The 71,875-nt window shown below is 44.2% G+C and overlaps 2 protein-coding genes across 10 annotated transcripts in view; both read right to left on the bottom strand.

The window, feature by feature from the left end:
* LOC127005000 (uncharacterized) overlaps positions 1–26,880 on the bottom strand; it is a 27,681-nt gene extending 801 nt beyond the window's left edge. The window contains exons 1-4 of one of the 4 annotated variants that reach the window (XM_050873437.1): positions 26,617–26,880; positions 10,105–10,293; positions 8,082–8,183; positions 1–11 (exon numbers count right to left, since the gene is read on the bottom strand). The exon at positions 1–11 is cut by the window's left edge and continues 801 nt beyond it. In XM_050873437.1, the coding sequence (XP_050729394.1) occupies positions 1–11; positions 8,082–8,183; positions 10,105–10,293; positions 26,617–26,793 (479 nt within the window). In that variant the 5' untranslated portion in view covers positions 26,794–26,880. Of the gene's footprint in view, positions 12–1,926; positions 2,011–3,654; positions 3,772–6,401; positions 6,471–8,081; positions 8,184–10,104; positions 10,294–26,616 lie in introns of all 4 variants that reach the window. The other 3 variants (XM_050873428.1, XM_050873439.1, XM_050873447.1) reach the window with 3 other exon arrangements.
* A 6,754-nt stretch (positions 26,881–33,634) lies between these two features.
* LOC127004982 (UDP-glycosyltransferase UGT5-like) lies at positions 33,635–66,313 on the bottom strand. 6 transcript variants are annotated; one of them, XM_050873391.1, is made up of 8 exons: positions 66,202–66,313; positions 39,033–39,206; positions 38,684–38,938; positions 37,082–37,315; positions 36,579–36,743; positions 36,241–36,463; positions 35,920–36,139; positions 33,635–35,747 (listed from the first exon to the last, which is right to left on the bottom strand). In XM_050873391.1, the coding sequence occupies exons 2-8, from the start codon at positions 39,204–39,206 to the stop codon at positions 35,468–35,470; spliced, it is 1,551 nt and encodes a 516-aa protein (XP_050729348.1). In that variant the 5' UTR covers positions 66,202–66,313; the 3' UTR covers positions 33,635–35,467. The 6 variants fall into 6 exon arrangements, with proteins under 6 accessions (XP_050729348.1, XP_050729329.1, XP_050729340.1 ...); XM_050873372.1 differs by having other exon boundaries at positions 66,197–66,267; XM_050873383.1 differs by having other exon boundaries at positions 66,097–66,265.
* Between the last annotated feature and the right edge of the window lie 5,562 nt (positions 66,314–71,875).

The raw sequence follows: 71,875 nt of genomic DNA, 5'->3' as shown, positions 1-71,875 counted from the left end.
GCCCTTCTTACCTGTGGGGAGACCAAGGGCTGCTCATTCCAGGGCCACACGAAGTTTAGGAAGGGAAAGCCTACTCTATTCTTTCTTTTGACTCTGAGCTTCCTCATAACACTTTAAAAAGAAATGTTACTCAAAATTGCAATTTCACTACAGGAGACTGTGAATCTTATTAAAGGAACTTTAACTTGAAACCTTAAAAACTTAGAAAAAAATTGATTATATGTTTTGAATTTTCTTTTTTTTTTTAATGCTAATACTAGGAAGAAATTGTTTGTGAACACTAATTTAATTGAGACCTAAGAACACGTCTAAATGACTTAAGCTGGGCTAATATGTATATTTCAAAAAGTTAGTACTTGGCGACACTAAGAATTTTCACACAGACTTATTACCAAAGCACAAGCAAGTTCATCACAGAGCAGCGTCATGCAAAGCCGCGTCGTTGTGGAGGTGACGGGCAGCTTGATTGCTTGGCCGACTCCTGCCAGGCCGTACGTTAGACTGCTCTTATGAAGGGGTCTGCGTTGGGTGTCAGATAGATACTAGGTGAGGCTCACCTGACTACGATAGACTGAGTTGCCATTTTGTTTCTCCATGGTATAGTCAGTAGTATTAAGGTTTGTTTTCACCAAGTCATGGTGGACTGACAATGCATTGTGTTTCTGCAACGCATGTTCTAAAGTTTCAAGCAATACAATGTATTACGATTGGTTTGTATCCTCAAATATTTGTCGCGGTGTCCCCTTCTTCCAGAAGAGTATCTTTACATTATTGTGTCTTCTAAAGTAAGTGGTGGTTAGGTCCCAGTCTTTACTGCTCATTACAGAAGATGATCTAAGCATGAAGATGTTTCTGAAATCGCTGTGTGGCAAGGTTTACTAACCGTCTGAGAGGTTTTCAGTCAAAGAAAATTTGTACCTTCTGTTATAGCTGATATATATATATATATATATATATATATATATATATATATATATATATATATATATGTATATATATATATATATATATATATATATATATATATATATATATATATATATATATATATATATATATATATATTTTTTTTTTTTTTTACTCTGATTTATTGAACGATTTTTGCAATAATAAAACCGACCTGTGAGTAGGTCTGCATCCCTGTGTTCCTTTAAATTGTAAAATAATATCCAGAGCACAGTGACTGGTGCTGAATTCAGTAGGTACTTCTGAGGGAGATTGCGCATCGATGCATACTTGTAGGGCTGAATTTAGCTGAAGCGGCCCTAAATCGTCCACTTATTGGTCATTGTCTTTTCTCCGGCCAACGAGGGAAAAGGAAGGTTACCTTAGCCGGCAAAATAACATTGACATTATATTTGATTGAAATATAAATACCCCAATAAAGGCAAAGTTTTCTGCTGATACCTGGTAGCCGTTGCATCTCTAGTGGTAAATGAATTTTCTTGGGTTTCATGTTATCATCTCATGTCAAGAGGAAAACTCTTATCGTATGTACGTTTGTGTAACCAAGTGAGCATCGCCAACTACCCATTTAGGGCATGTGAAGACCCTCGCTCTTACGATAGTTTTTAGCACGGTAGCAGACATTTCACCCAGTAAGTTTAGTCTGACATGCTTGCTAATTAGCTCATAAGTACTGGGACGCAGTCCGTAAAAAGAAAAAAATCCATCTTTTTTGTGGTACTTGATTCAGAAAAGTCCAAAAATGTAGAGCCGAATTAATGAAAAAAGGGCTGTGTCAGGGAGGATTTTGGAGGCCTTTGACGTTAAGGCAATTTTATGAGTTAGATCATTTAGCGAGAAGCTGTCTTTCAAGTCCCTCCATATTTAAGCCTGGGTGAGTACGGCAGCAGCAGGCAGTAGCGGCTATGGGGAGGTGGCGGCAGCAGAAGGGTGTAACTCGGAAATGAGGAGTCGCTTCACCTGCTACAGGTAATTTCTTAAAGCTAACATGAGTTCAGACGACTTTCCGCCCAGATAACCCCAGGGCAGGTAAAGGTTAGCCGACTGAAACAAGAAAAAAGGCATAATGTAACCTGAGTGTTAGGAGTAGGATTAGGGTAACGGGAGGTAGGGCAGCTGCGGAGTATTTGGACAGCTTCATTCGGCCACTGTGGCCACCGTAAGGGTTAGAGCACAGGCGAAGCGGGAGGATGGACGGGCGGGTGGCCATATGGCTCCCTGGAAACCCATTGTCAGCTGTGTCATACCTTCCCAACTGTGAATGGCACTCTCTTTAGTGTTTGTCATACATATAAACATGTACACTCAAAAAGTTTATGGTACATTGATCAAAATAAAAAGTTGTTAAAAAGCTAGTAGTGGAAGTAGTAGTAGTAGTAGTAGTAGCAGTAGTAGTAGTAGTAGTAGTAGTAGTAGTAGTAATAGTAGTAGTTGTAGTAGTAGTAAAATTATTTAGGTAATCAGAATCCATAACATTGAAGAATACTTCAAGTATAGTTCAGGAGTCCTAAGCCAGCCAGTAGACGGGAAGTTCGGGGTCCTTGTTTTTGAACCACACATGATTGATAGTCTGGTGCAGAAGGGAGTGTGTAGGAAGGGGCATACATTGACGGGTGTTTTTGCTCAACGTTCAGTTCCATGGCAGTATTTGGTCCCGGATACAGTTCACTTAATACATCTGACCATGTGGCCGACGTTGACTATTCTGTGGTGACAGATGACTCGCCAAAGACTTGGCTCGGATAAACTCCCCTAGTACCGTTGTAGTGGAGCATTCCGCCAACAGGAAGATTGTCTACCATTTGTAAGTGAAGCATTTTTAACATAGACAAGAAAGTTAAATGGCAATACTGTCTTCATTGTCCCCATTTTCAAGATAGGCATTTATCTGCTGTTTGAATATGGTTTATCTCTGTCGTAGCAACCCTCGGTTCGTAACTTTATTGAAGGGATGCGGGCTCGAATTTAAACAACCAAAAAAAGAATTGGATTGGCCTCTTCTCTTAAATTTAGCCTTTGTTTATCTAACAAAGAGGGAGAGATAAGTCAAGGACTTGTGATCTCGTCATTCTGCATATTCAGGCCGTGTTGGTGATGATTAGAGTTTGCACGTCGGTAAGTGACGAGTGTGACTTACGGGCCAAGGCCGACAGCCACCGGGGACAATTGTGTGGGCTCATGGTCTTAATCCTCCTCTGCCTTAAATCCTTGTCTGTGTACATATTCTTCAAGGAAGACATTTTATTTACAACTCTCTGGAAAGAAAACTGTCAAAAAACAAAAGGTGTTGGCAAACGAGGGTAATTGTGCTAAGTAGCACGGGCAATATATGGCTTACAGCCAAGTAACGTGAAGTGAACTGCTAAGAGATGTAATATCCATTTCAAAAGACTGACTGAATAGGGGTCGAGTGGTGGAGTGTATGGCGGTAGAGTATCGAAGGAATAGAAAAAAAGGATGTACCAAAACTCTACATCTAAAATGGTCACGCAGGAGGTCAAAACCACAGACATCAAAGGGCAGGACTCAGGACAATAGGAGGATAAACTAAAGGGACGGATGCTGTGACAACATGGCCACTGAAAAATACAATCAATTCTACGGACGAGAACCAGGAGCTACAAAAGTCGTTGGCCGTGTGATGTTACAGGTTCCTGGGTCTACCAGTCATTGGGCCTCAGCACCTACCCGCGAGGTGGCTGACATTTTGGTTTCCTCCTTGACCGTCGAGGATGCCGTGGCACTAGATGAAAGGAGGGACGAGATCTTTGACTCTCCCGCCGTAGCGAGCGCTGAGGAGTGTGCCTGTTGGGAGTTAATGGTAACCCTGAAGCTCTGCGAAACAAAACATTTTACAATGACTCTCGGGTGTAGTGTTCACCGACAGTAGCAGGTCATAAAGAGTGCCTCGTGAGGGCGTGGTAAACTTCTCATGGTTGACAAAACCTTCATAACGTATTGGTCTAGACGACGAGATTCGGAATAAGACACTTTCTTTTTTTGTCTTCTAAAGTTTGAAATGTTTCCCCAAGAACTAGTGAGGGAGGAAACTCAGGTGGTGGAGACGGCCACTGGCTCGGCTCTCGATAGCTTCATGAGTGCCTCAACGCGGTGGCTTGATTAAGAGTCATGGATTCAATTACCTTGCATACTAGTATAAGTAGAAGTTTCATATTTTAGTTCAAGAGGAAAGACAGAAAATTTAGTATTTATAAAGAGTGTTCTGGCATGCACACTTACGAAAGATTTTGTTTGTCAAGGAGCGGGCGGCATAATTAAAGCTGAAAAAGGCAATGATGTATGTAATAGCGATTTATAATTTATAGGTATCTTAGATTACAATGCAGTCAATTTTTTTTCTTCCCATAGGCAAAGTTGGGAAAAGTGCGAGATATGGATGAAAAAAAAAGTAAAAATATGATCCACCTCGAGGCATATAATTTGTTTTTGCTTATTTGTTTGTTGGGTCGTCTTTCTCAGCTTCATGTCTCGTTATGACCGCGGAAAAGGCAAGAGTTGAGCAACAGCAGCAGCAGCAGCAGCGACAGCAGTAGAGAGTGGTGCGAGGAGGGGAAAGGAGGAACAGGAGGAGGAGGAGGAGGAGGAGGAGGAAGACCAGCGGCTCCTCTTTACAACTAACTTACATGCAACTCAAACTCTGAAGCGCATTTATGAACGCCACAAAAGTTTCTGCAAGGAGAAAATTTAAACAAATGAAGAAAATCAAGCTAAAAACGAGTGAAACTAGTTATACAAGTTTCACACGAGAATTGCTTGGTCAAGGATCAAAGAATCGTCTGTTGTAAATATCTAAAAGAAGTGTCGGAGCCTTCATTTTGTCCGGTACATGCGTTGAAGCGGATTTTGTTGATGGATGTCTGTGTGTGTAGGCAAGAGCAGTGTGTGTCATGGTGGTCTGTCACGTCACACGAGGGTTTCTTAACGTTACATGTCACTCCAAAGAAGGAGACATCTCACATTGTAGATTCCTTAACGTGCTCGGAAGACTCGTCCTGTGCGATGCTTGACTTTATCACCTCACTCGAAAACACATATAACGTGTTTTGTTGACCGAATTTGTGTGTTTAGTTAGAGGAATTTTGAGTGTTTACTCCCTCACATTGAACTTAGTGTATTAGGGCTTGTAAAAAGTGTGACGATTATACTTATTTCTCATTCAGTTACTTATTCTTTGGTTCCACTCTTATGTTTTTTTTTTGTGGGTATAGGAGACGTGTGTGAAGCTTATTACATCAAAAGAGAGGTGAAAGGTTGAAATATTACTGGTTTGAAAATAATTTTGGTTTGATGTTTGGTTTCACAACACGAAATTTAAATCAAATCATATGAAAAATTAATATTGAACAAAATCTTAAATCCGTGATCCAGAATGCTGCGTATTGATGACAAGCAATCCGGAGATGAGAAAAGGTCTCAGATTTTTATTACGAATGAAACCGATTCAAAACTTATAAGAAGAAAACAGTTGAAGCCTCGTCAAAATTATGTGATGCATGTTGATAAATACGAGTGAGTAGTTGAAGGCGAACAGTGTCAGAGGACGAGCACACAGAGAAGAAACAAGAGCAAAGAAGGCTCGTGGTCATCCCGGACGGTGTACAGCGTCGGCGAGAGGGCGCGCACTCCAGGCAGGCGTTCCGGGCTGAGAGGGTGCCTGTATGGACTGAGGCGGACTGTGGTGCTCGCATAGGCGTGGACAGCCGCATAGAGCTTCAGCGTGACGAGGCGATGCAAGCCATACAAACGCTGCATGCTTGGAGGTTTCTTAAAATTCCTGATGATGAGTCTAAGGAGTGAAATCGCACGTTATATGAAAGTCATGGTTCCAGTGTGATTTTTTAGTACGATGGTGTTTCGGGATATACTTTGAGAATCTGGAGGACATGGAATGATTAATCTTACATATAGTTGCCAAGAAAATGCGTTAAAGCAAAAACATTTATTTAGAAAAGTTTAATTAGAGTTTAGCTTAAAGATTAATTTTACTTTTTTATAGTAAATAGCTCTTTCGAAAAAAAGTTATGTCTGCTGTTAATACAACTTGCGAGCCTGTGTTAAACCGAAAATACGGCTGTGTTAGACGGCCTGGCGGAGGCGGAGGTGGTGGCAGGGAATATTACCTAATGCAGCATCCCATCTTTGATCCTAGACCTTATATTAATCCATTGTTCCGTCCTCTGTCTCTTTAAAGTGCTATTTATTAGTTAGGGGATGAATCTGCAGGTTAACCAATAGCTCCCGACACATGCTGCTTCATCATGTCACTAAATGAGCGTGAACGATGCGAACGATGGCAGCAGGTCAAGTGTGAGTCATGTATGGGGTCTCGGCGAGGCTGTAGCGGGGAGGGGCGGGGAGGGGCGAGGGGGAGGGAAACTACAGGGCATGTCAAGAGAGGGTCGGGCCACCAGTACCTCACGACGCAAGCTGTTTGAATATTTGCCGTAAGTGTCGTCCAGGTACTGAATCGCCTCGAAGGGAGACTGGAAAAAGGTTCAAGGTGTTGGATTACTTATATTTACATGAGGTGGACATTAATGGATGGTATTTTTTTTTTCAGATTCATTTGTCAAAAGATGCTACCTAACAGGTCGAGATCTTTAATTGTAGTTTTATTGTTTTAGTTGTGACATATTTCTTGATTTATGCCTCAGTTCAGTGATTACCTGGATGGGAATGTTATGAAAGTCAAGTGTAGTTATATATTATTTCTACGTAAATGTTTTTTTTATCGTATTTAGTTTAGGACAGCACTGATGTTTGCTGCTTAGTTTACTTTCTTTAGTGGAATGAGCGTCTCGTGTCGCTTCATCCCGCTCTCATTACCCTTTTATTCGTCATCGTCTACCACTATACACATTGAGATAATTCGTCAAAGGCGCCATCTCTTCCTCCATCAGTCCTTTCAAATGCATTAATGATTATAATATCCGTCAACCATCTGTCAGGCTTCGTCGGTGTCTATGCTATGGCAAGGGTCACTGCGCCAGGTCATTAGTGGATCGTGGCGGAGAAACCACTGCATCAAAGGTCCCTCAACATTTATGGGGTCGGGTAACGAACTTGTTTCACTGCTTGGTATTACATTTTCATAATCATCGTCTCGTTGAAGGTACGTCACGTGAATATTTCGTGAGATTTTCTCCGTAAAGTTTTCATCAAAAAAAAAAAAAAAAAAAAGGCGGTGTTAGGATTCACTTGCTTTGTGGCGTTCAACGATGCCTATGTGGCGAGACGCGGCCAGCTGAGGAAATGATAAAGACTTTTTTTTTTTTTTTAGTGAAATGAGAGATTTTGGACAATTCTCTAGCAGCAAGAGTGACACCCACACCCACCCACACCCACACACCCACACACCCACACACACACACACACACACACACACACACACATACTCCCCCCCCACACACACACACATTCTCTCTCTCTCTCTCTCTCTCTCTCTCTCTCTCTCTCTCTCTCTCTCTCTCTCTCTCTCTCTCTCTCTCTCTCTCTCTCACTTGTGCTCACTCTTTGCCGGCTAGGAAGAAAGGGGGAGGAAGGGAAGCAGAGTCGTGACATCTTGGTCTGGTGCTTCTGCTGCTTGAAACAATAAAGCATCTGAATGAGTCTAATAGGGAAAGCTTTCAGCGCTAGTTTTTGTTAAAACTAATAATGAAATAAAATGAGACATATACGTGGGTAATTATTGACAGGAGAAAAATAGAGGTAATGGACACAGACCGCTAGTAGGTTGTGTGTGTTTTTTACAACGAAGGTGACGTTAGAACACACCCAGGCAGGTGCAGAGGAACATAATTTTTTTTTTGGGCATCACAGGTCACGCGAGAACACATCTGTGGAAGAGCCGTGGTGCTGCATGCTGACGGGACCGTTAGCCTCGTTACGCCCGTGGGGGTATGTTTACTCTCAATCTTCAATCTTTTGCTAAGGAAGCGGTCAACCTCCACACAGGCACGGCCACACAGGGTACACCTCACAGCTAGATCAGAGTGCAAGTGCAAGGAATGTCAGCTGGCCAAACCGCTCAGAAAAACCACGCTCTAGCTGATTTAAGTTAATGGATGAGAGGAAGAGGATGTCCGTCCACCGACCATGTCCTTCAGGTTGCTACGCGTTCTCTCCCTCTCTCGAAGGAAGCAGTAGCAGGTGTTTCCGCTGATCAAGTCGGTCGGGATACCCCACATTTTCTCTGGCTGTTGGCACACCATTATGTCTGTGTGTTACAAGCCAGCTCTGTTTGTATGTGTGTGTGTGTGTGTGTGTGTGTTTTTGGGGTGAGGGAGGGGTGGGGCGGCGCAGCTAAAGGAGGGACCTTGATCATAGTAGGAGAGTCTTTACATGGTCTTTACGAAATACGTTATACTATTAGAAGAAAAAAAAACTGGTTTAGTAAAGTATGCTAATCAACTATTTTGTTATTCAAAGGCTCAAGCATTTGTGATGCAAAATATTGCGAACATATCTGTTGTTGGTAGAGTGCCCCTTGCAAGAGAAAACGAATAAGTTTAAAAGTTAGATTGTCTCATAACATTCAACATTAATTGAGAGCGGGTGACGAAGAAAGATCGAACACTCCTTAAAACCGAGTATATAAAAGTTGCAGAAACTCGATTCTGACATATTGAAATGTAACTGTGACGCGGCTCGGCGCTTCACCGCTATGCACGTCAAGCCCTGAAAGCACTTGTCTGGGCTGGCTCTGTCGCCGCCGCTGCGTGGCCACTCCGGGTTGCTCGCTGCCCTCGACTCAGCGCGGCTGCTGCTTCGGTGTGCTGGCGGCCACAGGTAGTGTCTGCATCTTGGGTTAACGTCTGATGGGAGCCTGTCAGATGACTTCTCTGTTTCTATCTCTGTCTCTCTAACACCCACGAAGGGGAGAGGAGTAAGAGAGAGAGCAGGTCACTTAACCCTAAGTAACTGACTGTGATTTATACTTGTGGTTGGTGTAGCTTGTAGGTGGACTCAAGGGGAGTTAAACATTAACCAACTCAGGTAATCAGTCCTATTTTGACACCGAATGTTATTGTTTTAGGTGACTTGGCGTCTGGACTTGAGTAAGGGAACCATCACCTGCACAACGTTACAGATGGCAGACCCTGAGGTATGCAGACACTTCCTGTTTGGCGGACTGTATTTTGATGCTAGGTGCTGTTTGAAATTAGCTTTTGATGGAACAAGCTAACATCAATGCAGAAACACGAAGCTACACTGACTTGCCAACGTACCAGTGTTCAAGTGATTTTTTTTTTATATGCTTCGTGTTATTTTTTCACGAGTGTTTTTACTTATTTTGCTTTATCTCTATTTCTGTGTTCATTATAATTATACTAGCATGAAAAATGTTCCTTACCTAAACCTGTGAGGGAGATTTACAGGATGATTAGTCATATATGCATCATAAATAAACAGCCCTAAAATGACTCTACTAAATAAATAAACACACACACACACACACACACACACACACACACACACACACACACACACACACACACACACACACACACACACACACACACTATCATAACTGTGCGACTGGCAATGGAGGAAAGAAGAAAGAAGAGAGACAGAGCGATAAAATAAAATCAGAAGTAGACAAGAGAATGAGTAGACGGGAAACAGTGAACTGGAATACAGGGAGGAGAGAGAGGAGGACGAAATGAGGAGGAGGAGGAAGAGGAGGAGGGAGGGAATGGAGGGAGAAAGGAGCTGAGACAGAGGGGACAGATAGTCAAGGTCACCCAACTCCTCTTGTCAATCAGCGATCATCCATCAATCTATACTTAGGCATGTACTCCGGCCCTAGAGCGAGCGACCCCTTCTACCTCCTCCCTCCTCTCTCCCCTCTCTCTCTCTCCCCCTCTCTCCCTCCATCTTTATTTGTAGATCTGGCTGCTCACCACAACACCATCTCTCTCTCTCTCTCTCTCTCTCTCTCTCTCTCTCTCTCTCTCTCTCTCTCTCTCTCTCTCTCTCTCTCTCTCTCTCTCTCTCTCTCTCTCTCTCTCTCTCTCTCTCTCTCTCTCACCCACCACACACACACACACACACACACGATAATCTTATCCAATCCCTAACCATCTAATCCCTAATCTCACACCCAGAGCAGCTTACCTCAAGGGGAAGCCCCTGCCTGGCACGGAAGTTGGCAATGATGTCATCAGCCTGTCGCTCGAAGTCAGTGGGGGCGCGAGGCTCGAAGTCAAGGAAGGGGGAGGAGGAAGCGGGCTCGATGGCGGGGGCTGGGGCGGGGCGGCTCATGGGGCTCGGGGAGAAGGCAGAGGGATCCATGTTCTGAGTCTCCTGTAAATATAAGGCCAGTGTAAGTGTTAGGTTTATGAGAGGGCAGGGCGGAAAGGGTAACTCATACGGGTGACATTAAGGTATGGGCTGAAAGAGAGAGAGAGAGTGGGGGGCGGGGGTAGATATGAAGGGTTATAAAAAAAAAACGAAAGGGTAAGTTTAAGGCCCTAGAAAGGCCAACAGAGGGGAACACAGAAAAGGTTACTCATAGGAGAAAGGGCTCAGGAAAAGGCTTTAGAGAGGACATAAGGTTACTCTTAGGGTGAAAGGGACAATTTTATGTTTTAGAAAGGACAAGAAGGAAACATATACACACAGAGGAGTCTAAATGAAGTAGCACCGGGCCAGAGGGGGGACGAGTAGAGGAACAAGACAAAAAGGGCTAACGTGTTTGAAGGGGTATAAAAAGGACTAATGGCTGGGTGCCTGACTTTAGAAAGGACAGGAAAGGAATACTTATAGAGGAGGGAAGGTTTTGAAGAGGACTGGCTAGATTGGGAGATGGGCCAGGAAGGAAGAAGAGAGCGAAAAGTCTTGTTGTGTGAGTGTGTGGTTACACAGAGGACGAAAGGGTGGGTGAGGGGGCGTAGAGGTCGCGAGGAGGACGATCAATGAAAAATATGAAGTGTTGGACGACCTTAGGTGTTCCCCATTTAGTGTTTGTTGTGTAAAGATATCGTGGGTACATTTGGACTTTACAGGGTCTGAGTTGTTGTTACATTCCTCTCTAAAGATATGAGTTCTCTTAATACATACCATGAGGTCTTAACAGCAGTAGTGTGTACAAATCTTAGAGAGACACAATAAGTCAGTGCCTTAGGGGACGTTACAAAAGCAGCGCTTTAATATTTGAACTGGGTAAGAGTGGAGGAACTAGACTTGTCGCCATGATCAGATGGAAAATCATGACGAAAAACGAACACTGATTTGGGGGACAGACCAGTATTGTGGAGGAGGTTGTGGTGGTGGTAGTGGTGGAGGTATAATATAGTAGGTGTGTCCTGATGGAGTCTAGCGTAATGCTTTTTCCTCCTTTGGATGGACGGCATCAGGCACAGCAGAATGTTTGTGGTGGACATGCCTCTCTAAGTGATGCATTGCTTGAGGTGTTTGATTTCATCACAGATGTAAAATATCAATCAAATTGTAAGGCGTGTGTGTGTGTGTGTGTGTGTGTGTGTGTGTGTGTGTGTGTGTGTGTGTGTGTGTATGACTGGCCGGTAGGTACATACACAGGTCTGTAGCATTTAACGTAACCTTAAAATAGGTAAGCAGAAGACACTGTGGTGGCATTAGGGAGGGGAGGGCGAAATAATAGCAAAACTTAGATAATGGAGTTAGTTCAGCGAAAAAAATGCATTAGATGCTAACAAGCGGTAAGCAGAATGAAGCAACAAAATATATAAACCAATAATGTTTATTGTCATGCAGCAGCGTCAGGTGACTAGTGAGGGGGGTCGGCCACACCGCCGCCCCGCCAACACACCCTCACTACCTTAGCACACTAACTTTTATACTCTGTCGCTTAGATAAAATTCCAGGTTAGTTATTTGTCAGATTTATAGAGTACACAAAAATTCAGTTATCCTGAAAAATTCTGAAAAAAAATATTTACTATTTAGTTGTGTCCTGTAAAGTATTAGAAATGCCTTGCTAAAAAAATATATAATGGAGACAATTGTATTCCCTTGTGTGCATCAGCTGAGCAGAACACCTAAGGAATAATGGAAGGCTCCTTGTCTGCATTATGCACGCGCCCAAACGCGTCAGCCATCATGCAACTAGTGGTGGAGCGGGACCGGCGGCGCTGCTCCGCTAGGAGCTGTGCTCCGGCCCGCCACACAGCGGGGCGCGTTCGTAATGGGGAGGAAGGTTGCAAGACTCGAGGATTTGTTTACAAGTTTCAGTGCAAGACCAAGTTTCACGCCACAGCATACAGGCGAAACACAAAACCCACAACTCACACGGTTGTGTGGAGCTTGTGCCGCTCGGTGGAGGAAGCCTCGCCTCCCCGCCGGGCCGCTTGGGAGGTGCTGACGCTCATTACATGAGTCGTGGGTGTGAGGAAACTAATGAGGAGCAGTTGTCAAGTGAGGAGTGAGAGGGGAAGGATGCTACACATTTGGGGGCACGCGATATGTAGTGATGGTCTAGTTAAAGGGAAAGGTAATGTACAGGATACCTCAGTGGGTAACTGAGGCACTAAAAGTATTACACAAGCTAGAAAAGAAGGTTACTTCTTACACTATAGAAAGTGCGGAGTGAGCTGCGCGGTTTTCAGTTTCAAACATACGCAAGCTTCCGTGAGGATGTTAAAAGGTTGTGCCAAGACAAGGTCTATCGAAATAAGTGAATCAGAGCCAGAAAAATAGCAAGTAGTGTGAAATGTATAATAATCTGAGAATATATAAAGGTTACTCGCAAAATAAAGGTAAACCAAAGAAAGGCTAAATCAACATGAACCTGGTTGTTATTTAGTTTAGAGGGTTAATAAAGAGATCATGAGATCATGAGTATAATAATGTTACACACTTTTATATTTTTGCTTTTATATTTATGTAGTTGAAAATGATTAAAGCTGGAGTACCAGAGCAGCCCAATATTAATGATGAGAAGCTATAATTTCATTTTTAAAAGGCGTACTGATGGCAATAAAGAGGTGGAGGCGAGACAGCTGGCGGGAAGAGGTGTGGACAGGTAAATAAAAGAAGCTAAAGCGACAGCGACACTTTGAAAGATTGATCTTCCTATAGCCGCAAGGGCACTTGTAGGCCTTCGTCCACAGAGCTGGGTGGGAGCAGGAGGAGGACGAAGGAGGAAGGAGACAGGGACACAAGATTAAAGTGTTAGGGTCAATAGAGGACAGGACTAGAAGAGTGAGGTGTATGTCGGCATAAAAAGGAAAGACTGGCGTGTTTCTCCGTCCAGTGCAGTCTGCCTCGCCAGCTGACTCAGGATGCGACAGTAATAATAGTAATCACCATAAACGCAGAAAAAGTATATACAGTATTTTTATGAAAGCCAGAAAAATCACACTTGTCAGTACCATTTAAGTCAACGAAAAGCGTCAATGCGTTATCGCTCGGGATCCGATCCGATTGTTGTATTTTTTTTTTGGTGCATGTGAGTCGGATTTATGCTTTGTAAGTCGAATTCATTTATTTTTTTACAAGAGAAGACAGCATTTCTTTAGAGGTGTCGGGCATTAGGGGATTTGGAGAGGGTGTTTTGGGAGAGGGTGTGGGGCGGGGGGGTGTAGGGCAGGGCAAGGTAGGGAGTTAGGTTAGAGCCGACGCCTGACTGCCGCCACGGCCGGAGTGTAGGGCATGAACCCGCAATAATCCTCCTGGAAAAACAATCATAAACACTTGGCTTACACTCGGCCCACAACAGGGTGAGGCTGGTCATGATGATGTGGCCACAGATATGTGTCTCAGTAACAATAGCAATAATAGTAACACAAGTAATAACAGTATTTCAGAAGAAAACACAACTACTACCATGGATTTATTATTCGTAGGGTAACCAAAGGACAGTTCTCTAATGGGAAAAAAATACATATAAAGTTGTAGAGATTAAAAAAAGGTGTGCTATATTAATCTTGTTAAAGGAAGACAGGTGGTTCACCACAGGGCTCTATCATACACGGGGATTAAAAAAAAGTAGTAAGACTTGAGGTAGAAGTTGATCGAATTAGAAGGGAAGAAGACTTAAGCAGCAGCAGAGGCAAGGATAAGGTACGTAAGTAGGGTGAAGCAGAGGAAGCAGACCTACGGCACAGGGGCGGCAGAACGCTGGGAGGGGGGGAGTTGATGGTGGTGGTAGTGAAGGGCAGCGGCCGGGGCAGAAGCGGGAGTTGTGTTGACGCCCGCAGCAATGACTGAAGGGGGCTTGGGGCGTGGGTAAGCCGTTGCGGTGGAGGCTTAAGTGCTCAAGCTTTTCCTGGCAGGTGGTAATAAACACAGGGATGTAGGGAGGCAGTGATTAGCTGGACCTTCATGAGAACAGGTCTGCCTGATTGCTGGTTCGTGGCAAGGGTGTTTTAGCTGTTGTTATTGAGCGTGACATGGATGCAGCACGTGGCAGGGGTACATGGTGATATGGTGGCTTCGTGGATTTGAGGTGGTGGCGTCTGGGAAGTAGCGCGTGAAAGGGATGTCTTAGTCGTGATGGTCTCTCCGTAGCTGTTAACGCGTCATACCGTGCGTCTGAGGTGGTAGCGTTTGGTAGGTGGCACGTGGAAGGGGTATTTCAGTTGTTAGTAAGCACCATTACTTGGCAGGGGTACGTGGTGAGCCCAGGTGGGGTGCTCTAGCTGTTACTCTTGCTGTATGTGACGGTGTAACGTAATGGGTGGTGCATAGGAGGGAGGGGGATGTTATTTTAGCTGTTGCTTGGCCGTGTCATGGATCTGCTGTGGTAAGGTGCGTCGTAGACGGTGCATAGGTAGGTATAGGTGGAAGGTGTAGGTGGTTAGCCCGTGACATGGGTCTGGTGGGGCATAGCATGGTAGGTGACACGTAAGTAGGTATGTATGCAGGTAGGTAGGTAGGGGTGAAGGTGGTTGGGCGTTGTGATAGGTGGTGGGTTTGTGGGTGGTTAGGCCGTGTCCACGATCTGTGAGGAGCCATGAGGTTACCGCTTCATGGGTGTGTTAAAGCAGAGCGAAGAGGAGGAAGAAGTTTCCGCAGTGAATTAATAATAGTAATAATCACGTGGACTATTAATCGAGACCCTGAGGAGCCCCTGCACGCGACGCGGCTCACTCACCATTCTGCTTGGGACAACTTCCTCAGGGTATTTCATGGACGTTAAAAATCGGCGGGGATAGTTGTCGACAGGATCCACTTCGGCAATCTTTGTTATGGTGAGAACAAGATTTTTGTCAATGTCTTGAAGATAGTAAACTATGTCATCATCAAAATATTGTATTGGAGATAGTGTTTATCATTCACTTAGTTTTCAATAAACATTTTCTTTCCCTTAGTGGTGACGATGTCCAAAATTCAATATAGTAAAAAAAATTCACTGCTGAACTTTTTTGGGTTATTATATTTTTTCTTTGGCTCACATGCTGCCAGGTAAATCACATCCACACACTGACTGTCAAGGAAGCACAGGTGCAACACACCTATGTTATCAATACCTATCCAAGGACCTCGAAGCGCAGAGGCTCAGTCCAACACACGCCGTCTGCTCCTAGCAATGAACTTAGCTTCTTATCCCTGGTGTGTGTGTGTGTGTGTGTGTGTGTGTGTGCCAGAGAGAGAGAGAGAGAGAGAGAGAGAGAGTCGTACTTCCTAATCAGATTTAGAGATATATAGAATCCTGGGTTAAGATTCGTTTTAGGTCCGTGCCAGTATCTCATTACCTACCTTATGAAACATCAGTATCTCTTCATATATCTTTTCTACAAACCTTCAACAGTCATGGAAACGCTTTGAAAATCCAATTCAATGACTTTTTTTTTTTCACTTATTTATAGAGATATTTAAAAGATTCATCTACTGCGAATCATCATTGTCCACACATCCAGCCTGCAGTCTGATACAGATCAGAACTTTTCAAGTTCAACTGTTTATTAGATACTAATAATGTTTTTTTTTTTTTTTTAAGAATTAAGTTACCGTACATTTATTTTATGCAATCAAAGTGTGAGTGTCTTGCGGCACAAAGGTACAGACTTTGATGTCTGACTAAGAGGGCCTCGGGTGTTTGCGTCTGGTCCTGGCGCCACCCGCCAGAGAGAAAAAATGTGTAGTTCCTCTCCAACCTTAGCTCGGCGCCCTCACTGTGTAGCCCGTTTGGGGCGCCTCAGCACATTTGCAGCCATCCTTTATTATATGTATGATGAGCTCTCCCACACTTCGCTGTGACCAAGACAATGTTTTACTACCGAGTTTTCTTGTTTCTTTCATTTGTTGATAGGCTACCTGTGAACAGCTATAAATATTCTGTTGAATTGTTATACTTCTGTTTGTTCTTATAATGGCACGTGTATCGTACCAAGCAAGAGAGTGGCACCGGGGCCCTTATTGACTGTTCCTGGAGTAGCTGAACCGCGTTAGCCGTTGCTCTAAAACGGTTAATTGTATTGCCCTCTTTTTGTACCGAGTCTGAGTAGATTGTTATTTTTGGCCGGCGGTCAGCTGAGAGGGTGCCAACTGCCCTGATTCGGCGCGGCGCCCACCGAACACCTGCCAGGAACCTTCACTGACTGGCACTAGTGTCGGGGGGGGGTGGAGGAGGGGCACTAGGGGGTGGATGTGGAGTGAAAAAGTTAGAGGTTGCACAAGGGAGGGGGGTAGGGGGGCACTGGTAATGAGGGTATGAGGGGCGGGGTGTGAAAAGGGCAGGGTGTCACATGGGGTGTGTGGGGGAGGGGGGAGGGAGCGGGATGAGTGTAGGTGGGCAGGTGATGCTGGGAGGGGGCAATGGAAGCAGTGTGTCATTGTGGGGGTGTTAGTGGGGGGGGGGGGGTATATCGGCGGCGGGGTAGGGGAGGGGCTTGTAGGTGCTGGGGAGGTGAGGTAGTGAGTGATGAGGTAATATCGGTGAAGGCAATGAACGTGAAGAAAATAAAACCAACAGAGTAAGGACAGTGCGAGATAGGCCGGTTCTCCTAAGCATCTCTACCATGTCAGCCCTTTTGCATGTACGAAATGATCATGTAAAGTGGAAGCATCTGTGTTCAGTCAGCCTAACTACAGAGTTTCCTTAAGGTATTTTTGGCATGAGTAAACTTTATTTGTTTACATTTGTTTCTCGGGGTACATATTGCGAAATGATAGTGATAGGAGACTCAGCTTATGGAAATTTAAAGGGGTATAGAGGTGGTGGTTCAAAGAAAGGAGAGAGTAGGGACCTTAAAGTCAAAGGGAGAAGAGAGGAATGAGTGCATAACAGATAATAAGTAGGGACAGATGAAAAGAGTAGTATAGGAGAGCAAGATGAAGGCAAATGGGATATACAAAAAAGGGAAAATGAGAGCCGTTAGAGAAGGCAATGAAACAGGGATATACTAAAAGTTCAGCTAAGAGGTTTCGCCGATCCGATCAGGGCTTCACGGTACAACGAGCACCTACTTAGAGCTTCACTTCAGCTCACGCACGCGCACCAAGGCGGCCCTACTATGCTCTAGGGGCAGAACTTCGCTACTACCTCAAAATGTGTGTACGAGCATAGTGCTGAGTAAAGCTAATATTAGATGATCTCACAAGGTTGGGTGGCTGGCACGACGGTGGAGCGTGCGACTTTCATACTAAGTAATGGTTGGTGGGCTTCGAATCAATGCTGAGACGGTATTAGCAGGAGAGGGAGGTGTCGCTCGTATTTTGTTTATTTGTTTATTATTAACTTAAAGGGGGCATAGCAGTGGCAAAACAAACTAAAAACCCCAACACGCTATGTCACAAAATACTACTGATGACGTAAATAATCAAATAATTATTTCCAGAGACATCTTTGTTCGCGTAAGGTCATTTAGTCTGTTATAAAGCTGTTTCGAAACACTGTTTCAATAATGGCACTGTATTGTGCCACTAAAGTACCGATTGTTTAGTGCAGTTTTGAATTAGATTTTTCGCATCGATGCAAGAGCGTGTTCCTAGGTGTCGATGTTCGTGTGACTCGAGGCGATGAACGAGGGAGCGAGGGTGTGGGCGGCGGCGCATCACGGGCGAGGGAAACGTTAGTTCAGAGGCCTTATTGTGTGTGCTTGGGATAGTTGATATTAACTTGATAAAATACTCGTTACTATTATTTTTTTTTTGTCTTCGAGATGATACTCATCATCAGCTTAATCACTATCATATAATTTCAATCAGCGTCAAAATTAACATACGTTTTTTTCCTGTAGCACCCCAGCCCATCCTAGCCCCCCTGACTAAAAGCGAGGGAGGGCTGAGTGATCAGGGCTGGCTTCGGGCGGGCTGCACCACCAAACATGGGCACGCCAGCCAACCTCAGGCAAGGCAGCGGCAATGGTGCTCCAAGCTACTGTGCCTGCTTTCTTTTTTCTGCTGCTGTTGCTTCTCTCCAGGTAAGTGTTTGTTGATGAAGACTTTTGATTTATTAAGTTGTAAAATCTATATGTGAAGCGAAACAACACCACTACGTAGCGTCAGTAGCAGCAACACTACTATCTTTTTATATATATTTTCATCTTGATGTTGATCCCTTTATATTTTCTTATGTGGATGAAAAGACACGTCGTGTTGTTTTTATAGATGTGTGTGTGTGTGTGTGTGTGTGTGTGTGTGTAATTTGGTCGACTACGCTACACACTTTCGGTTGTCAACGAGTGACCTTCCCGAATGAATGAGCTCATAAATGACGGATCCCTCTGTACGGCTGAAACCTCACAGCCACACACACCCGGGAGGCGGAACACAACTCCCGACTGACACCTGGTACCCATTCACTGCTGGGTGGACAGGGGGCACTGATTAAAGGAGACTGCCCATCCGTCTCCACCCTACCCAGGTATCGAACCCAAGACCTTAGCTGTAAAGCGAGCGCGCTAACCACGCCACTCCGGAGATCCGTGTGTGTGTGTGTGTGTGTGTGTGTGTGTGTGTGTGTGTAATTCACCTCTTGGTCTGCTGCGGGTCTCTCTCGAGACAGCCAGCCGTTCCCCTACGGAAGAGCACAGAGCTCATAGTACCGATCTTTGAGTAGGGCTGAGACCACTCACACACAACACACCGCGAAAACGAGGTCACAACTCCTTGCCTGACGTCGCGTACCTACTCACTGCTAGGTGAACAGGGGCTACACATGAAAGAAGATAAACCCAACTTATCTTCACCCGGTCCTTCTGGTTGTGAGGCAGACGCTCTATCCACTGAGCTATCGGGCCGTGTGTGTGTGTGTGTGTGTGTGTGTGTGTGTGTGTGTGTGTGTGTGTGTGTGTGTGTGTGGAGAAAGTTTACACACTAGTGTCCTTTCTCCAATTCTCTTCTCTTCATCCCCTTCACATTCCCCCCTTCCTGAAAGCAGTCTTGTTACACACACCCGCACCTCCTCACTACTCGATCAACATGGGCTGCAGCACGAGCAAATGGTCAATGCGTGCGAGAATGATTACGAGTTGTATATTGAATTACCAAAGTGTCTTGAGGAAAGTCTCTCGTGTGGTAAAAGTTTTGCATTGACTTTACTTATATAATGTTCTTGCTTCACACCAAAGATTTCTTACATCCTACGTGAATTATTTTTCCTGAAGTCACTTTACAAAAGCTATTCTTGACCTTCGTAAACTTACGACGAGCAAACATCAGTATTCAGCAGACACGATCATCACTTAGTCACCCTTATCGCAGAGCAGACGTGAGACGAGTCTTCTAGAACCAGGACTCGCAAGTTGAGAGTTCAAAGTATATTACGTAACAGGGGAGTTATGCCGTCCCTTACAGAAAAAAAAAAATCTTCATTACTGTGTGGGTGAATCAGGCTGACAAAAATGCTTGCTGCCTGCTTAACCTTCAGATAACTAAAATTCCGCCATCCAACAAGAATTCTACATGTACTCTAGCATAAAAACAAAACAAAATACGAGAGAGAGAGAGAGAGAGAGAGAGAGAGAGAGAGAGAGAGAGAGAGAGAGAGAGAGAGAGAGAGAGAGAGAGAGAGAGAGTCACTATTCTAATACTCTATTACTATGATACTAATTGCCGAACACGTGACTAGCGCAACACAACTAACATTCAGAACCTGACACAAAATAATAGGGACCGTTTATGCCCAACAGTACGTCAAGATGTTCAATCGAAAAACGCGACAAACCAGTCCGTCTAAGTGGAACAGGAGGCATGCATTAGCTGTCATACTAATGCGTAATGGGAAGCTTTATCTCTACGAAGCAGGGGCCGGATTCATAAAGCCACTACAAGACCGGTCGTCAGTAAGTCTTTTAGTAAATCTGTCCTCTACGAATTAACCTTATGTTCAGGCTGCTCCGATGACAGTGGATAAAGTACTGGCCTGGTCGACACTTCTTTCATTGCCATTGGAGTCGCCTTAAGATCTAGAGCGTTCGTAGATGATGGAGTTACCAGAAGACTTAGCAACAACAGGTCTCGTAAGTGGTTTGATGAATCCGCCCTCAGGACAGCAAGACAGCCAGAGTGACAGGTGGTTATCCAACATCCGCAGTAACATGTCGGTAGTCAGCATGTCGGTATTCGGTAATCATTCAGTTCGTTCCCTCAATTGAAGGGGTGAATGCATCAAAGTGTCTCGCGGACTTGACCTTCTCCTGTTCGTTGGGAATGGAGAGTTGAGGTAAACGTGTGCAAGGTTAGATATCCACGACTATTTTTCCTATTCATGAAGACTGATAAAGCTTATAAGGCTGGGGGAAGGGGACTTCGCAGATAAAGGCTAAAAAATAAGTGTTTATTATTTTCTTTTTGCCACAAGAAAGAAGCGAAACATTAAGTGAAGTGGAGGACGAGCCTACAATTTTTTCTTACAATTCTTTTTTTGTACACGTGAGAGATTTCCACGTCAAAACGTTTATAAGATACTAAGAGACAACGTTATGCACAGAAATACACGAGCAATGGTAAGAAAAGTTACTTCAGAGGTACTCGTTTCTCAGTCTTATAAGGAAGCATCGATTCTCAAACAAGCTGAAGAACCAGAAAATAATAATCATATGAGGGTTAAAGCATCGCAGCAGCCCTCGTCAGGCGCCTTCGTAGTGTGGCAGCGGTGGACGGGCAGCGGCTGCATCTGAACCACGATTATGATTCTTCCATTGGTGGCCGGCGGGCTGGCAAGACACCCGAGATGGGGGGGCCAGGATGGGGGGCGGCGGCCCTTGGCACGCATCACCCCTTAGTGCCGCCCCGCCCGCAGCAGCGCCTTATATGTCCCTCCACCGCGCCCAGGGAACAGCAGGCACCCACCAGCCAAATGGCGGATAGGCTGACGGGGCGCACACACTCACGTACACACCCTCGCTCGCGTAGCTGTTGTGTCGCCCCGCCCCGCTGGCGCCTCCTTACTTGTTGGAGTCGTGTCTGTACACTGGCTTATCGGTGCTCCATGACGAAAGCTACAAATACTGATATGTGAGCTTTTATTTCAACCCATGGACGTAATCTGTGGTGGGATTTGGACTTTTCCTGCGCCAGCATTGTAACTAGCTTTCAAAAGAAGAGTTTTTGGGAGGACTTCAAATGTTTGATTGCTACTTTTGCTAATAATGAGAAGTAGTAATCGCTATACATCGCGGGATCTGGAAATAGTCGATACATTTATGTTAAATTATCAACAGGACGAACTCTGTAGAAAACTAAAAGTATTTAACGCTATTTATCACCAAGATTTTCGAACTTTTCATTATAGACCGGAACATATAATCAGGTATTTCATGAATTCACAACTAGAAACTGTTTTTCATCAGTGTGTTTTAATCCGTGGATACTCCGATGCACGCAGTCATAAACATATTGAGATGAAAATTACTGGAAACGATTTTCTACTTGTTGAGAAATGAACAAACAAATAAAGCAAGTTCGAATATTCCCCACAAATGTATCAATAAAGCTATTACGTGAATATGCTTGGCCCTACTTCCCAAAAGAAAGAGAAAAAAAAAAAACAGCAGCAGCAGCAGGGTGGGCTGAGCGGCAGGAGCAGGAGGCAGGGGACGCTGCCTGGCCAGAAGGGTGCACAGGCGACATTCCCTTCCTATGGTCGAAATTAGGTCGGTGGGTTAACGCCAACCGGGAAGCGTGAACAAAGAGTGGCTGTGCTTCAATTAGCCGAGGCGGGGTGAGGCAGCGGAGCGCGTGCAGGGAATGTTTGCTGGAGGAGCGGGAGTGCCATAAACTGGTTCGAGGCGCCGTTGCAGACGATGTAAAGATAAAGACTTAGCGTGTGTGCAGGAAATGTCTTGTGGGGGAGGAGGAAGGGCGTGTGCGCAGGGAGTGTTTGGAGGAGGAGGAGGAGGAGAGGCGTGAACTCAATGGTTCATGTAGTTTGAGGTGCCATTGATTCAAGGCGTCGTTGCAATGGGTGGGGTCAGCGTGGATGTGTGTGGTGTGGAAGGCCATGGGGAAGGGAGAGGACAAAGGTATGTCGCCTGGGATAAGCTGGGTGGTCGTGGCGTGGCTGGGAAGGGGTTCATGTATAAGAATGTTGTGCTCTTAATGTATTTTTAAGTTTTTGTTTTAACACACAAAAAAGCATCTTCTTTGGCTTGGACTATTTAGGTACTTATGAAGTAGCTGTGAACACTTTTATTTGTGTATTGTATCTTTTAGGAAGAATGTGGATTGAATGTGAATTGAAAATACATTTTTAATACTTATGTGAATGGCAAGAGGGGAATAGAGCCTAAAATAGTCTTTAAAATAGTCTTGGCGTATCTCCTTTACTTAATATAAGAACTTCATTTCAGTGCGCGAGGGCGAGGCTTGAGTAGGAGATGAGGGAGGGATTGTCAGTTCAGTGTTTGTAGTTTAATGTATTTTTGTTAAGTCTTTGAGGATCAGATGCAAATATAGATTCGAGCCACTCAATTAGCACTGCTGAAAATAGTTGATAGTGTCAAAATATTACAATATTAGTATAAATAAATACAATTATATAACAGAAGGAAATAGAGGAAGGGAATTCAGAGAGGGGAACATTTTTTAATGGCAATGAAAGCTGAAAGAGGAAGCAAAAATGAGAGGAAGAAGGGCGGGGGAACAAACAATCCTGTTTTCAAATGACCAATTTCTTAGAGGTTCCTCTTCGTTGTCATGTACGTCAACTTACTCCGGTAATAAAATAATACCAAGATGTACAATGCAGGGAACAACAACAACATCTATAACAACAACAATAACAACATCAAATACTACTACTACTACCACTGTCACTACTAATACTACCACTATTACTACTGCTACTACTAATATTGCTACTACTACCTACTACTACTACTACAGCTGCTACTACTACTACTACTGCTACTACTACTACTACTGCTACTACTACTACTGCTACTACTACTACTACTACTACTACTACTGCCACTGTTATCACCACCACCACCACCACTACGATTACATCAGTATTTTGCACACATTTTCGTGAATTTCAGCCATCGTATAGTTGAGGTAGGAGTTTTACTCTCCAGTTGGAACTTCAAGAGTAATGTAGTGGAGAAGGAAGGGAAAAAAAGTATATAAGAGGTGGATATAGTGGGCGTGTATGTTTAGAAGAGTCGGATATGGTAGAGTTGTATGTTGGGTGTGTGTCAGCTTGGGGAGAGAAGCGGGGAGGCGAGGGGAGAAGTTTTTTTAAGGGAGGGAGTGGGGCGATAGTGGTGCTGGGAGGACAGAAATAGCTGCCGCGGTCTGGCCCTGGCACGCTCCCTCCCGTGTTTACCGTCATCGTGTGTCAAACGAGCGTGACGTCATCATCACACATACGTTTGTCAACAGGATTTGTCATTCCTATTCCACCTTTTCCGCGGTGAGCAAGTGATCCCCCGCCACCAAGTGGTGTCTGGCAATGGTGCAGCTGCCTGTGCCGCCTGTTTCGCCTCGATGTTTAAGGCGGTGATGCAGCGAGCGTGCCTGTGACTCATGGCCTGGTCTAATGGTCCAGCGTGTGGTGAGCCTAGTTCGGAGCGTCGCTTATAGGAAGTCGTAGTGCTGTCTTCAACTTCGTCATAGTTATATAAGCTCAGCTGTTTAGCCCCGAAAGTATTTGAGGCTCATGGCTATTTAGGTCTCCTGACGTTAAGTCCAGTAAGTCTGTAGCTCGCCGCCAAGAGGAACTATATGACAAGGTCTGTACTACATACAGGGATCCCAGTATCTAGGTACTCTAGTATGGATACTCTCTCTCTCTCTCTCTCTCTCTCTCTCTCTCTCTCTCTCTCTCTCTCTCTCTCTCTCTCTCTCTGTAACTAGTTACTTATTAAACTCTAATTTTCGGCGCAAAGGTTGTTCTCCGTCAGACTTTGAGCCATTGACCTCGTTGGTGGTCCCATCCTCTGGACCTGCACAGGTTGTTTCGCTTGTAGAAGGATTAAAGGACCTATTGGGCCTTTTGGGCTTTGGGGATGGTTGACGCCCTTGCATTATAAAGGCATTATGAAGATAAATTATCATTAATTAGGTTCATGCAATGATTGGAGTAAAACAAATAGGTCCCTTTTCCTTCTTATCCGGCTTGAGCTCCGGTGTGTTTCTCAGCTTTGGGTGATGACTACCAACGAATATCTCTCTCTCTCTCTCTCTCTCTCTCTCTCTCTCTCTCTCTCTCTCTCTCTCTCTCTCTCTCTCTCTCTCTCTCTCTCTCTCTCTCTCTCTCTCTCTCTCTCTCTCTCTCTCTCTCTCTCTCTCTCTCTCTCTCTCTCTCTCTCTCTCTCTCTCTCTCTCTCTCTCTCTCTCTCTCTCTCTCTCTCTCTCTCTCTCTCTCTCTCTCTCTCTCTCTCTCTCTCTCTCTCATATATATATACACACATCGTATTACAGTGGTTTGGGAGCTTAGCTCACAGCCGAGAGGTCCCGGGTTCGATTCGTATGCGAAGTAGAAACGGATTAGCTGTCTCCTCTCATCTGAGCCCCTGTCCAACTGGTCCCCGGTGTCACTAGGGGAATTTGTCCCTCCACCCGGGTATCTGTCATAAGTTATAAGACGCTCCCTTGTTCAGAGGTTAGCACGCTCGGCTCACAACCTGGTCCCGAGATCGATTCCTAGGGCGGATTGATATTGGATGGGCTGGCTTCTTAAATTGTGCCGGTGTCTACCCAGCAGTGAATGGGTGCCTGTTGCCAGTCAGGGATTCTGGTCCCGCCTCCTGGAGTGGTGGTTTGGCACCACCAAAGAGGAATAACCTAAGCCCATCAGACCTGTATCATATGGGCTTGTAGCTCAGTCCTGGAGGATACCAATGGGTGAATAGGCGAATTACACACTAAAAAAAAAAAAGTACCGTGATGCAGTGGATAAGGGCTCGGCTTGTCATTCTTCAGGCTGATGCACGGAGCGAAGAAGTGGGAGGGGGCGGTGAGGTTCCATTTTTGCCTGTAGATGGCGCCACTATAAAACACTTGCCTGCACAATGACGGGCTGGGGCCGATTACCATCCAGGCCCCTCAAGAAAGCCTAACGGCGCTATAGGCTGGCACGTAAAAAAAAAAAAAATAAATAAAAAATTGGCTAACGAGCTCCAGAGCTTTTTCCGGGAGGAAACTCGCCGGCAAGCACGTGGTCAGACTGTGAGTACATTAAACACGTAGCTCCGCAGTGCAGTGGTTTATGCGATCGGCTTACAGTCGAGAGGTCCTGGGTAAGATTCCCGCAGAGTGGAGAGAGATAGGAACTCTTTCATCTGTGCCCCCAGTCCATCCAGCAGTGAAAAGATACGGGTGTGAGGCGGGGTTACTTGGATTGATGTGAAATTTAAGCCGTATCCAAAGATCCGTTACGATGCAGCTCCAGGCTGTTTCGGGTAAAGTACAGGCTTGTGGTTGCGAGTACAGCACGTGATCGAACTGTGCTAAATGATAAACACACACACACACACACACACACACTCTTGTGTGTGTGTGTGTGTGTGTGTGTGTGTGTGTGTGTGTTTCAATACTGCTATTCAAATGGATTGCGTAGTACAAAAACGAAGGTTCCTCAAGTGGCGAAGGGGAGTGTTGTTCCCTCAGCGTTAGCTAACAGCCAGCCAATGGGAAGTGCTGAGTCACATCCAGTATTTAGTCCATGCGTCTGGGAACAAGGGTTGTGTTTGTGTCTGTGTTGTCTGCTCCTGAGAGCTGGGCGTATGAGAGGCCCTTTGGCCGAGTAGTCGTCGGCACCGCTGGCTTCAAGCTACATGGGAGCCAAAACATTTTTGTGCCGCTCTCCATCTTTTTTCATTGGTCTCCTCCCTTCAGCAGTTGAAGGCATTATGAGGCGTCACCACCGTCACTATCACTTTACTGTAACAATTTTCTCTCTCTCTCTCTCTCTCTCTCTCTCTCTCTCTCTCTCTCTCTCTCTCTCTCTCTCTCTCTCTCTCTCTCTCTCTCTCTCTCTCTCTCTCTCTCTCTCCTGTCCTTCCCCTTTTCTTAGGAATTTCACAATTTTCAGTTCAGGCAGATCAAAATGCACCTATGAGAAGTTATGCGTAATCCATCGGTCTTCAAGAATGCAAACAAAAATCATACTTATTCGGGTGCTCTTAATGATAAGTATTCTGCAGCAAGAGTTCGGGTGCTACTCTCATGATTAGGTCTCCTCTTGTGTGTGTTGGCTGAGAGATGAGCATCACCTGGGAGTCATGGGTTAGATGATTGAGTAACGTGTGCGACTCACCCTCTTCGACATGGAGCCGTCCATGCCATACTGCCTCTCAATGTCGAGGAGGTGTCCGCCCTGGGGAAGGTGGACGGTGGTGCAGATGGAGCGGGTTCCTGAGGAGTCATCCTTCTTTTCCCTCTGGCGGAGGCCAATAGGGGTGTACTTGTAGCCGTAGGCAGATGGCCAGCTCATGGTTGCGGGTGAGTGAAGCGACGAGGGAGTGACGGAAAGACGGTCCACGCACGCTGGCTTTCGGGGCAACACTGGCTGGGCGGCGCGGCCCCCTCAGCTCCTTGGCACGCCGCCCCTCGCCCACCCTTCCGCCATAGGGCCCAGAACCTCCCACAGTCCGATTCGTAGTGCTTCGTTTAACACTTGTATTTTACGTACTTTACTCAGGGTGTCTTCCACCGCCAACGAACGAAGTCTTGTGCAACGCAAGGGAAGCACGAGTCACGGTAAGGGTATTTTGGGCCACATTCTCCCGGACCCACAACCTCCTGCATCTTCATTTTCCCACTCGCTTTGGCCGCTCTCAACATTAAATCGGGCAGCTCACGTCTTAAAATGGAGTTGTGAGTGATTTGAAGTGAGAGTCTGGTGAGTGTTAGGGAGAGGCGAGGCTGCGGCGCTGGGAGAGGAGCTGAAGCCACCCAAAAGTAGGCCACCGCACATCCCAGCCTCGCACCACCTATTACAGTCAGCGGCCCTAAGGCTCGGATTCACGACTCCCAACCCTGCGACTCCCGGGCCTCACGCATGATGTGCTGACACACAATTCATCGTATCGTATTGAAAAACTCCATGCGCAAAGCCTCCTCCTTTTGACACCTAATATATCGTATCGCAATGCCAGACAAATCCGTTGTAGACTCCCACTGTTCTTGTGGTTCAAAGCAGATGCTCCACACCCAGTTCAGTAATCCTTTTTGACTACTTTAGATTGACATATCTAGGCAATTAGCAAACAGTATATCTTCAGCACACTCTTGAAATCGTGTATTAAGGTAATGATTTAATGTCGGGGTTGATTTAAACTGCATACGGCCACGATGCTCACGTTTGCATCGTTGTTCTTGAAAACACTTCGATGAATTAGTTGCTGAGATCACTAAGAGGCAGTAATACATAATTGGCGGAATGCTTGGATGAGCTGCAAAGGAGAATGTTTAATGATACTCATATCATCGTACACCAGTGTTTATTATCTTACACAAGAAAGGAAACAAATTATGGAATAAACAACTAAAATAAAATTAAAAAGTTACCTGCATGTCCTGCGTACTTTGAGAACAGAATGAAAACTTTCAAATGAGCAATGCACAGTCTAATCACAAAGTTGTATTGATACAACCTCTTCAGAGTTTTGTCATTGGTTGATTAAAGAACAGTGGAAATACACAGTCCCAGAATTTATAGGTGAAAGGGCTGATAGATCTAAGAGATTTGCTGACTTGCATTAGTAAGAACAGTACATGGATGAGAATGTGTAGTGGGGCTGTGGGACGGGGTGAAGAGTGAGGCATGCTGGTGGTACATTCATGAGAGTAATACCCGTGAAAATAGCGACAAAAGATAGGTAGGAAAGTAACACTGCAGAGGGCCGTGAAAGGTCATGAAAATCACTTTAGAAAGGGGGGGGGATTAGTAGGTTGGGAGAGAGGACGAATGGCTTTTGACTCTACCCTTTTGAGAGCAAGAAGCGGTTTGTAGGGTAAGTTCCTCCCAACATGAAAACCATATTGCATGCAGAATTGTTTACGTGTGTCTTATATATATATTCCTTTTATTAAACTAAGTGTGCGTCCAAAGCTTTTCAGTGCTGTTTCTATAATGAAAAAAAAAAAACATATACAGATGAGTTAGTTAGTATAATGATTCCTCCAGACCAGCACTCTTATAGCAATCAGAACCTATTTCATATAGCACTGTGTAGAAAGATTTGTGAAGTGGAGCCGTGAAACTGGATGGGGGAGGAGGTATGCAGTTGAGAAGAGCAGTAATGGTGCCAATAGCTCAAGCATTTATAGCATGTGGGTCAGTGTACAAACCCCGTCAGACACACACCTGCTTGAGTTACCTTCAGCATGACAGTGAAGATTTGCCTTTTAGTATGTGCCACTGTGTGCTCGAATGTCTGGCTATCTTTTTTTTTATTTGTCTTTCTGAATAAGGAGTTCAGTATCCTATTTTCGTCATGTCCCATTACTAGAAAGACCACATTTTATTCTAAATTTTATTTCCTTTCAATCTTTCTGTATTTATTTTTCTTTCTTTCCTTCAATCTTTTTTATGTATTTATCTTCCGTTCATTCTTTATTTTTCATATTTTCTTTCCTTTTTGTCTTTCTTTCATGCCCAGCCGCCCGACAGATCATCATTGGTGGGATTATTAGGGTAAGGTGGGGTAAGTTGTCCCCCTTAAGAGAGATTGGCTGTTGTAGCCACATTTTTTGCAATAGAATTTAAAAAAAAGTTCTGTTGAAAGCTTAGGCTAAGGCCTATCTATGGTATATATTATATCCATTCATTATGATTTACACCTTATTATAATGACAATTAAAAAAAAAATAATAAAAGGGGCTTCTTACCCCGCATGTGGGGTAAAACGCCCACTGGGTAGACCTTTTACTCCACTCTTGCTTACAATAATAAAACTCACAGAAACATAAGAAAAATAGTTTTTCACATTATAAAAATATAATATGTATTCCCTTTTTGAAAACTATACCCTGTAAATCTCTCTTGATGTGAAATATTGAAACACAATCAAATTTGTGTCTCCTAATGAACAGAATGTAAAACTAAACAATTAATTAATATTCTAAAAGGTATCCCCTTCTTTTAGACTAGTAATATTAGACTAGCTTCCCTTTCTTCTGAATTTTTGTAACAAAAGGAACATCTACTTTCATGAAAAATATATGGAACTAAATATTCAATTGATTTGATAAAATATGTCCTTTCTGTTGAATATTGATATCTGAAACAGCTAAAAACACCAACTTCCTTATAGTCTCAAACTCAAAAGTGTTCACTTATGGATGCCTTTCAAAAACTTAAACAAATTCTATTTATAGCAATACTGTAATGCCTAATCAGACTCGCAGTTTTGACATACGTACAGATCTAGGCCTACTCCAGTTGTGCATTCTGCATGTGGCCAATTTCTACAACCCCGACATTGGACCCATTTTTCTGAAGGTCTGCTATTAGCAAATAGTTCCCCACACAAAAAAACAAGGCCATTTACCAATTTACTGATAATGCAGTAAAAGGCCCACATGTGGGGTAAAAGGCCTCCCTGTGGGTTACTTACCCCAAAGGCACAGAAGGCCTCTTACCCTGGCAACTCATATATACACAAAATGTCACCATCTTTCCTACAGGTAAGTAGGCAGAGTATAATCACATGCAATATGGTCTAGACATCTTAGAGCAAGTATCCATAGCCATCAGGCTAACTCTACAGTTCTTTGTCGTTAATTAGGTATCATTAAAATCACTGAAAACTTAAAGAAATTAGTCAAAAAGAAATGTCCCCTTGTGGTCAGAGCAACTGCCCATTGTTTACTCCAGTAGTTCCTGTGAGCACAGAGTTGGCGTTGCCTACTTGATCATGTGACTGGTTGAGAAAAGAAAGAAAGAAAGACTAAACCAAGGGGGGCCTTTCACCCCAGTGGGGGCATCTTACCCCACCTTACCCTATGCAAACCTTTCCTCAGTATTTGGTAGTGGCCGTATCGTCAGCAATATAATTATTTTATATGTCAGTGAACTGTGAAAAGGATTGCGTTAATCAGTTTTCTGCTGGCTATGGTTACACACACACACACACACACACACACACACACACACACCTTTAGGCTATATGTATTGCTGTGTGAGTTCTAACATAACTGTATTTTTATAAGATTAGTTGAGGCTTGTAAATGTCCCTTCCCTTGACATTATTTTATCATATTTTCTTTAAAATTGTATATGTTTTTTGACACATACGACTTCTTCCGGTAATATATTCCATTAATATATTGCTCCACATCAAGGCAGCTCCCCACTCAAGGACGAGCACTCAGACTTGTCACCGTTGCATGAGGTCACTCAGCATTTCGGTCAGGGAACTTGGCTGTCACGCTATATATGTGATCGTGTGTAATTCACCACGGCCTGATCGCGAGTTGGACTCGTAATCGCCAGCAGGTACCCTCCCGACATGAGCAAGTGCTCTTTATCGTCGATCTATGGGTACTGCCAGGATCCCACACACCACACACCCCATTCCCCTTGCTCAAAGGGGGACAGTAACCACTCTTAGTCAGCGGAAAGAATCCGGCCTGAGCGGGCTCGAACCGCCGCCCTGTCAGACTGTGAAGCCTAGCAGCGCAGCGCTCTAACCAGTTGCGCCACGGAGTGGTGTGTGTGTGTGTGTGTGTGTGTGTGTGTGTGTGTGTGTGTGTGTAGGGTGGTCATGTGTACGGATAGGTGTTTTATCAACCTCACCATAGAAGGGACTGCACAAAGTCTACATCTGTCTCTTGGTATACGAATGGGCTGATGAGTGCCGAGGTGTCGTGTTGCGCTAGTTTGGGAGGGGGGAGGAAAGGGGGCAGCAGGTGTCGGTGTCGCTGACTGCTGACGATCGAGATCCCAAGCCTTGTCAGATTTGTATGATAAAGGTCCTGTAGAGGGACAGGTTTAAGATCACTGTGCCGCCTTGCTTCGCTGCCCCACGAAACACGCAGAGGAGGCAGTGAGAGAAGGAAAGAAGGGAGGAGAAGGAACGAGAGACGATTCGATGGATAGTCGGTTGTTGAATCCTGTATAGTGTGTGTGTGTGTGTGTGTGCGGGGGGGGGGCGTTGGCAGTGCTGTTGATGGGGTCGTGGTGGTGGTGGTGATTATTTTCAACGGATGATGGGTGAAAAGAACTCGGTTGTGTAAGAACCTACCCTGAATTTCTTCCTAGGAGAGAGAGAGAGAGAGAGAGAGAGAGAGAGAGAGAGAGAGAGACGAAGACAATAAGTTTGGCAAGATATTTGTCTGGGCTAGGAAGTGTCACGCAAGTTGAACAATAATTTATTTAACTTAAGCTGCGTTTAACTACTCTCTCTCTCTCTCTCTCTCTCTCTCTCTCTCTCTCTCTCTCTCTCTCTCTCTCTCTCTCTCTCTCTCTCTGAGCTTTTAAACAATGACGCCTAGAAGCCATCCTGAAATAAACCTAAAAACTGTTTTCTTTATCAATTTTTGTAACCCTCGATTATTGTTGTTTATTTTGCTTCCGTTAGTGCCGGTTGGCTCTCTTGTGTGGGTTGCTGCCGGCTCCACTCCGCTGCTGACGTGGGAGAATTATATTTAATATTGGTGCTATGATATATGACTTGCCACGCTGCCCGCAGGTGCTAATCTTGACTAAACTCGCTTATGAATGACTGATTAATTATCTGGACAGCATGTGGGTTATTATCCTCCACTCGGTCATTGTTGAAAATTGTCAGCTGCTTGCTTGGGAACTTAAACCCGGGTCTTAAGGAGCACCACGTTCGCGCAGTGACCACTCGCCCACCGCCTACGCCCGTAATCAGTTATAATATGTATAACATAATATCTCCTTTTCAAGATGAGAGTATACGGTGTAGCTCCCACGCAGCTCTGCTTTCACTTTTACTATTCAAATAACGCTAAGTAAAAAAAAATCATTGTATCCTATTCTCTGAGTGTCTGGATGAAGCTCAATGTTGGGCCCCAGACGAGCCCGTAAGAGTAATAGGCGAAGGGGAAATAAACCAAACCAAAACAAAGGCACCAAAGGAAAACGACACCACGACAAAAACAGATGTAGACTTCGGAGACAGGGGCCATAAACCGAGGGGAAAAAGCAAAAACAAGGGACAAAGGGGAGAGCAAATAACGATACGTTTATAAACAAGAGGTAGGAACAACAGATGTCCAGGAGGCGTGGCTAAAAAAGTGCGGCAAAAAACAATATCCATTCAGAGAAGATTGAGTTGTTAAGCAAAAACAAATAACGAATATTAAAAAAGTAAATAACATGGGCAGTCACTGAAAGGCCAAGTTGAGCCAATGGGTGTGGAGAAAATATATTTGCAATTGGCTATTTAAAAAAAAAAAATAGGCGTGACAAATGTTATTAGTCCGGCCTAAACGAAACGGAGATGTGAGCTAAATATGAGTGATGTAAGAAGAGCGAGTTTAGCTCCCGCCACAAGCAGAACAGACCTGTAGCCCAGATGGTGGCGCTGATAAAGTTAATTGTGAGTAGAAGTTCGAGAGTCCAAAGTGCAAGCCGTGATTATGTGAATTATCGGACTGGAGATTATATTCAGTGCAGGCAATATGTGGCAGGATTGTGAGTGTAATAAAGATAGTGATTATTTTGTTTTGATGTTGATGTAGGTTGAAACCCACTGCGTGTGCTAAGAATTATGGTGCGTGTGATTTTTTGTAGGTTTAGGTAACAATTTTGTTTGCATATCTTTGCCATCAAGTGTGCTGGTGACGTAGTCGTGTGTTTTGTCTATTGCTGAACGTGTCACAATGATATATTTTTAATTGGGTGAAATATGTTGAGTGAAGCAATTATTTTAAAATAAATGTAAGATATATTTTTCCCATGTTTTTTCCCCGAACTCTAGTCTCCTTAAACAACTTGAACTCAGATCACGCTACCAAGAATACGACACGGTAAGGTTATTTAAAGAGTAACAAAAGTGGACATGAAAGGGAGCACAAAATCAGCCCACTGGGAGGGACAAGATGCAGGATTCATCATCCTTCGTACTTACTGGTTGACAAAAATCTGCGGAAAGGGGGAAAAAAATGACAGGTCCTCATCATCAGTATTAATGCGAAAATATTAACGTTAAGCTTATGGGAAATTTCAGTTCGTCTCAAGCCTTTAGATAATTTTTTAGCAAAAACAGAAACCTTTAACCCTTTCAGTCCTGAATTATGATAGTGTTGTATCATCATTCTCTCTTCAACATATTATCTTCTTAGGGACGTAAATAAACCACTTATGTTGCATCTTTGCAATTCTGTATTCATCATACAAAAATACAATGATGGGAACTCAGAGTCCCGTCAGGGCTCTAGGGACCTGCGGGAGTAGGATTTTTTAGCTAAACATAATATTGTTTTACACTGAAGTATGGATATATCAATGATATATAACATGTTTATTGCCTAGTCTTTAATACTCTTTGGCAATTATATATAGTGACCACTCGCCCACCGCCTCCGCCCGTAATCAGTTATAATATGTATAACATAATATCTCCTTTTCAAGATGATAGTATACGGTGTAGCTCCCACACGGCTCTGCTTTCACTTTTGCTCTTCAAATAACGCTAAGTAAAAAAAAAATCACTGTATTCTATTCTCTGAGTGTCTGGACGAAGCTCAATGTTGGGCCCCAGACGAGCCCGTAACAGTAACAGGCGAAGGGGAAATAAACCAAACCAAAACAAAGGCACCAAAGGAAAACGACACCACGACAAAAACAGATGTAGACTTCGGAGACAGGGGCCATAAACCGACGGGAAAAAGCAAAACATTTTGATGGTTAGGTCATACTGGACAGGCTTTCATCACTGTGAATAGCTGTGAGACGCTTCCTTTGTTTCAGTTTGGTTTATTTCCCCTTCGCCTGTCATTGTTACGGGCTCGACTGGGGCCCAACATTGAGTTTCGTCCAGACACTCAGAGAATAGAATACAATGTTTTTTTTTTTTTTAACTTAGCGTTATTTGAAGAGTAAAAGTTAAAGCAGAGCTCCGTGGAAGCTATACCGTATAATCTCATATTTAAAAAGAGATATTATGTTATACATATTATAACTGATTACGGGCGTAGGCGGTGGGCGAGTGGTCACTGCGCGAACGTGGTGCTCCTTAAGACCCGGGTTTAAGTTCCCAAGCAAGCAGCTGACAATTTTCAACAATGACCGAGTGGAGGAAAATAACCCACATGCTGTCCAGATAATTAATCAGTCATACTTAAGCGAGTTTAGTCAAGATTAGCACCTGCGGGCAGCGTGGCAAGTCATATATCATAGCACCAATATTAAATATAATTCTCCCACGTCAGCAGCGGAGTGGAGCCGGCAGCAACCCACACAAGAGAGCCAACCGGCACTAAAGGAAGCAAAATAAACAACAATAATCGAGGGTTACAAAAAATGATAAAGAAAACAGTTGTTAGGTTTATCTCAGGACGGCTTCTAGGCGTCATTGTTTAAAAGCTCAGTCTGGACTTACAGTTTCCTTCCATATGAAGACTCCGTGGCTAGGTTTAAGGAAATGGTCATATTTGGCATTTTCATAATTATTAACTTTTAAGATGATGCCTGTGTATGACGCCATTGTAGTGATACTCGTATGTAAACATAGAGTCGGTAGAGCTTTTTGACTGCTTTATAGTTTTATTGAGAAAATGGGACGACTTTAAAGAAGATTTCGGAGGACTCCTTGGAGAGCTTTCAACACGCTCACCTTAACTGTAATCCTCTCCGAGACATCCTAGCAAACGTTACGCAGAAATATCAGGAGAAGCGTTGTCTTTACCAGGATAAATTCTTCTTCAGCCTTCTGCAGCTGCTGCACGAATACTTATGGACATGTTTAAAGCAGAAGATTCATCATTTTCAGTTATTAGTAATTCCCATTTACATTCAGTAGTTAAAGTCGATGGCTGTGATTTATAGAGCGCGACAGAGCAATGGTCTATAATGGGAAATAGCTTTGTTAAATTACCTTACTTACTGCAATGTGTATAACTCCACATTCTCCTGGTAAAGGCTTTGGCTGTCTCCTCAATTTCTGCACCAAAAGCTTCACTTTGCCGCCACGTCACTCCGACTTTTCCTTGACGTGGCCACGGAAAACGGCGGCAGAGACTGCCCTAAGAAGGCGACGCAGGAGAAGCAGCAGCACCAGTAGGGTCAGGAGGAGCAGACCCACCACATCCAACAGCAGGAACTCCACCCAAGACAGCTGGGCGGCCTGGCACCGTAGCTGCGGGGCCCCACGGTGGCGGATCACGTACTCCGTCCAGTACACGGCGCGCTCCTGTGGTGTCGTCAGCTGATCCCTCAACACCGACGACGTCGATGACACGCTCTCTTTGTACCTGAACAAAGACAACGCTGATTAAGCTGATGGCACAAGTGTATTGAGAATCCCACATAACATTACTTCCAATTAAGATGACGCCGTAGCAATTTTTTGTTTTGTTAGTGATTTTTATTGGAAACTATCAAACACTTTACTGTAAAAAAAAGATAATATAAAATAGGACAAACTTTGGATTGTTTATGAGGTCGATGAGAGCATCTACAATCCTGTCAGCCGTAAGTTCCTCCCAGCCAAGAATGCGACCCGAACCCGAGATCTCCATGAACTTGGCATTCCTCAGCTGGTTACCGAAGATAGGGAGAACGAGGAGCGGTGTAGCGTGGAAGATGGACTCCGTCAAACTGAGCTGGCCACCGTGAGACATGAATACCTTCACGTTGTTGTGAGCTGTGTAGAAACTGATGGATAGACAAATCTGTCAGGCATATTGGAAATATATTCATTACTGGCAAGATTTTTTTTATATCATGTATATTACTTCTACTCACCGAGGATGTCCTGCTGAGGAAGCCACTTGCTGAGCCTGACGTTGTCAGGCACTCCCTCCATCTCTCCCTCGTACTTCCAAAGTATTCTCTGTGGCAGTCTGCGGAAGGCTTCGAGGAAAGCCTGGCGGTACTTCGGCGGCATGGATTCACCGGCGGCAACAGAGCCCAGACTGAAGTAGACAGCGCCTGCGTCGCCCGCGCCTATGATCCACGACTCTAGATCCTGCAGTGTAGGAGAGATGCTGCCTAGCCAAGGAGGGTCAGGGAAGCTAGCTGTATTTTGTCTGCTGGTCGTGCATGATGAAGGGCATGGATAATGCCAAATTATTGTTGCTTACCTCTGGAAGGGGTTTTGCCGGGCGGCAGTGCATGGCGCCCACCTCCACCTGTGAGGGGAGCAGAGGCACCGCGTTGGTAATTGTGAAGTGAGTGTTCAACAGCGTCAGACTTTGGTTCCTCTCGATTTCCAGCAGCGGCGGCAGATCCGGGAATTGGGCTGATATCTGTGAAAGGAAGACTGTACAGAATAAGGAAACAGTGAATTTAGGTTTTATTGTGCCTCAGCTAGTCTGGGAAAATAAGCTTATTTTGGCGCTGAAAAAGGCTCTCAGAGAATGATTGAAACTTGGAAGAAAACTTTTTAAACATATTGGCAATGAAACCATTGCGTGAAATTCTAAAAAAAAAATGTCTTCTGATTGCCACCAGAGACCACATTATCCTTGCCACTACTGCAGGCGACTACCTTGAATCCTGCATCCTTCAACACCATCATTGTGGAAACTGATGTGGTGGTGTGATCAATTAGATGGAAGTGAATTTATATGTAAACTAATGATACCTCTTTTTGAATCTGTGGGACAATTTTCCAATTCCTCCAGTAGAAAGCAAAGTAGATGGTCATGGCCGTATTCTTCAGCCTCTGCCACACAGACATTGGGAACGGGGTGGTTTCCACAAGGTTTGGCACGTAGGACGGGTTGAGAACGTTGCCCAAGATGGCACTTTGTCGGGGGTCAACCCCGCAGGCGGCAACGGTGATGAATGGGACTTCATGTAGGAACGGATACACTAGCTGTGAACGAGACGGTACAGGTGTGTTTCTCTCTCTCTCTCACACTTACACACACACACACACACACACACACATCTCCGTGGTGCAACTGGTTAGAGCGCCGCGCTGCTAGGCTTCACGGCCAAACAGGCGGCGATTCGAGCCCCGTACAGGCCGGATTCTTTCTGTTGACTAGGAGTGGTTACTGTCCCCCCATGAGCAAGGGGGATGGGTGTGTGGTGTGTGAGGTCCTGTGTGTCCGTTTGGGCCAGTGCTTGGCCATCATTTCTACACAAAGTCCAAATAGCACAAAATAAAATTGTCATGTATTCTCTTTTTTGGTAAATTTGACTGTAAATGAACATATTTTTTCCTTAAAAATGTTAAATTTTGAATCAATACACAAATATTTCTCACTATCATTAATCTATAAAATGCTAACCAATTATACAGAAAATGATGTATTTAAATTAGTCAACAATTTATACCCGACCAGAAGTAATAAGCTTGACTTGATATGTCTTCAGTTTAAAACAGCTCTATATAAAAATAGTATTTTTATTCACGGGCCCAAGTTACTTAATTCCTTGCCGCTAAATAAAAAGGCTCTAGTAAAAAGAAATAATTATTAATTATATTATTTAAAAAAATAAATTAAAGATTATATTCGTCAGAATCATTAGTAGCTCTTTTTGTATCGCATAGCTTTCTTTTCTTAAAAAAATATTAATATTTACATTATTCTATAAACTTTGCCAAACCAAACCCTGTGGTGTCATCAGCAAACTTGTTAATGTCGCTGGCTTTACGGTAATCTTTCCTAGATCGTGTAAATTGTTGATGAGAAATAATGGATTTGTAAGTGATCTCTGACGCAAGTCAGGCAACGTCACCTCACTTATCTGAGTCTTCCGTATCTCGTCACGCGGCTCCTTTTTCATCCATCCCCTGATTCTTCTAATACTGAAGCAAGCTTTAATACTACAACCTCCCAAATCCTTTACTAAAATTGTATCTGTCTTTTGTTTCATTAGCGTTGTGTAGAATGGCAAAATATTATGGAAACCTGACGTATTCATTACAGAGCCTTGTTATGAGTCATGAATTTGAGAATGTTTCCTCAAGTCACTGCAAATAATATTTGCTATTACTTGCTACGTCATACTTGTATGCCGTGTAATAATGGGCGGTTTACCATCATAATAAATAGTGTATTGTAAATATGAATTTAGACGTAATTAAAGACAAAGTTACCAATTTGCTGAAATCCACCCAGAAAAGTGACCGTGGGAGGAGACCGTCATGATCGTCAGCCACACGGAGGATCACCGCGGCCCCTCGAGGCGCTCGTTGGTGGAGGGTCTGTCAAGCAGTGTTACCTTTACTCACCTCGTTGAATAAACTGTCGACCACAATGAGGTCAAAGTCTTTTCTTTTTCCATAGAGTTGTTTAACTTTTGGCACCTTATACAGTTCCCTGGCCAAGGTGGGCAGATAATTTTCAAACAGTGATAAGCTCCCAACTCCATCATTCCTCAGCGAGAACATAGAGGCGGTGGCTTCACTAAATGCTGATACTCCGTGGTTTATCTCAAGGATGTTTTGGTTTTCGGATGATTGCTGAAAACCGCTCAGCATCACAACCTGTGGGTAGAAAATTAATCTCGTTTTGAACAAGCATGTAATTGCTAAGGTTATACGAGGCCTTAAGTGTATTGCTGCTCGGAGCTTGCCTCACCTTGTGGCCACGGTCCGCAAGAGCCTCGGCAAAGGGCATGAACACATTCTTGTGACTTTTTGAAGAGGAAGTTAGAAGCATGAGGATCTTGTAGGACCTCTCGGGGGGTGTCAGATCCCCAGCGGCACCCCTCATCAGGGCTGCTGCCAATATGCATAGCGCCATCACCTTCATCTAGTCGAAAATAAAAACATCTTTTATGCAAGTAGTCAAAGACTTTGATGCTTATTGTCTTTCAACACTTATCTCTAAGAAATTTCAAATAGAACTCACTGTTGCTGCTGTGATATACGTGTTCCGCACTTTATCACATCCATGAAATAGATGTTACTGTGTCGCTGCACGGACGTAGTCGATGCATGTCGCAATTCCTATATCTTAAGCTTATCTTTGAATGGATGCAACATGATAATGCCAACGGAGGCAGAGAGCTCCAGGTACATTTACTCTTGCTGCCAAGGTTTATTGAATTTTCTATTCCCTATGTTCACACGCAGATCCTTTTGGAAGGGACAGACCTGACTGGATGAGTACCGCAGCGCACTCAACCACCCTGAGCTGTATCCTCCTTTCACTCTTCCTGAATAAATTTTCTCTCCATTGGACGTTCCAAATCCTGAGGACGGGTTAATACGCCCTTAACATCAGTCCTCCCACATGTTTGCCGTGTGTGGCGTCCTTGTAAAGCTGGGAGACGGAAGTTCTGGAGGTTGAGCGATGCTGTAGTAGTGTGCTGCGGCTAGCAACAGACCTCTTTGGTTCCTTTTCCAGCCAAGAAGTCTCTCCTTGTTTAGAGAGGTTAATCGGTTAGTCCTTGTCTGTGAGACCATGAGCTAAGCGGCCACAACTATGTCAGGTGGGAGCTGCGTATAGTATTCTGCTACCCCTTGATCTGTTGGGGTCACATGACCACCGATCAGCCTCACCCTCTAGGGCTCTGTGGTGGGTGATGGCGCAGGATAGTGAATATTTCAAGACATTTAAATAGCATTCATTATTCTGAAAAATCTGGGGTAGTAGAGCATCATTGCCCCGCCAACTACCCTCTCCCCAAGGGTGATGATAATGAGACACAAACTCGTTGAGTCGGGGCACGGGTTAATCTCCGGCGTGGTCTCCGAGTGGGTGCCTAGAACACACTGACCGAGGGATCAGCGACGACCCCATCTGTCAGCTGAACTCAGAAGGTTGAGAGTGGACATAGTGGGAATCTTGAGACGAGGAGACTTGGCAATGCAGAAATCAGTAGTGGGAGTTAAACCTACTAGTGGTTAGGCCAAAGCAACGGTGCCCGTCTCAAAGAAGCAGCTATAGCCACTTAAGAACATAAGAACATAAGAACGTAGAAGTCTGCAAGAGGCCGGTAGGCCTGTACAAGGCAGCTCCTTTGAACCTAAGGTCCCGTGTATCTAACCCCACCTAATATCGCTGTCCATGAATTTATCTAATCTATTTTTGAATGTGACAATTGTATTGGCACTCACCACATGACAGCTAAGCCTATTCCACTCATCCACCACCCTGTTAGTAAACCAATTTTTGCCTATGTCCCTGTTGAATCTGAATTCATCCAGTTTAAACCCATTACTTCGTGTCCTACCCGGTTCTCTTACCAACAAAACCTTATGAATATCCCCCTTGTTAAAGCCCTTCATCCATTTATAAACCTCGATCATGTCTCCACCCGATCGCAATCCTCTGTTGTTGGGGTCACTCTTGTTGATGAACGCATGATGCTGGTGAAGTTAAAACACACCTTGGACTTCATATCTCTTATTGCAGTGTACGCTCCTACCGAGATATGCGAACTTAAGAAAAAGATGTTATATTGCAAGCTCGACGCTATAGTCGACCAGTGGCCTCCGCGTGACACACTCATTGTCTTGGGCGACTTCAATGCATCTGCTGACAAAGAAAAAAGTGGCTACGAGTTATGTGTTGGTTCACATGGCTCTGGCACCAGAAACGTAAACAGTTCACTCTTTCTGAACTTTGCAAAGTCCAAAAGGCTGAGGCTTGCTTGTTCCTGTTTCCAGAGACGCGAGTCTCGCCGCTTTAGTTGATATAGCCCTACTGGCGGTGTGAGAAAAGAGATCGATCACATCCTTGTTAGTACTCGTTGGGGGGATCCTCCAGAACTGTAATGTTTTCCGGAGTGCTGAGTTCTTTGCGATCGACAATACACTTGTTGCATTAGGATACCCATCAAGTCCAAAAAATATTTAAGATGCAACCCTCCGGGGTTCCATCATGAGAAACAGAGAGATCAGGCGTGCGCTCAGGATTATGCATTGGCAATCTCAAATTAGTTTGAAGTTCTTGGAGCTTTGGAGGACCCTGGAGAGCTGTGGGATACTTTAAACGCGAAACTTTCAAAGCTGGCGAAGAGTGTATTGGAGAGCGTCCACGGTCTAGGAGTGGAGTTGCACTGGAGAACATAGAGAGTCGTTCTGCCAGGCTGGCTGGGGACTTGGAACGATACAGGACTCAAAACAAACTGCCCTATCCACTCTCACGCCGATGACTCTACTCTGCACTACTCAACTCTTTTGACAGAAGACCCTCCCAACAGGAACTATTTGATTCTAGACTGGAGGCTGCAGAACGCTTAACCTCAGACCTTACAATCATTTACAAATGAGACAAGAAGAAACTGGTGTCCTTGAATGATTAAACAACTCATTTCTCCACCTGTTGACTCGACACAATCTTCCAAACACCTATCTCATATTCTTCGATAACACTCAGTTGCCACCTTCTCCAATAAACATCCTCTTTCTATCTTCAACTCAAAATCTCAACTGGAAACCTAATTTCTTCTCTTTTACTAAATCAGCTACCTTGAGGTTGGGCGATCTGTATCGTCTCCGCCAATTCTTTTTCCCCATCCAGATGGTATCCAAATGCCTTGTCCGCCCTCGTATGGAATATGCATCTCATGAGCAAGGGGGCTTCACACACACAACTCTCTGCTCTCTAAGATAGAGAGGAGTCTAAGTATCTTCGTCTCATCAACTCCTCTCCTCTTACTGACAATCTTCTATCCCTTACTTTCCGCCGCTATGTTGCATCTCTTTCTATCATCTATCGATACTTTCATGCTGACTGCCCTTCTGAGCTTGCAAACTGCATTCCTATCCTCTTCCGCGGCTCCGTTACACTCAACTTTCTACTCAAGCTCATCTCTGTACTGTCCAAATCTCTTATGCTAGAGTTAACCAGTATCTGCATTATTTCATCCCCTTCACTGGTAAACTATGGGACAGCCTTCGTTCGTCTGTATTGCCTCCTGCCTATGACCTGACCTCATTCAAGAGGAGAGTATCGATACACCTCTTCACCCGAAAGTGACCTCTCTTTTGGCCACTCTATCACTATTTTATAGGGACAGCGATTAGAGGGCTTTTTTTTATTCCTCAGTTTTTTTTCTGCCTTTGAGCTTCACTGTAAAAAAAAAAGTTGTCACTCAACGGATTGGCTGGCCCACGGTGTTATTATGGACTTGCTCGACACGGATGTATGGCGTTATCGATATTGATGCAGGCGGACAAAGATTTGAATCTTTAAGTCGCTCATGCTCTCTCTCTCTTACTAACTATGAGACTGTGAGACATGGACACTAAATAATGATTCGGAGAGGTGCACCGATGCCTTTGGTACCACTGCCTCCACAAGATCATGGGGGTATCGCTGGAATAGGCTAGTGTCGATCCTTTGAAAACGTAATGAAACTGAATCGAGGCTTGTTATCATTTTAGTCCCTGAACGCCAACTCCGGATATATGGGCACTTGACACGCCTTCCGAACGTTGATCCTGCTTATACTTTTTTTTCTGTACGAGACAACCCTGGGTGGAGTAGCTCAAGGGGACGCCCACGTAACTCATGACTGGGGCAAGTCGATCGATCCTGCCGAGAGCAACTTGAAATGGATAGGGTGGCTACATTTGAGGTTGCTTGGGAGGACCGTCGGGAGTGGAGACGCCGAGTGAGTGAAGCAACGCGCCCCTGGGCGTATCCCCAGTTTGTTAAAGAATTATGTCCTTGTGCTGGTTGGCTGGTTATCTTGAGGGGCACTTGTCGTCGGGCTCAGACCGTTCGTATCGTCGGGTTTGTTTGAAGCATTGGCGTCGATTATCTCTATTCATATCATTTCCCGGTGCTCCACTTCACTGATTAAGTGACAGAAGCAGTGTCAATGACTTATTCATCTCGAGCTTGCAGCAGCTGCTATTTAGATATTTTTAAGATTCATTATCAATATGCTCTCACGAAAGAAAGATCAAATTACTCGTTGGAGTTTTGTTGTTCTGTAATGCAGTAACAAATGTGTCTGATTATTTATGCCTAAATGGGACGAGGTATGCCACGACTTGCAGGAATTACTGGCAAAAAATGCCTTCTTTTTTTGTAATATGATGATAGTTTTCTTGTCAAAGGTCTTCTGGATAAATTTGGATTGTAAACTATGCAGCCATCAAGATTATTATCCGTGCATGAAAACGTATTTGGAGGAGCGATGGACTGTGCTTTTTATTAGGTCTCTTGAACACAACCATATCTGGGCACGATAACAGAAAACCTTATTCCCGATACCCGATAACAAATAATGGAAAACCTTATCGGTGATAACCGATATTCGTTAACTGGAGACACAAATATAGGCGATAACCGATAACCGATACCCGATGAAAATCCACAATTCCGATACTAGCTAGCGATAAGTCCGATAGGCGAAAACGATACTATATTGATATTTCAAGTAAAAAAAAACATAGATGAATTCAAATTTTCATTATCTGTATTTTAGAAAACTTACAAAACCTGAAAACCACACATTGACACGTACATATGGACGGTAATACTAGAAACGCCTGAACCGGTGTTGTGTTATTTGGCGTCCCCACCGTCAAAAGCTGGCGCTTTTGTTTACAAACACTGGTTTCTCGTGAACTGGCCCATCACTACTTATTCATTTATTCTCACTTATCACCATTAACAATTTAACAGTCACTTTCGGTAAAGAAGCATTGAAACACTGGGAACCGGAACACTGGCACTCACTCCGTCACTCGAGACGCAGCTGAGAGGCCACGCGCCACGCTGCCACGTAATAACACAAGCCACTGGTCTCTGTTTGCGCTCTTGACAACGGGATCACAAATTTCAGGCAGTGAATAATAATTTTTTGGGCAAAGTTAAATGATTTTTCTCTTTGATATACGTATTGATTTTTGAGTCTAACATAAAAAAATAACCTAGTGTTTTAATGTTGATGATCTAAGTATGAAATCTCTTCACCGAAGATATTTCATACCCCAAGTTTTTTCATACAACACCGTGCGCCCGGGCCACACATGCGCAGTAGGGGGGTGGCAACGCTTTTTTTTTTTTTTGAGAGGCTGAAAAAAAACGATAATTGAGAAACATGCATAATAAAAGCTGCCCTCATTCATGATGGACGACAGAAGCTTAATTTCCCAAGTGTTTGATGTCAGAGTAAGGAAATTAAAGGTTTGCATTCGTAATGTTTAATGTTAATGAAGTACCGATAGAGTGGATTAGGTAGATAGATAGGAGTTGCAAGAAGTGCTCTGGGAGATGAACCAGGGGAACAACAGTATTAGTATATATAGCAGTAATAGTAATGATATATGAAAATGGGGCGCAAAATTATGAGGAGAAAATAATATTAGGAGGAAGAAGAGTAGGAGGACCATGCAAATTTTGGAAGAGGAGTAGAAGGAAGAGAAGGAGGAGGAGGAGGAGGAGGAGGAGGAGCCGGCAATAGTTCATCTCACTGTCACCACAAAATATCTTGGTGAGGACGTCATGCATTGGAGAGAGGGAGTCAGAGGCTGCTGCTGGTCTAAATTTAGCGGCTGCTGCCTTGCCCTCCCCCTCCCCCCCACTCCCTACACACTTTCTCTCTCTCTCTCTCTCTCTCTCTCTCTCTCTCTCTCTCTCTCTCTCTCTCTCTCTCTCTCTCTCTCTCTCTCTCTCTCTCTCTCTCTCTCTCTCTCTCTCTCTCTCTCTCTCTTCTTTTTACGCCATTTACCACACCGAGTCTCATAAGAACATACTGTAAGAACGTAAAGAGTCTGCAAGAGGCCGGTAGGCCTGTACAAGGCAGCTCCTGTGAACCTAAGCTCCCTTGAACTTAACCCCCCTAGCATCATTGTCCATGAATTTATCTAATCTATTTTTGAATGTGACTATTGTATTGGCACTCACCACATGACTGCCCAGCCTGTTCCACTCATCTACCACTCTGTTAGTAAACCAATTTTTGCCTATGTCCCTGTTGAATCTGAATTTATTCAATTTAAACCCATTACTGCGTGTCTTACCCGGCTCTCTTACTAACAGAACCTTATTATTATCTCCCTTATTAAAGCCCTTCATCCATTTATAAACCTCTTTCAAGTCACCTCGCACCCTTCGCCTTTCTAGAGAATGCAAGTTTAATTGTTTGAATCTTTCTTCGTATGGCAAGTTTCTTAACCCTTGAATCATCTTAGTCATCCTCCTCTGCACCGATTATAACATTTTGATATCCATTCTATAGTAAGGTGACCAGATCTGAACTGCATAATCAAGATGAGGTCTAACTAATGCTAAAGATAGCTTGAGGAAGACTTCGGCGCTTCTGTTGCTTACGCTCCTTGAAATGAATCTAGCTTGAATGCATTGTGCCCTTGGACGGAGATTAGAGCTCACTAAGGCCCCTGAATCCCTTTCGCACCCAAAACTGCTTATGGGAATGTCATTTAAGCAATAGTTATGTGAGGGGTTGTTCCTACCTACACTCAGAATAATACACTTCCCTACATTGAACTCCATCTGGCATTTATCCGCCCAGTCATACAATCTGTTTAGTTCATCCTGGAGAATGATAACGTTCTGATCCGACTCAGTTACTCTACCGATCTTGGTATCATATGCAAACTTACTGACATCACTACTAATTCCTGTATCTAAGTCCCTGATATAAATAATAAACAACAGTAGGCCTAATACCGAACCTTGTGGGACCCCACTCGTAACACAGCCCAAGTCAGATCTTTTACCATTGATTTGTACTCTTTGCTTCCTGTTGCACGCCTTGGCCTAGTTCAAAACTTTACCCTCTACTCCGTGAGTCTGTAATTTACAGTAAGCAACAGTCGGTGGGGAGGAACTTTGTTAAACGCTTTACTAAAATCAAGATAAATTACATCATAATTTTCATCTCTGTCTACCGCTTCAAATACTTTATTGAAGAAGGACAAGAAATTGGTGAGGCATGACCTACCTTTCGTGAACCCATGCTGCGAGTCGTGAATTAAGCTATGTTTATCTAGATGCTCCCGAATGTTCCTGGCTATTATGGACTCCAGCATCTTGCCTATAACCGATGTTAAACTAATTGGGCGATAGTTGGAAGCAGGTGACCTGTCCCCCTTTTTGAAAATCGGCGTCACATTAGCTACTTTCCATAGGCTGGGCACATAAGCAGTACTTACCGACATCTTAAAGATGTCGGTTGGTGGATGACTGAGTACCTCCTTGCATTCCTTTAATACTCGCGGAAATATCTCGTCTGGACATGGCGACTTATTTTGCTTAAGCTGATCTATCTCATCCTGGACTATCTGCCTGGTGATGATTATATCCCTCAATTTGTCGCTATCCCCGCCTTCGTACACCTGAACCCTTTCCGGAATAGTCGTTCGGTCCTCTTGTGTGAATACTGAAAGGAAGTAGTCGTTCAACAATGTGCTCATATTTTCGTAATTTTCCACTAGCTCGCCTGTGTTTGCTTTCAGCGGTCCAATTTTCTCCCTTGTTTTTGCTCTATACATCTGAAAGAAGCCCTTAGGATTACTTTTCGCCTCTTTTGCTATTTTAAGCTCATAGTTTCTCTTTGCTACCCTGGTGTTTTTCCTCACTAATCTAGATAGTTCAACATACCTACCCCTGAGATGTGTTTCACCATTCTTTATTTTCTTATAAATTCCCTTCTTTAAACCTATCTCGTGTTTTAGCCCACGAGTCATCCACTTACGGTCATTGTTTTCTTTTCTCAGTGTTCGCTGGGGTATATGCTGTCCCTGTCCCTCTGCTATTACTCTAACTAAATTATTGTAGGTTATTTCTTCTTGGTTCTCCTGGCTTTCCAACCCACAGTTCTGACCCTCATGAATCCCTAAATCTTCCCAGTTTACCTCTTCAAGAGGTCTTCGAAGCCCCTCGTAGTTTGCTCTTCTAAGATCTGGCACAAACACTGGGTTTGGTTCGCGGGTCACCGCCCAATCTAAGCTAAAACGAACCGTTCTGTGGTCACTATTTCCCAACTCTCCGCCCACCTCCAACTCACGTATCAAGTTTCCATTATTAGTTAGGACTAAGTCTAAAATGTTATCTCCTCTGGTAGGCTCAGTAGGAAATTATCTTGTATAACTTTGAGAAAATCCTCGGCTTCTAGGTCACCCACTAGGACTTCCCACTCTATATTCCTATAATTATAGTCCCCCCATTATGCATACATTTTTACTCCTGCTCGCCCTGCCAATCTCTTGTAGTAATATACTCGTGTCCTGCCTGTTAAAGCTGGCCTGTACAGAACCCCTGGAGTTAGTTTTTCTTTCCCTTTGTGCATGTCCACCCAAACTGATTTTGAATCGATGTTTGTTTTGACTGAATTGTTAATGGAACATTTTAGTGTTTCTTTACCATATAGCGCAACTCCACCTCCCCTTCCTCCCTCTCTGTCTTTGTGAAACATCTGATAACCCGTTATTTCAAATTCTGACCTAAAATTTCTATTGGCAGTGTCTATCCATGTCTCAGTGATCGCTATTATGTCAAAATTTTCTACACAAGCTTCACCCCTTAGTATGTCTCTCTTATTTCTGAGGCTCCTGCTGTTAGTATAGAAGATCCCTAGCCCGCCCTCTGTTATTTCCCTATAATTACTACTATAGTGAATCCACGAGGAACTGGCGGATTGGGGGGTTTCTGCGGGGGTCTCTCCTCCCGTACCACGCTGCCACATCTCTTGTCTCCAATTGTGGGATTAGAGTCAAGGTGTTAAGTGGACCACCATTAGCCTCCCTTCATTTCCTCCTCCTCTCTCTCTCTCTCTCTCTCTCTCTCTCTCTCTCTCTCTCTCTCTCTCTCTCTCTCTCTCTCTCTCTCTCTCTCTCTCTCTCTCTCTCTCTCTCTCTCTCTCTCTCTCTCTCTCTCTCTCTCTCTCTCTTCTTCGGGGACGAGAATACAGGCTGTCTTGGTGACCTGTTCGTCATGCACTCATGATCCAGTTTGGCGCAGACTCTTTCAGTAGTTCTTTCACTAACATTGGTGGCTCTTGCTGTTCTTGCAGTTGCTCTTGTGAGTGGTATGATAAATCCTCTGTTGTTTTTTTCGTCTAAAAAGTACTTGTGTACATTGTAAAGGAGTTCTTTCTCGCGGCTGTGCAGCCAACGACGTGGAGAGGCAGGGGGAGGGAGGGAGGGAGGGGAGAGGCAGAGGCGGGAGCGGGCCACCCATGGGCCCACCTGCTGACACTTCCATGACCTTGAGAGAAGTGACCTGGGCTCTGGATGTGTAGAATGACAACGTTGGAATACAACGCTGTCAAGTGTCGTGGTATTTATACAAAATATTTGTTATTATCTTAAAAACGAAACAATCTCAACGCTATATGACCTTATTGGATTATCCAATTATTTAATTACATTCATTTAAATGTAGTAAATAGCTGACATATGAGAGGAAGCGAGAAGTGTTGAGAGTGTGTGGCAAGGTGCGGGGCGGGGCTGACCCGCACCTCTCACCCCCCAATCCGCCAGTTCCTCCTGGATTGACTATAAGCTGACTGGTTGTATTCTGAGTTAGATGTCCTCTTCCATTTTTCCTCCCCCCCCCTCGTCTATACTAAAAAAATCCCTCAGGGTACTAAGTGCTCGCTCAAGGAAGTCTGAGAGAGCCGCAACACCCTTGAACGTCAAGTGTATCCCGTCCCGGGCGTAGAGGGCGTCGTTGCCAAAGAAGAGGTCCCAGTTGTCATCGAACAGCCACCCATTGCGCTCGCAGAGCTGCTAGTCCGTTGTTCACTGCTATCGCCCTGGACAGCCATCCATCGCCAACGCCCCTCCTCGGCAGGACGCCACACACCACCTGCGACCCACCAGCGTCCCGTATCCTACCTAACAATTCCCTAAAACGCCGGAGAAGGTCCTCGCTTGGCACGCGGGAAACGTCGTTTCCGCCTCAGCTGAGGAAGACAATAGGGTTCGATCCCTAACTTGCCATACACGCCTCAACCTGTCTGATATATGCCCACCCCTGCCCCTGGGAAACGGGAAACACACCCTCGGCCTGTTCTTATCCTTGGAGCAAAAATACCTGTCTACATAACGCACCTGACTATCACCAACCGCGAGCACCCAACGGCCAGGAGAGGGGCCAGAAGGAGGGGTGGGTGGAGGGGGGAGAGGAGAGGGGGGAGAGCGTTGAAGGTGGGGAGGAACCTGCTGTGAAGAACGAGGAGAAATTTTGGAAGCTGTGGTGGGTGGAGACATAGCTGGGCACGATAACAGAAAACCTTATTCCCGATAACCGATAACTGATAATGAAAAACCTTATCGTTGATAACCGATATTCGTTAACTGGAGACACAAATATAGGCGATAACCGATAACCGATACCCGATATAAATCCATAATTTCGATACTACCTAGCGATAAGTCCGATGGGCGAAAACGATATTATATTGATATTTCAGATAGAAAAACAGAGATGAATTAAAATTTTCATTATCTGTATTTTAGAAAACTTACAAAACCTGAAAACCACACGTTGACACGTACCTATGGACGGTAATACTAGAAACGCCTGAGCCTGTGTTGTGTTATTTGGCGTCCCCACCGTCACAGCTGGCGCTTTTGTTTATAAACACTGGTCTCTCGTGAACTGTGCATGCTCAGACCAGCAAGCGTAGACCTGTACACTCTCACAAAGCTTTTTAACCGTAATTAAGAGTTGCTGGAAGGCTGAATCAGACATACAGTACCACTACCACCATCCCCGCTGTTTCTAGAACGACACTCTGTACGAGTTGTATTCATATGTACAGAGTGTCGCTCTTGAAGCAGTGAGGATGGTGGTACTGGATGTCTGATTCAGCCTTCCAGCAACTCTTTATGTGTTAAAAAGCTTTGTGAGTCTGTACAGGGTTACGCTTACTGGTCTGAGCATGCGCAGTTAACGAGAGACCAGTGTTTGTTAACAAAAGCGCCAGTTTTTGACGATGGAACACCAAATAACACAACACCGGGTGCCTTCAATACCATGGCATGCTCACAAACGAATATGGAATATCAAATTTGAGGCAATGAATAATCATTTTGGGGGCAAAGTTAAACGATTTTTTTCTTTAATATATTGCTTTTTGAGTAACATAAAAAAAAATAACCTAGTATTTTAATGTTGATAATCTAAGTATGAAATCTCTTCACCGAAGATATTTCATACCCCGAAGTGTTTTCATACAACACTGGGCCACGCATGCGCAGTAGGGAGACATTTTTTTCTTTTCTGAGAGGCGGAAAAATGTAGCGATTATCGCTGGTTTGGTTTCAAAAGTAACGAAGATACCGATATATATTTAAATAAGTAGCGGATGGCCGATAACCCGATTTTGTTATCAACGATAAAGTATCGCGATAACTTATCGCGATAACGCCCAGCTATGGGTGGAGAGGAGGAGGAGGAACAGGAGAAGGAAGAGGGAAAGGAAGAGGAGGAGGGGGAGGAGGAGGGGGAGGAGGAGGAGGAGTGGAAAGGTGAGGGATGGGTGGCTGAGGGCTGAGAAGAGGGAAAAGGGGACAGGGAAGGTAATAGGTGGGAGGTGGAGGCGTGAAAGGGAGGTAAAGACGCGGAGGAGGAGGGAGAGGAAGAAGAGGAGTGGAAAGGTGAGGGATAGGTGGTCGAAGGCTGAGAAGGGGAAGAGGAGAAAGGGAGAGTGAGAGGGGGGAGGCTGAGGTGTGGGATGGACAAGGAGGCGGAAGACGAGGAGAAGGAGGAGGAGGGGGAGGAAGAGGGGGGAAGGAAAGGTGAGGGATAGGTGAGCGAGGGCTGGGAAGGGGGGAGGGGGAAGGGAGGGTGAGAGGGAGGAGGCGGAGGTGCGGGAGGGAGGAGGCGGAAGTGCGGGAGGGACGGACGAGGAGGACGAGGAGGAGGAAGAGGGAGAGGAGGAGGAGGAGGAGGGGTGGGAAGGGGGGAGAGGGAAGACGGAAGAGGAGGAGGACGAGGAGGGGGAGGAGGAGGAAGAGGAGGAGGAGGAGGAATACAAAGGAATATATAGGAAGAACAGACACCAGAAGACCTGGCGGTCTATGGGAAGGGTGTTTGTCTACTACCGCTACTACTAGTAATCTACATGTGGTAGGACAGGATGGAATAGATGAAGGCTCCTCCCCACCCACCTCTCCCTCCGGCAACGTGCCGGCAGGAAATAGTTAGAAGAGAACATGTGCCTTTAAGGAAGAAAGGGACATGGAAATTTTACAGTAGAGAGAGAAATAAGAGGAAATTACTACCCTTAACTTACACTACTGGTGACCTAAGCTGTGGGGAAAATTATTAACAAAGTCCTCAGGTTGTAGCCTGAAACATGTGAAAAAGGATCAGTAAAATCTTATATCCCTGAAGTACTTATCCAATGAAGCCTTGAAGCTATTGATACTCTGTGCGATATTTACTGACGCTGGGAGTCTATTCCAGTGATCAACGACTCTATTATTGAAATAACTTCTGCGCCCCAATGTGTTACATCTGTTTCCCTTTAACTTCATACCGTTGCTGCGTGTTATTGTGTCGGGGTCTCTCTGAAATAGACTATGTGGGTTAATAATGTTTTCGAATCTATCAACGATTTTGAACACCGATTAAGTCCCCTCTTACCCTTCGCTTTTTTAACCCTTTCATTGCTAAACGCTTGCAGCAGGCGTTAGGCGTATTTGCTGGTGGCGCTAAACGCCCGCTGCGACCTCCACCCTCACTCAAATCTCCCGCGTATGAGTGTTCCAACACTAATTCTCACAACACAGGATTGCCAATTGAGTGGATTCTTCACTAAATTTGGTGGAAAATCATATCAGCCCAGCGCGACAAATCTACGGACGAGTAACTGGTGGATGTTCTTGCCCAATATAGCGGCATTTTTGCATAGCTTCACCTATCACTGACTGATTCTTTGACCAAATAGTCGTAAATATTGCAGTTGGCAATGCTCCCTTGCCAGAATCTGAAGAAAAAATGTCCGCAGTTCTCTCAATATGGCTGATCATCACGCACGCACCGACGTAAGTGTTAACATTCAACACTCCCTGAACATGCATGTACATTCGCAAGAGAGGCATACATAACCGACTTCTATAGATCTGGACCTCCTCTTTCCAATGGTGGTTTTGGTTTTTAGCTGTGATGAATAGTTTTTGAGAGATTAAAAGAGACCCCCAATTGGGCTGCCCGACTGCGCCTGAGGAGATAGTCGCGTCCACACTGCGCGCAAGGAAAGGGTTAAGGAAAACATATCTAATCGCTTTAAACGCTCGTCATACGGAAAGTAACTCAGCGCTGGAATTTGTTTTGTTGCTCGTCGCTGTATCTTTTCTGGCAAAACTTGATCTTTGATATAATTCGGTGACCAGAACTGAACAACGTATTCTAGGTGTGGTCTTATAAATGCTGAATATAATCTCTTCATAAGTTCGGGTGACTTATAATCAAAGTTTCTTGAGATTAATCCTAACATCATATTGGCTTTCTTACTCGCCGCAGAACACTGATCGCTCATTTTAAGAGTGTTACTGATAATGACACCAAGATCTTTTTCTTGTTTTACTTCGCTGAGCTCATGTCCTTGAATCTGATTTAAAGTTATAGTTCTTTTCACCTATGTGCATTACTTTGCATTTATCTACGTTGAAACACATTCGCCATTTTTCGCTCTAGTCGGCAAGTCTTATAATATCTGATCTGATTGAATATCCTCGCAATTTTTACTGTTCGTTACCGTACTTCCTAATTTGGTGTCGTCGACGAATTTGGCTACTTTTGACAGGATATCAGTCTCTAAATCGTTCACGTAAATTATGAATAGTGTTGGCCCGAGAACCGATCCTTGGGGCACGCCACTGGTTACGGGTTGCCAATCGGATGCTTCAAGATTAAGAACTACACGCTGTTCTCTGTCTGTGAGCCAGTCATGAATCCACGCGCACAGATGGTCACTTATACCGTGGGAACACAGTTTTGAAATAAGCCTAACGTGGGGAACTTTATCAAATGCTTTCTGAAAGTCTAGGTAAATTACGTCATATGGGGCTCGGGCGTCCCAACTTGAATAAACGTCGTTGAAACATGGAAACATGGACTAGCAGGCAGCAGAAAGCCTGTTGGCTCATTACTAGGCTGCCTGCGTTCAGTCACCAAATCAATCAGTGGCTTGCAGGGAAGGAAGGGCGAGGATTAAAGCACTTTGTGGTACTCTTCTGGGAAATCATTTCCGATGCAGCGATGCAGCAAAAGTGGCGATCAATGCGTTTGTGAAGGAGTTGATGGTCTTCAGCTATCACTTCGGAGGGGAAGCAGCTTAAGTAAACAACAACTCTATTCGAGAGAAATAACCTGCCGATGTCGGTATGCACGGCTCGGCTTGTGATTTTTGTTTTTGTTGTTTCTTCTTTTGGTTTGTTTTGTAAGAGTTTGAGTTTGGAGTGACGTTTGTTGCTGTTCAGGTACTTAAAGACTTGTATCATCTTCTCCCTCGCAGGCTTCTTTCCAACGGGAAGAGGTTGAGTCGCTCGAGTCGCTCTTTCATAGGGTCGTCCTCAGTGAGAGTATCATCTCGTGCGCGGCGCTACCTCTCAAGTAATTCAATGCATTTCCTGTAATTAGGAGACCAGAATTGCTGTATGTATTTGGGCCTTACAGGCGAATTGTGTGTAGGATAATAACAACACCGGCGGTTTGTTTCGGTCCTCGATATGAACCCAACCTATGATGTGTTTTCTTCACAGGCGGACTTGCAGCGTTTCTTATTTGTTTTAAGTCACTGCTGATGGTGACCCTCTGACTCTCTGCGCAACATGTCCTGATGGTTCCACCACATGTGGTATGTGGTTGTTGTTTCTGGATCCATATGCATGCATTTACATTTACATTTGGCAGTGATCTGCCGTTTTCACTATTTTCACCGAGATCTGCTGTCTGGTCCTGTCTCTGATACTGGTCAGTATTTGTGAGTGGCTTTCACCCCCACCAGTTGTTGTACTTGATTGATATCAAGAAAGGTTTTAGATCGTTCTAGTCGTCGATGAATTATGGTCCAGTAAGTAACCCCCCCAGCACTCCACTTGTGGACCTCCACTTGTGAAGGGGTCTTGGTCTGCTTTGTCCGTTGTGCTGCCAGCTCGTTGTTTTCTTCATCCTGTCCAGTCAGATTGCTAATCCCAGCGGGCCGAATCCTGCCGACTGGAGTTGATTTTGTTGAGGTTTGTGCAGTGTGACTTCCCTCTATATAAGGTCTCTTGGTCTAGATTTATCCGTTTTATGCTGATATGTTTATTATGATCATTAGATGCATGATTGAAGATAGATACAGTGGTCCGAGCATCTTGTTTTATGTTGTTGTTGTTCTGAACCCAAAGCATATTGTTCTGATGATGACGAGTTTGTCTCTGATGATCTCAGGTCATTTTGTCCGCTGGTCTGTAGTTTGATTTTTCTCCTTTGCTTCCCTTTGTAGATTTTCTTTTTTTCTGTTTTTGGCAGACCTTTTTGTTTCCCTTTGTGGTGAAAGATTTATTGTTGGACAGATTGATGATGGTGGTTTTTTGCTGCTTTGTTTGCTTGTTGGGTGGTTGTGAAGGGTCGTCGGTCCGGGTCAGGAGTTCCGAGATTGTTCGTGTTTTGTTTGTCATCCTGTTCTTCGGACCTGTTTCCTGATTGTTGTGACTTCCATTTCCCTGTAGGCCTCGGTGGCGATTCGGAACACTCGACGTCATTATTCACGAGGTGTAACACAGACTGGAGGATTCGACTTCATTTTATTTACCAAATTTCGTGTTAGTACCCGTGTTAGCACGTCACTTCGTCATTTTTTTCCGATACTTTTTTGGTCTTCTTTTACTCTCATCTTTTTCGCTGACTTTTGCTTTGATTTGCTTTTGCGCTTCGCGCTTACGCTGGTTCATGAGTGCGTTTGCTTTTCTGAATCTGCAAGCGTGTTGCTGTGCGCCTCATCAGTTGTGCTTTCTTTGGTGCTGTTGCATGATTTCTTCGCGTTTTCTGGAGAGTCATCTTTCCCGTAATTTTGGATCAGACATGGGTGGCATGTGGCTTTATTTCTTTTGTTTCATCTTTTGTTCCTGTTTTCTCTCTTAAAGGGATGGAGTTTGTTCCAGAGGAGTTTCCACGGTTGTAGCCATTCCATGGCCTCCGGACAGAGAAGGTTGTCACGTTCCAAATTGAGTCTGTTAGCTTTGTAGTCTTAGGGTTTGTTCGTTTGTTTGTGAGTTGGTTTCTTGTTCTGATCTGGTGATGGTCTGGTCTTGGTCGATCTTTCCATGGAGACGTGGATGGTCGCATCCAGCTTTTTGCACCATTCACGAGATCTGACAAGATCCGATATGTCACGAGCTTCAAAGGTTTATGTGATTTCTGAGTAAGATTTCGGGGATACAAAACCAATAAGATCTGTTACCTCCTGATCTTACCAGTATGAATGCCAGTCAAGTCCCGCGCTCAGTTCGTCACCCCGATAATGACCGATGGACTGTTTGTTCTCCCTGGATCACGGTTCAGGTTGCTGTTCAGGTGTCCGCTGTCCGTTTCTGATTCTTTGTTGGTTTGTAGTTCTTGCTATTTTGTATTCAACAGTTCTTCGTAGTCTTGTTTTGCTGTGCTTGTTGAGTTCAATTGGTATCTTGTACTTGCAGGGTTCCTCCTCCCTCTTGGTTACACCTCGTTACAGAAGTATTTCTCTCCTTGTAGCTCGTATCCTTTCTTTGGTCTTTCGTTTAGAAGTGGTTAGAGTATGAGAATTCCTCTGGATTATGGTCAGAGGTGGCAACTTTCGTTTCGATGGTGCAGGCAAGTGAATGTTCCCGTTTCCGTAACGTAGGCGCGTAACTCATCCTGTTTGGGTATTAAGTGGGACGCGTTGTGCGTGAGTGCTGTAGTCCCCCCTTCCTGGTAAAGTGCGTTGGGGCACAGTGGTCTGTTGTCGCGGGTTTGACTGGTTGGCTGTTTTGGTTACTTCTATGGCTGGCTTCCTTTAGTTTATGGTACTTTGGTGCCTGTTGGGCGGCCTCAAGTGGAAGGTTTAGTACTCTCGTTCAGTCAGCTCGTCAGACGGAGTGAGTGAGTTGCATTGGAAGCAAAGTTCAGCGTCTGAAAAGAAACGGCGTCAAAGAAATGAGTTCACATCGCTGTTGATGAAACTTCCTCGTCCTGACAGCTCGGCGTGACAGGGTTTGTTGATGATTGATCCTGAGACAATGATGTGGCGAATGTTCTCCTGTTGCGGTTGATTCGGAATCATCCCGTGCGCGTACTCCTCCGTTGACGTTGTCGGAACGTCGTCGGTAGTAGTGCAGTAAAATTTCGCGCGTGCGCGTTGTTCTGCCGCTTGAGGCGTGCCGCTTCTCTAATGTCCTGTAGTGTGTGGTCCGAATAGGTCTGCGTCTTGCCTCTCTTTCCAGTTCTTGTCTTTTGGCACCAGGAACTCAGTAGCGTCTCCTGTGCTGTCCACCAGTGTCCAGTCAACTCAGTCAGTTGTTCTCTAGATCCGTTGTCACCTTGATGTTATTGTTGTTGTTGTTGTGGACAGGACCGTTTCTGTTCATGCCTGTACGCTGTAAGGAGGAAGAAGAGGAGGAGGAGGGGTGGTAAGTGGGGAGAGGGAAGAGGAGGAGGATGGGAGAGGCTGCTGTGTGGGAGGAGAAGAGAATACTAAAGATGGTGAGGGATGGGAGGAGGACGAGGAAGAGGAAGAGGAGGAGGCGGAGCCAGTCATTACTGCACTAAGTAATGCGTCTACCTAGGCGGCGAGAGTCGTAACCCTATTCTCTAACTCTATGATCCTCTGATCATCCTTCAGCGTCTTAACGCAGAACCTAAAAGAGTTCTTTGCCAGAAAGTTCTGCGGGGCCATGAGGAGGCCACACTCGGGACAACGCTTGAAGACAGACGGCATGGTGAAAATATGGGCGAGGTAAAGCGAAAAATTTGGGTGCGGCAAGACAATAACAACTTCGCAGTGCTGTCAGGTTGTCAGGTCACAGTCAGGTCGTCAGGTCAAATGCTCGCTATTTTCAACAGTTGTTCATTGACTGCAAAAATATATTATTACAATACGTAGGAAAAACTCTCGTAAACACGATAGTGTGATCAGAATGCAGATAAAGCTTCACATGTTGAAAACAGTTATTTATAGCAACATGTCACTCGCTGCAACCATCACGGCGCGCGCGACACGCTGCGTGATGGTTGGTGGTGGGGGAGGGTCATGGGCAAGATCGAAGTAAGTAAGGTCGACCGACGGGCGGCCCAAAATTCGTTCCATTCCGCGCATCCTCCCCTACCTATTCCTGACGTAACACAGGGTATAAAAACAGCAAAGCGAACAAGCAACTCCATCAATCACACTCACACCGCGGTGTTCTCCGCACGCTAGCCTTAAAACTATCTTGGACAGGAAACAATGTTTCCCAATTGTTTGTGAACAGATGGGAAACATTTTCCAAACAAAGTCTTTTGATTTGAACGGGCCTTTACATTACCACAGTCAGTCTTTTTCTCTGTCTCTCCCCTAGAATTCCTTCCTTGCCACACCCTACTCCTCTCCCTCCCCCAGAAATCCTGACTTGCTCTGCTCCGTCTTCCCTTTAATGCCTTTCTAATTTTCTATCCAGTTCATTTGTTGCTCTTCTACGCCTCTCAACCATGTTCAGTAGATGTCGCACTTGACCTTCTTCAACTATACATTTCCCAGCTTTCTGGATCGAGCTCCTTACTCTTTTCGGTATGTTTCTACTTGTCTGCTCTGTCCACTGCGATACTCATTCTCTCACCATTTATTTCTCTTCTATTGCACTTTTCTCTCCTTTCAACCTACATTGCAACAAACAGCCTTTTCTCTGTCCGGTATACAAGCCTCAGATGGTCCTCACCCTATCTTTCCCTCTTCTACAGCATCTTTTCCATTGTTCCCATCGCCAAAGTAACTACGTGTCTCTCCATCCTCACACTTCCTGTGTGTAATTGGGGATTTCAATTATAGGAACATAGAGTGGGATACTTTATCCGGAGACCAAGAGGCGCAGGATTTGTTAGATGTGATACAGGATAGTTTCCTTAAACAGTTAATTAATTAGAGCACCAACGAGGGAAGAAAATATTTTGGATTTGTTGTTAACTAATAGAGAGGACATAATAAGCAACATTGAGGTTGGGGATTCATTAGGTAACAGTGATAATAAGGAAATTAGATTTAATATTAAATGGGAGGAAAGAGTCAGCAGTAACAACACATTAATACCTGACTTCAGGAAGGCAGACTACGAAGGGTTAAGAAAACAGCTGCAAAGGCTTAGGGGAGTGAGATCAGAAGTAGGTCAGGACCCAGAGCGGGGAGGGGCGTTAATCTCTGGTGAGGTCACTAGTCAGGTCAGTAGCTTGGAGGGCGAGTACAATAGTCTGGTCAGGGAGATTAAACTAGGGCAGAAACAGTTTATACCTCACAGGGAAGTCAGGTCAAAAGGTAATTACCCGCGATGGATGACAGACAGGCTAAAAACTGAAATAGGAAGGAAAAGAGGACTATTATGTTAGAATCAAAAGGGGGGAAACTCACCTACGGGATAGTTACAACGATTTAGCTAGAACAGTAAAGAAGAACACACGTATGGCAAAACGTAATTATGAGATTAGAATTGCCAGGGAAGCAAAGACCAATCCAAAGGGCTTCTTTCAGCCTTATAAGACCAAGGTTAGGGATAAGATAGGGCCGCTTAAGTCAGGAGAATCACTGATTGATAGAGATGAGGAAATGAGCGAGGCGTTAAATAGATTTTTCTTAATTGTATTTACCAAAGAAAGATTAGATGATATACCTCAGGGAGAACAGATCTACAGGGGAGAAGAGGTAGAAGGATTAACCGACATCAACATAAGTAGGGAGCTCGTGATTAGACAGATAGATAGACTTAAAGTCACTAAGGCGCCAGGGCCAGATGAACTTTTCCCCAGGGTAATAAAGGAACGTAAAACTGAAATCAGTGGGCAGTTAACAGAAGTTTGTCTTTTTTCTTTTGCCTTAGCACATTTTGCATCAAACCAGTCCTTTTCTTCCTTTTTCTTTAGGTCTGTATTCTGGTACAAATTTCATAACTCCCGATTTATACGCCACCATGAAAATGTCATACTTTTCTTGCACTTCACTTGTTCTCTTAAACTCATCCTAGTCCAGCTCTCCATAGTATTTCCTGAGATTTTTGCGCGTCTGCCTTCCTATAGTTTAACCTGTTTCCTTTATATGATTCATCCCCTTCACTTCCTTCCTCCTCTGTTTCCATCTCTATTATCACGTGTACATTGTCACTCCCTCCCAGGGGGCATCCATACTCGAACTCATTCATCAAGTGCATTCCCTTTGTTAACACCAGGTACAGTCTCGCCGGTTCGTCTTCACTTCTGTGTGTGTGTGTGTGTGTGTGTGTGTGTGTGTGTGTGTGTAAAGGTATAGGTTGTTCAATACATTTCTAAAATTGTATCTCCTGAAGACAATAGTTTTCTTTAGCTCGTGGATATTTAGAAGCGGTGACTCGTACGTGTTCTCGTGCGCGAGGTAGCAAGGAGTTAAGGCGCCAACAGGAGACATGAAATCTATTAGCTACTTTATTACTTTCCGCTGTAGGGTACTGGATAGATGTAAAGCCCTGATTTAAATGTGTGATTGGTTGTGTTGATCATTAGTTATGTCACACCGGTCCGCTTGTCACATTTCGTAACGCCCTAATTTGTAATGCCCTGATTTGTGTTTGAATGCCAAGTGAATTATTGCGTTAGTTTAGGAAATAAATTTGTTGAAATGTTGCCAGTAGGTGCAGGCCTATCTAGATGAGTACCGCAGCGCACTCAACCACCCTGAGCTTTTTTTTCTCTCTTCCGAATAATTCTTCTCTCCATTGGACGTGCCAAACCCGGAGGACGGGTTTGTGTGCCCTTAACCTTAGTCCTCCCACATGTTTGCCGTGTGGCGTCCCTGCAAGGATGGGAGATGGGAGTCCTGGAGGTTGAGCTATGCCATAGTGGTGTGCTGCTGCTACCAACACACCTCTTTGGTCCCTTATTCCTGCCAAAAGTGGCGGCTTTCCTGGCTTGGAGATGTCAGTCGCGGTTAGTCCGCGTCTGCGTGACCATGAGCCATGTGACCCCCCACTATGTAAGGTGGTGGCGGCGTATACTCTTCTGCTACCACTGGGGCTGTTGTGCTTATAGGCCCAACGACCAGCCTCCTGTTGAAGGGCTCCGTGGTAGGTGGGGGAGTAGGAGAGTAAATTGTAAGAATATTTATATGGAATCCAATACTTTACAGGTATTGGATGGTATGGAGAGCACCCCTGCCCCTCCAATCACAACCACCCCCTTTCCCGAAGGACCACTAGGGTGGTGCAGACGAGGCACAAGTTCGTCAAGCCGGGCTCCGCATTAACCCCCGGCGGGCTGTCCGTGTGGGTTCCTTGAACATTGAGCCTCACGGAGGATCAGCAAGTACCTCATCTGTCAGCTGAGCTCAGGAGGTTGATAATGGAGAGACCAGGGAATGGAGAGATTAGCATTGGGGGTTATACCTACTACTGGTTTGGCCAGAGCAATGGTGCCCGTCTCATAGAAGGAGTTACAGCAATTTATAGACAACTCCAGTTTTCTGTTGTTGGGGTTACTCCGGTTGATGAGCATATGATGCGGGTGAGGTTGAATCACTCCATGGACTTCATATCTTATTTTGCAGTGCACGCCCCTATCGAGATGTGTAAACTTTATTATAGGAGAAAGATGTTTTCTGCCAAGCTCGACCTTATAATCGACCAGTGCTCTCCGCATGACACTTATTGTCTCGGGCGACTTTACATCATCTACTGGCATAGAGAGAGATGGGTACGAGTTATGTATTGGATCCTATGGCTTTGGCACTAGAAACGTCAACAGTTCCTTCCTTCTGAACTTTGCTGAGTCCAGAAGGCTGAGGATTGATGATTCCTGGTTCGAGAGACGCGAGCCTCGCTGCTGGACCTGATAGAGCAATGCTGGCCGTGTGGCAAAGGAAATCGATCACATCCTTGTTAGTACTCGCTGGAGGATCCTCCAGAAATGTAGAGTTTTTCGGAGTGCTGAGTTCTTTGCCACCGACAATAGACTTGTTGCAAACTGATGATACGTATCAGGTTCAAGAATACTTAAGATGCAACCCCCAAGGGTTTCACCTTGAGAAACAGAGATCGGGCGTGTGCTCAGGAGTATACAGTGGCAGTCTTTAAGCCCCTTTCACACTTGCGGGCAAGGCCCGCGTCTGCACTATAACGCGGACCCGCGTCAACTTACGACTTAAGGGGGGGGGGAAGATTGCTCCTTCTTGCAAGAGGGAGCACGGGCCCTTGCCAAAGGCGGCCGTAGCAGGAGACTGATGTTTTCTATGGAACCTTTCACACGCCGCGGACGTCGCCCGCGAGCGGACGAAATTCAATGTGGGCCCGCGTCGGCGCATAGCAGCAAAGAGTTGTGTCGATGTGTGTTTTCACACGGCACGAGCGATCCCCGCGGCCCGCGCATCTCTCCGAAGAAAACTAATTCAGTATCCTGGTTGATTTCAATGTGATTTGTTGTGCGTTCATTTTCCTGTTTCACTTTTTATCTTTAACTTTATTTATAGGAAGAATTTTGATGCTCTTCTCCCTCGTGTTTACTTCCTCATCTTCCCTCTCCTTTCTCTCCTTTTTCCCATTTTCTCTTTTCACTCTGCCATCTATCTTAATTTTTGGTCTTTCATTTTATTAATTGTATTCCTTTCTCTCCCTTCCTTCTCCAGCTCTATTTTTGTCTCTCCTTTCCTCCAGATGACCTTGCCTTCCCTGGCTTTCATTACACTTTTCTGTCTTTCTCCTGCCTGCATCCACCTTCGTGCGGGTGGCGGCCATTTTCACCCGCGCCGTCTGAAAGGACACGCGGGAAGGCCCGCGTCCGAGTTAGGCCCCTATCACACTTGCGGGCGAAGCCCGCGTCCGCGCTCATAACGCGGTATCCTTTCAGACGGAGCGGGTGATAACTGGCCGCCACCCGCACGAAGGTGGATGCAGGCAGGAGAAAGACAGGAAAGTGTAATGAAAGCCAGGGAAGGCAAGGTCATCTGGAGGAAAGGAGAAAGAAAAATAGAGCTGGAGAAGGAAGGGAGATAAAGGAATACAATTGATTAAATGAAAGACCAAAAATTAAGATAGATGGCAGAGTGAAAAGAGAAAATGGGAAAAAGGAGAAGGGAGAGGGAAGATAAACACGAGGGAGAAAAGCATCAAAATTCTTCCTATAAATAAAGTTAAAGATAAAAAGTGAAAAAGGAAAATGAACGCACAACAAATCTCATTGAAATCAACCAGGATACTGAATGAGTTTTCTTCGGAGAGATGCGCGGGCCGCGGGCGACCGGCATCGCCCGCGGCGTGTTAAAACACACATTGAACACTGTACCCTTTGCTGCTATGCGCGGACGCGAGCCCGCAGATGACCCAAGGGGGGCCCGGGTTGAATAGGCGCACCTAACATCACCAAATGTGGGGTACAAACTTGGCGGAGGGACTGTTTTTTAGACGCCATTAAAGGTATTGGGCTAAAGAGCAGCTCAGCCGGATATTTTGTTTTTATTTATTAATGATCCACGAGACATCCAAGAGTTAAATCAAAGTATGTGCTTATCTTTGTATTCATTCATAAACACACTGGTAATATTTCTGTGGAGTCTGATTCACTTATTAGAATGAAATTCTATTGTGATAAGGAGTCATAAATTTTGCGTCACTAGTAAAAATGAAACTAGTAATTTAAGTTTTGCCACCATGAAATATACACAAATAGATAAATATGAAATCTTGCGAAGTCACAATAAGTGACATCACCTGCTTTGCGCAGTAAAAGTATGCTATTTTAAGTATCTCATACCCGCAATATGGCAGGCTGCTGCGGCTACAGATTGCCAGATTGTCGTACTCAACCGCTTATATTTCCCGACTTCCTGCCCTAAAACTGTCTTCTGGGCTCCAATAACAAAACTGATTTATAGTTATCGTTAAAAGAGTAAGATCCTGATGTTTCTTGGCAATAGTTAGGCGTCAGAAACCGTTAAATACTATGCCCTGAGTACGACAATCTGGCAACGGTAGCTATACGTATTTTCATATTATTGTTCTGTTGTTTATTGAACGTTGTGTTCAAGAAAAAGAAGGTCAGTTTACGGTTTCACCCAACCAACGATTTTCTGACGTGGTTCATGTTTTTCTGGTGATAGATGTAGTGAATTGCACGATTTTGTACCTGATTTCCGTCGCAAATGTCTACTTTTCGAGTTATGCCTCTTTTCAAGTGTGTGTGTGTGTGTGTGTGTGTGTGTGTGTGTGTATAGACGAATGTACATATGTATGTACGGACATTGAGACATTACACACACACACACACACGACTTTGAACAATGCCTTTCATTTTTGGAAAACAAGTATGGGTACCATTATGACTGCTTATATATAATTAAATATTACTGGTAAGTTTTATATGTTCATATATGCATTTGTCCACACTACTTAAAACCACGCAGTAACCTTTTAAGTCCACTCCGCTGCTCCACATGGCATTAGACCTTATGTGCTGCCAAAGGCGGTGGCCGAGTGGATAGCGTGACGGCGCCGCGTTCACGACGACGCGAGTTCGATCCCGCTCGGTGCCACAAGCTGGGATTTTTCAGCCGCCGCCATCAACTCGGACTCTAGATTCTAGGATTAAAGATTAGCTCCGGGGGGCAGCATGAGCCAATGCAAGATGGCGCCACTATAAACACTTGCCTGCGCCACAACGGGCTGGGCCGACCATCAGGCCCTGATACGAAGGAAAGCCTACCGGCGCAACAGGCGAAGACGTTGAAAAAAAAGGCCATTTTGATTATATAAGAGAATAAAGTTGCCACAAAGTGATCAACCTCGTCCAACCAATAACACCAATAAGATAACCGGTTGGCTTACTCGAACCTCATCTTACGTCTCTAGAGTCTTCCTCTCCCTGCCCAATACTTGTACGGGACAAGTTACCTGAGGGTCACTCACACGTCCAACAGGCCAGGACCTGCCTAGTAACCCTGACACCAAAGCACTGTCCTCACACTGAAAGCTCGTGACTTTATATTTGATATTAACCCGCAGAGAACTATGTAGATCGACAGCACTATAGGTAACGTCAAGGTCTGAATAATTATGTACAGAGGTCTTTGGCTACGTTTGTATCTAGTAAGACAAGTGCTACCACAGTATTTTTCACGAACCTCATGCTTAAGTAAAGCCCACTGTCTACTTCACTATTATGTCATTGATTAGGGTAAGGTGGGGTAAGTTGCCCCCCTTAAGGGAGATTGCCTGTTGTAGCCACATTTTTTTGCAATAGAATTTTGAAAATAAATTATGTTGAAATCTTAGGCTAAGGCCTATTTATGGTATATATTATATCCACTCATTATGATTTTGACTTTATTATAATGACAATTAAAAAAAAATAATAAAGGGGGCTTCTTACCCCGCATGTGGGGTAGAACGCCCACTGGGTAGGCCTTTTACCCCACTCTGGCGTACAATAATAAAACTCGCAGAAACATAAGGAAAATATTTTTTCACATTATAAAAATATAAAATGTATTCCCTTTTTGAAAACTATACCCTATAAATCTCTCGATGTGAATTAAATATAGGAACACAGTCAAATTTGTGTCTCCTAATGAATAATGTACAACTAAACAATTAATTAATTTTCTAAAAGGTATCCCCTTCTTCTATACTAGTAATATTAGACTAGCTTCCCTTTTTTTATGAATCTTTGTAACAAAAGGAACATCTACTTTCATGAAAAAAATATATGAAACTAAATATTAAATTAATTTCAAAAAATATGTCCTTTCTGTTGAATATTGATATCTGAAACAGTTAAAAACACAAACTTCCTTATAGTCTCAAACTCAAAAGTGTTCACTTATGGATGCCTTTCAAAAACTTAGCCTATTTATAGCAATACTGTAATGCCTAATCAGATTCGCAGTTTTGACATGCATACAGATCTAGGCCTACTCCAGTTGCACATTATGCATGTGACCAATTTCTACAACCCCGCATTGGACCCATTTTTCTGAAGGTCTGTCATTAGCGAATGGTTCCCCACACACCAAACAAGGTCATTCATCCTCATCAGACGAAGCTGGAGATGGAGGTTTTTTCTTTGTTGCTGATAATGGGTGAGATGCTGATAATAAATGAGAGCTCTGAGATAATTACACAAGATAACCCCACATGTGGGGTAAAAGACTTCCCTGTGGGTAACTTACCCCAAAGCCACAGGGGGCCTCTTACCCAGGCAACTCATATATACGCAAAATGTCACCATCTTTCCTACAAGTAAGTAGGCAGAGTATAATCACATGCAATATGGTCTAGACATCTTAGAGCAAGTATCCATAGCCATCAGGCTAGCTCTACAGTTCTTTGTCGGTAATTAGATATCATTAAAATCACTGAAAACTTAAATAAATTAGTCAAAAATAAGAAATGTCCCCTTGTGGCCAGAGCAACTGCCCATTGTTTACTCCAGTAGTTCCTGTGAGCACAGAGTTGGCGTTGCCTACTTGATCATGTGACTGGTTGAGAAAAGAAAGAAAAAAAGACAAAACCAAGGGGGGGCCTTTCACCCCAGGGGGCATCTTACCCCACCTTACCCTAATTCACCGAAAGTATATGACAGCCGTGCCTTCACTGTATCTGTTTAACGATACACTACACGGCTACAGGTACTCCAAGAACAAAAATCTCAGTTACCGCACCGCTTTGCGTGACCATCTTTGTGCACCACCAGAGTGACACTGATTACAGAAGGCCGGCGGGCCGCGGGTGGAGGACTGCAGCAGCCTGCACTGCGGCCGGCAACCAAGAAGCTTAACAACGCGAAAGCAACCAGATAGCAACCGCCTGGCCAGAATTTGGTATCCAAAGGTTGCTAGCGCGGTGCTAAGTGCGTTAGCAACCGCCACCATTCAGTCCCCGCCATTCTCTTTGGATCGCGCCGAGCGGAGGTTGTTAGTTGGTTGCCTTGAGAGCGGGTTCGGACGTTGCTTAATTGCAACGGGAAAGCAACCGCAATGCAGTTGCTTTCCCCCGCTCTCAAGGCAACCAACTAACAACCTCCGCTCGGCGCGATGCAAAGAGAATGGCGGGGACTGGATGGTGGCAGTTGCTAACGCACTTAGCGCCACGCTAACAACCTGCTAACGCCCTCCTCCGCGGCTTTGGATATCAAATTCTTGCCAGGCGGTTGCTATCTGGTTGCTTGCGGCCTTTCGCGTTCTTAAGCTTCTTGGATGCCGGGCCCTGGGGGCCGGGGCCGGCCAATACATGTAAGCTACGCGATACGTACTTGATTCGAATAGGAACCAAGTACCAAATCTGGTACGTTCGTACCAAAATTGGCAACATTGACTGAGGCAACGCCGGGCCGGGCCCGGTGGTACCGTACAGGGACGGTGTGGCGACAGAAGCCCGGCGTTGCCTCAGTCCATGTTGCCAATTTTGGTACGAACGTACGTCAGAATCCCGACACGAAGGGGACCTGTCAGACGAACCGTTGGCTACGACTCCCCCCCTCCCCTCGGCCCCCACCTCTGAACTCAGGCCTGTCCCGGCCCGGTAGTGAACATGTATCATACATGTCGGACAAACAGGAACGAAAATTTGCAATTTGGAAGGAACAATAAATATTATTTCTGATGATGGATTTAAGATTATTCGGCATATTATTCGAAGAATACGAATACTTTTCCCAAGTATTCGAATACGAATGCGAATACTTTGATGTCAGATGACAAGTATTCGAATACGAATACGAATACACCCAAATACTGTATTCGAATGTATTCGAATACGAATATCGAATACGAATACCCCATCCCTGCTCGAGGGAGATACTGCGGAATAGAGAAGAGAGTCATGCTACCAGGCTGGCTGGGAACTCGGAGCGTTACAGGACTAGAATCCTTCTAGGGAGAGATAAGGAGAGGTATGTCAGAGGTTTCGCTGAGGGAGCCTAGGTTTGTCTAAATGCAAACGACCTTTGACCTGCCTTCCGAGCTCTCAAAAAGCTCCGCTCCATATCCACATTCTAGACGAGTGGTATCCGAACTGATGATGGGCAGAGGGTACCTGATGAGGATGGGTACTCGTGCTCGGTGGAAATGTATGTATGTTACTTGTCCAGTGACCATCACTGCATGTAACCACGTACCTGCAACATATATTGTAAAGCTGCATGTGATCCCATCCTCGTCACGTGTACCGGGAAGGGTAGGTAGCACAGACGTACGTAATATTATATATATATATATATATATATATATATATATATATATATATATATATATATATATATATATATATATATATTCTTATAACTTCATGGCGTCTTGTTTTCATTGCTTTGCTTCTACGCAGTAGGCAGTAGCTCCTTGTTCTTGAAAGTTTCTAATTAATACAATGCAGTTTCTAATCCTAGGTTTGAGGCACATATGGAATGTGATTTCTTATAACAGTGCTCTTCAAACTTTTTCAATGTCGTCCACACAGTCCACACAGGTCTCTTGGACAGAGTGGAGTCTACGACTCTTCGACTCATCAACTCCCCTCCTCTTACTAATAGTCTTTTACCTTTTAAATTCCGCTGCCATGTTGCCTCTCTTTCTATCTTCTATCGACATTTTCACGCTGACTGCTCTTCTGAACTTGCTAACTGCATGCCTCCCCCCCTCCCGCGGCCTCGCAGCACACGACTTTCTACTCAAGCTCATCCCTTTACTATCCAAATCCCTTATACACGAGTTAACCAGCCTCTTTACTCTTTCATCCCTCACGCAGGTAAACTTTGGAACATTCTTCCTTCATCTATATTTCCTCCTGCCTACGACTTGAACTCTTTCAGGAGGAGGGTATCAGGACACCTCTCCTCCCGAAATTGACCTCTCTTTTGGTCACTCCTCTGAACGCTTTTTATAGGAGCAGTGAGTAGCAAGGTTTTCTTTTTCACTATTGTTTCCTTTTTTTTTTTTTTTTTTTTTTTTGCCCTTAAGCTGTTTCCTTGCTGTAAAAAAAAAAAAAAGTGGTACTATGTTCAGCGGTCCTATAGGAAAATAAGCATTAGTAAGAATTTGCTTATATCTGCGACAACACTTTTCGTTTTTTTTTTTTTTGAGCAGAGTTTATTTCTATTTAAGTTGGCCATCAGGTTTTTAGCTGTAATGTAGCACTTGCGTTTTTTTTTTTTAACAACAAAAGAGGCAGCTCAAGGGCACACAAAAAAAGGAAACAATAATAAAAAAAAAAAGCCCGCTACTCGCTGCTCCTAAAAAAGAAACAAAAGAGGTGGCCGAAAGGAAGATCAAATACGGAAGGAGAGGTGTCCTGATACCCTCCTCTTGAAAGAGTTCAAGTCGTAGGCAGGAGGAAATACAGATGAAGGAAGATTGTTCCAGAGTTTACCAGCGTGAGGGATGAAAGAGTGAAGATGCTGGTTAACTCTTGCATAAGGGGTTTGGACAGTATAGGGATGAGCATGAGTAGAAAGTCGAGTGCAAAGGGCCGCGGGAGGAGGCATGCAATTAGCAAGTTCAGAAGAGCAGTCAGCGTGGAAATATCGATAGAAGATGAAAGAGAGGCAACATTGCAGCGGAATTTAAGAGGTAAGACTATCAGTATGAGGAGGAGAGCTGATGAAACCACACATGAATGCATACATACATATATATATATATATATATATATATATATATATATATATATATATATATATATATATATATATATATATATATATATATATATATATATATATATATATATATATATATATATATATATATATATATATATATATATATATATATATATATATATATATATATATATATATATATATATATATATATATATATATATATATATATATATATATATATATATATATATATATATAAATATAGGGACAGTATAGGGATGAGCATGAGTAGAAAGTCGAGTGCAGCGGGGCCGCGGGAGGGGGGGAGGCATGCAGTTAGCAAGTTCAGAAGAGCAGTCAGCGTGGAAATATCGATAGAAGATAGAAAGAGAGGCAACATTTCGGTGGAATTTAAGAGGTAGAAGACTATCAGTATGAGGAGGAGAGCTGATGAGACGAAGAGCCTTAGCCTCCACTCTGTCCAGAAGACCTGTGTGAGTGGAGCCCCCCCACACATGAGATGCATACTCCATACGAGGGCGGACAAGGCCCCTGTATATGAACAGCAACTGTGCAGGGGAGAAGAACTGGCGGAGACGGTACAGAACGCCCAGTTTCGAGGAAGCTGATTTAGTAAGAGATGAGATATGAAGTTTCCATTTGAGATTTTGAGTTAAGGATAGACCGAGGATGTTTAGTGTTGAGGAAGGTGATAGCTGGGTGTTGTCAAAGAATAGGGGATAGTTGTTTGGAAGATTGTGTCGAGTGGATAGGTGGGGAAACTGTGTTTTTGAGGCGTTGAAGAACACCAGGTTCTTCTTGCCCCAATCGGAAATAATAGTAAGGTCTGAGGCTAAGCGTTCTGCAGCCTCCAGCCTTGAGTCGTTAAGTTCCTGAAGGGTGGGTCTTCTATTAAAAGAAGTTGAGTAATGCAGAGTGGAATCATCGGCGTAGGAATGGATAGGACAGTTCGTTTTGGAAAGAAGATCATCAATGAACAACATAAAAAGAGTGGGAGATAGGACATAACCCTGTGGGACACCACTGTTAATAGATTTAGGGGAAGAACAGTGACCGTCTACCACGGCAGAAATAGAACGATCAGAAAGGAAACTGGAGATAAAGGTACAGAGAGAAGGATAGAAACCGTAGGAGGGTAGTTTAGAAAGCAAAGATTTGTGCCAGACCCTATCAAAAGCTTTTGATATGTACAGAGCAATAGCAAAAGTTTCACCGAAACAGCTAAGAGAGGATGACCAAGAGTCAGTTAAGAAGGCTAGGAGATCACCAGTAGAACGCCCCTTGCGGAACCCATACTGGCGATCAGATAGAAGGTCAGAAGTGGAAAGGTGCTTTTGAATCTTCCGGTTAAGGATTGATTCAAAAGCTTTAGATAGACAAGAAAGTAAAGCTATAGGACGGTAGTTTGAGGGATTGGAGCGGTCACCCTTCTTAGGCACAGGCTGTATGAAGGCATACTTCCAGCAAGAAGGAAGGTAGATGTTGACAGGCAGAGGCGAAAGAGTTTGACCAGGCAGGGTGACAGCACGGAGGCACAGTTTTTAAGGACAATCGGAGGCACTCCATCAGGTCCATAAGCCTTCTGAGGATTGAGGCCAGAGAGGGCATAGAAAACATCATTTTGAAGAATCTTTATAACAGGCATAAAGGAGTCAGAGGGGGGATGAGTAGGAGGAATATGCCCAGAATCGTCCAGAGTGGAGTTTTTAGAAAAAGTTTGAGAGAAGAGTTCAGCCTTAGAGATAGATGAGACGGCAGTGTTGCCGTCAGGACTGAGGAGTGGAGGGAAAGATGAAGAAGTGAAGTTGGAGGAGATGTTTTGGGCTAGATGCCAGAAGTCACGGGAAGAGTTAGAGAAAGCAAGGTTTTGACATTTTCTATTAATGAAAGAATTTTTGGTTAGTCGGAGAATAGATTTGGCACGATTTCAGGCAGAAATGTAAAGTTCATAATTAGCATTAGTTTGAAGGCTCTGGTACCTTTTGTGAGCTACCTCTCTATCATTGACAGCACGAGAACAAGCGTGATTAAACCAAGGCTTTTTAGCTTGAGGAGTAGAAAGAACGAGGAATGTATGCCTCCATTCCAGAGACAATCACCTCCGTGCTGCGCTGAGCACACACAGAGGGGTCTCTATCCTGGGAGCAATAATCATTCCACGGGAAATCGGAAAAGTACATATATATATATATATATATATATATATATATATATATATATATATATATATATATATATATATATATATATATATATATATATATATATATATATATATATATATATATATATATATATATATATATATATATATATATATATATATATATATATATATATATATATATATATATATATATATATATATATATATATATATATATATATATATATATATATATATATATATATATATATATATATATATATATATATATATATATATATATATATATATCTTCTTCTTCTTCTTCTTCCCAGCTTTTCCCTATTCGGGGTCGCCGTTGTGAATGAGCCTTCTCCACGTATTTCTGTTGTTGGCCATCTCTGGGTTTAAATTCTTCTCCCTTAGATCTCCGTTTATGCTATCAATCCACCTTCGTTTGGGCCTTCCTCTTCTTCTATTTCCCTGCACTTCCATTTCCATGACTTCCCTTCCTACATGATCTTCCCCAACTCTTCTTCTCAAGTGTCCATACCACCTCAATCTTGACTCC

The sequence above is a fragment of the Eriocheir sinensis genome, chromosome 3 (assembly GCF_024679095.1).
Source record: "Eriocheir sinensis breed Jianghai 21 chromosome 3, ASM2467909v1, whole genome shotgun sequence".
NCBI classification, from domain to species: Eukaryota; Metazoa; Arthropoda; class Malacostraca; order Decapoda; family Varunidae; genus Eriocheir; species Eriocheir sinensis.
Note: the sequence above shows the minus strand (reverse complement) of the source record. Positions and strands in the feature narration are given on the sequence as shown.

What these genes read in the sequence shown, in the direction of transcription:
- LOC127004982 (XM_050873372.1), bottom strand. Translation starts at nt 66,217, where the DNA reads ATGGTCACGCAAAGCGGTGCG. An exon ending in TCGACAGTTTATTCAACGAG is followed by an intron (nt 37,316 to 38,683) that starts GTGAGTAAAGGT and finishes TCTCGTTCACAG; the next exon opens with CTAGTGTATCCGTTCCTACA. An exon ending in CGGCAAAACCCCTTCCAGAG is followed by an intron (nt 36,464 to 36,578) that starts GTAAGCAACAAT and finishes CCTACACTGCAG; the next exon opens with GATCTAGAGTCGTGGATCAT.